The sequence below is a fragment of the Sitodiplosis mosellana genome, unplaced genomic scaffold, assembly GCF_009176505.1.
Source record: "Sitodiplosis mosellana isolate CC-2019 unplaced genomic scaffold, AAFC_SMos_1.0 Smas_scaffold_1, whole genome shotgun sequence".
In the NCBI taxonomy this organism is placed as follows: domain Eukaryota; kingdom Metazoa; phylum Arthropoda; class Insecta; order Diptera; family Cecidomyiidae; genus Sitodiplosis; species Sitodiplosis mosellana.
In genome coordinates, this window is record NW_022595244.1 from 13,543,360 (window position 1) to 13,614,807 (window position 71,448).

Below are 71,448 nucleotides of genomic sequence, written 5' to 3' on the forward strand. Positions count from 1 at the left end.
GAAATCGTGAAAATTATCAAAAAAGAATCAAACCGTAAAATTTGAACATAAAGTAAAGAATAAAAGTGTTCTGAAATAAATATTTCACGTTTTTTCCTTTTCATATTTGTTTTAAGAAGTAAATATATTCAAATCGCAAGTTTGCGCGGAATAATCGGAGATTTTCCCAATTTCCGGTTGTATTTCTTGTTTACAAACATCGTTAAATATAAGTGGCACTATAAAACAACGTAAAGAAAATCTCTGCATCGGTAGGGGGTCCAAAGACAAACATTGATGTTTTTCATTTCATCGGAAAACTTTGGTTGTGCTGTGCAAATGCAAAGCCACCCGACGATTCATGTTCACTAACATAGAATTTATTTCGGCTAGTATGACTAGTCACGTTCGTAGCAGCTTCGACAACTTTTCAATTGGACCAAAACCATCTAGCCACATTTCGTAATGTTACATAATCAGTCACGCAAATAACATTGAATCTGTGAAACAACAAGAGGAGAAAAAAGAGAAAGAAGCTGAAAATCCTCATAGGAAGACCGCACATTTAGCTAACAAGGAAAATTAATTTAATCAAATTTTTTTTCTCCATGTGTGTAAAGAGAGAGAGAGAGAGAGAGAGAGATAGTGAATCATTTGATTTCAGCAGGAGCAAAGAAAAATGTGCTAATGATGGAATGTTAGAGTGTGTGCACTGTGGAAACTCAGCTATTTAATTGCAGTCATCTCTGCTAACGCAGCGCCATACATCATTAACCAAAGGAATATCATTTTCATGCGATAGCGCCACGTCGCCTCTCACGGCGCTTTGATCATAGAAAATTCCCGTTGCCAAACAAATTGTGATCATTTGTGTAAATGTTTCACGGCAAGCGTATTAATTGAATAGCGACATTAATTAATTTCGTCGTTACGAATTACAGAATACAAGTAAAGTGAGCATTCACACCGTATTTAATTCTCCCCACGATGCACTGACGTTGTATAGTGCACTATGCGAACGAGAAGAAGACGAAAGTGTAAAAATTACATTTAAATGGTATCTCGCGATAGGAAGAGAATCGCAGTCGACTACGATTTTTCATTTCAACACACAAAATTCATTTTACAGTTTCCAATTTCACACTTCGCTTTATTTCGCCCCTCTCTCTCTCTCTCTCTCTGGTTCTGTTTTCTTGACAAAATAAAAGCACGATCCTTGACAACCTGGATTTTGCAATTCTCTTTTGTTTTCTTTCTGGATCGGTGCTATAAGTTCGTTTGCCGTTGCTATAGAATGGTAAAAAGAATTCGGAGCTAGTCTATGATATAGTGCGAGAATATAATGAACATTGCTCATCGACACCGCATAAAAAACGCGCGCCGCGTTCAATAGAGAGTCAAGTGAACGAAGATGGACGAGATATGGTGGCAAAGCTCGGTGGATTCATCGTTTATGCAGTGTATTGCAAAATCTTTCGAAAAGAAAACCGCACAATTCAATTTCAAATTCACTTGAAACAAAAGCAGAGCGCAGAGAAGAAAAAAAATTGTGTCGAGTTCAACATGAAACTTTTCGAATAAAAGAAACTATTCAAAGTTTGTTCGTGTTTTTTGTCTCTTTCTCTTGCTCTCGGCCACCCTCCCGATGCTATCTCTTTGATAAAATTGTGTATTCAGTTTTAAACAAAAACCAAGACATCGACTTATCTGTGTGAGTGTGTCAACCTGCTAAGAAGCCAACACTTTTTGGTTTGCATCGTTGTTCACCGTTGGATGACCGTGTGTTGTTGCATTTTTCGCTGATTAAAAGTTAAAACAACTTCGTCATGTCGTGAACTGGTTACGGGGAAAATGCATTTTTTTTCTATTGCTGCCACCAACTTGGCTAGGAGATAAGTGAGTTTTTTTTTCATGCACTTCATGCATTCAAAAATGCAGTTAAACAAAGTGTTACGATTGCTTCACAACTCGAGTCTATTTCTTGCATTTTCATTAACACTTTGACATCGACAAAAGTTAAATTATGGTTTCTGGTGAATGTAGAATGTTTCGTGTAATCGAGAAATTTTATTTTTGCAACGTGAATTCATACAAGTCAAGAGAATTCTGTTCACTCAGATGGAAAACACTTGAATCAAACCGTCGAATCAAATAAAGTATCAACTTTGTCAGGCGAAATAATGAGCAATCGGAAGAAATGTCAGTGCTTTCTTTCACGCTACGATGATAACTAAAAATGTACGCGCTGCTTTTCATCTCGTTCTAAGCTTGTTCAATATAATTTTATCATTCCTTAATGAGGTGCTTCATTCATGTCATTCGTCGAATTTCTCACTTTCTTCAGTACAGGAAGCGGGGCGGCCATGCTTTAACACCACTCCACGGATCATAGCAGTGAGTGGAATCAGGTGAACTGGAGTTGAGACTAAATTGCATTTTTCTCACACTTTACAAACATTTTATTGATGCGTTGAATTTTGCATAGTATTTTGTAGCAAAAATACAAGAAAAACCATATTCTAATAAATTTCCACCGTATACACAATTGTGCAGCGTGCGCACCGTGCGACGATTTTTTTCGTAAACAGATTCCTACAATGGAATTTAATATCTGTTGGCAACGGAAGAGAAATGTGTTACAATATTGTAAAATTTTCCGCGATATATTTCGTTGAGGAGGAAATTGCCATGTGAAAAGTAATTGCGTGTTTTGTGTTTCCGTTTTCTTCATCTGTCGTGTTTGGATTTCAGCTTCACGTTTTTTTTTATCACATATAACATGGCATTATATGGATGCGTGTGTATTCAAGTCGAATGAACTTAAAATGTAATTTATGTTTTTCTTTTTCAAAAATAGTTGATAAATAAAATCAGAATTGCTTGGCATGAACTGAATTCATGCTGAGACGGCTACGCTACATTCTAACGCTCGGATACAGCATTCACACCAAGATTTTGTGTGTGTGTGAGCTGTTTTGAAGCTAACACATCTATCTTGCAATCATATGAACTTCCAACGGTTTGACACACACACACACGCGTACACACACCGACAACTAATTCATAACACAAGCAATTGCGCTGTCATAGAGTAAATCGACACCTTAAGCATATGTCGAATCCGTTCCAGCCAAATAGCTCAAATTCTCTCGTCTGAAGCGTTTGTGTGTGAAAAATTCACCGAAAATCACCGGTGAGATGAAAAAACATGCTCGTCGTCTGTGCACTTATTAAATTGTTTGAAAATTCTTTCCATATAGTACGTTCATGGAGCGCTTCATTTCCCTTTGACAACATGTCGCACGACTAAACGTAATTCGTTGGCTGTGTGTGTGCGCGCAAAACCAGAGAGACATTTCCATCAGTAACAGACGGGAAAATTTCAACATAAATTACACACGTAAGAAAATGCAATATCAAATGAACAAGCACTAAGACGTAGTTATCGTGGAATTCACTTGACTCGAAATAAATTCCGAATTTGGTTTCATCGCTTTTCTGTATTGTCGATGTGCTGATGCGAGCACATGCAAAATGTATGACGGTAGAAAGAGTGAAATGTGAGTGAAAATGGTTTTATGCGGAAAAATATATGGAGGTGTGTGTGTGCGCGTTTGTTTGTATTCGGTATCAGCGTGTGTTTGAATCACGCGATGTGCACATATATATGTATCGAAACAAAGGTAAAATGTTGGTTCTTAGAGTCGATGAAAGGAAAGCAAATAGGTGAATTTGTGATTAGGTGAAACGAACGAAGACCGGAATTCATGACCATCAACACGACTGCACAGCATGTACATATTTTTTGTTTTGTTATTCGGTTGATGCGTGCGCGTGCAGACGCGATTCGAATGGGATGGGCATAAAAACAAAAGCCATCACCATCGAAATCAAATTGAACGAAACAAACCGAACAAAACAATAACAACAGTAACAAAAAAATAAATTACCAACAAACCATAAAACACATCGAAATTGCGAGCACAGTTTATTTGCTCCGTATGGAGCAATATTCATGCACCTGTACGATACGGTCTCTTCCTGTACCGAATGGAATTCACACAAACGAATGCTTCCGAATGGTTTCTGATGCATTCAAATATTAAAGAAGTGTCGCTGCGAACGAAAAAAAAACGAGAATCGAAATAGAGCCAGGAATGGTACGAAGCCGACGTGAAGTGCAAAACCGTTTTCGTGTGTATTTTTTATGTGTTTTTTTTCCTTCGCTTTCTTGTGATTTTTTTTTCACGGTTTCTGTTGGTTTTGGCTCATTTCCGCTTTTCGTCGAAACGGTTTCGGTGTATTTTGCCATTCACAAACGCACACGTTCGCTATACTCAATTTATACAGTTATTATATTTATGTTTATCGTTATTGCCAGTTAGTTGTTACTCCAGCCGCATATCGGCCAGACGAAACTTTTAAAACGGGAAAAAAATTACGTCGAAATTGTACGCTTCAATGCGGAATCAAGACGTATTCTAGAAGAAAACTTGGAGACGTGGGCTCGCGCACGCGAGCGTTTAAGAGAGAAAACTCGATTCGTGCGGGAATATTGATCAACAATAAACTTTTACTAGGAAATTACACACATTAATTCCGACTAATGGCACAAATTCGAAGTGTTGAATGCACACAGTACAACAAGACTGGCATTGAGCAATGAGAACCCTCGAAAAATGGTTTTTCATCATACATTGGATTAGCAGATTACGATTGGTGGCAGTAGATCCGTGACACGGAGCAATACATCCATCGAGTTCACTCTCCAAACTGGATTACATAGATATATACCGTGTGCGAATGAATGAACAGCGCGCACATGTTGTATTTCAACAATTTTCGGTAATTTTCAAATGCAATCGTAAATTAAATGTAATTACACTTTAAATATTTCTCGCCAAGCAATCAGTTAGTGCTACACGATGCTCTTCAGTTTTCAAGCACGACTCGCATCGACTTCGTTCACCGACCTCATCATGGAAGGAATACCATCGAGAAATGTGCTCCCGCGAAACTTTGCTTACGCTTGGAAAAACCAGAACGTGCATGCTGCTGTCGACGAGCCAATTTCATAATTTCATAATGAAAAAACCATTTAATATAGACATTAAAATTCGGCATTCTCACTTTTTCGGGACGAAAAAAAAGAAGCGCGCGCCTAATCAAATATCAAATTTCGAAGAATGTGAAAAGCAATTTGATGAAAGATTATTAAGAAAATATCGCGTCCAAAATTGCGTCATTGCCACTAATTATGATTTCTCCATGGGGTATCCGATTGAAACCGTCCCAAAAACCAAATCCAGCAGTACGATACGAGTCGATTTTATGCGCTGCGCTTAAGTAAATCAATGGCAAAAGCGGCAAGAAAACTGCACAAACTTTATTTACTAAGGTTAAGTAAAACAAGGGAAGAAAAGAAAAATAATAAAGTATTTTCCATCATAAAATGGAAATTAGTTAAATTAACGGTTCGCGGGTTTTTCGCAAAAAACTATGCACTACTGTTCAAGCACAACACGTATCAGATTTATAATTGTACCAACAAATTATGAAAATAATTTACAGCGCTCATTCAGTGCGTTGTGTGGTTTAGCGTTCTTACTTCATTAGTACTTTTTTCCACTGCATTTTCTTCACTGAGTGTACTAGGTTTTTGCACTTAGGTGTACTTTGATCAAAACCACGAAAAGAAAAAAAAAACTAAAAATACTTTGAAAATGGGGTTTGTGGTTTTCGTTTTTGCGGCAAAGCCCCGTTTCCTTTGTTCCATTTTTATTCGCATAGTTTCGTGTCGGAAGCGAATTTTTAGCATCCGTTTTTTTTCCTCCGTTCATTTATAAAATCTTTTCCATGTTCTTTTCCATCGGTTATTAAATCAGTGTTTTTATGAGATGGGTGTGTTTTTTTTGTTCCCTTCACTTTTTCCACGTTAAACTTTTGTTGAAATTAAAAGTTTTTTAATTGAAAATTGAAAGCTTTCATAAAAATTGATAGAAGTAAAATGATGGCTTCTTGATAAAAATAAGCCTTATGAATGCAAACAAGTTTACACTTAATAACGGATATTTGTAATGCTTCTTGAATTACTTTCATTAGTTTGGGTAAAAGTTTTGATGCCATTCAAAAAGTTTTGGACATTGATCGAGATGAGTGAAGGTGAAATTAGTTCAAACGCATCAATTAAACATGACGAATTGATTTTATCGTCATATTTTCATGGGTTAAATCGAATCAGTGGGCGGCGTTCAAATCAAAATTTACCGCCGACCATTCGTTGGCAACAACTTTGGTTGGCCGTGTGTGTGTGTCACGTAGCTCCAGATAATTTGGTAATGAACAAAAACTCATTTATTTTTAGCGTCAAACATTTCTATGAAAAACAAACCATTAATTCTGGCTGTCTGTATTCATAGAGGTTTCTAGACAAACTGTGCAAGATAACGTGAGTTAAGCGCAAATTTTGTGCAGATTGATTAATGCTGCATTGTCATTTTTGTTGATTTAGAGCGTGGCCAAGAGGAGTGAACAGGGGCGACTAAAAAAACCCAGAATGTTTTGAAAATGTTGCAAAACTTTTGTTTTGTTGATATGTTAACCAAAAGGAGCAGCAGCAGCAGCAGCAAGATAAAAACATCACGGATAATGGTAGTCGTTTCTTGTTGAAATACACCATTACATGCCAATGGTTAAAAGGTGAACACCAGGTGAGGTAAATTACGTTTCACAAAATTATGAACAAGGGGCAAAGACCGAGAGAAAGAAATCGCACTGGAGAGGAGAGAAAAAAAAGAAACGGCGAAGAGGAAACTCCATGGAAAAAACCTGATGTTACAAACAACAATACACACCGCATCACTTTGCCTTTGAATGAAATGAGGCGCGAACGCATTTCGAAGCATCCATGATTCAAACGAAATGAATTTGGAATGAGAATATAATGCGTTTAACAAACAGCGCGTACACAACGAAGATAATAACATCGAAAACTTACAACTCCGCAATATTTACCTTTCTCTCTCTCTCTCTCTCTCTCTCTCTCTCTCTCTCTCTCTCGCTGTGTTCCATTCCCTCTCCTCCCCGAACTTTCCTCGCAATGGCTGTTCATTTGGTCGCGCCTCGTCTCAAATTGACGTCGCATCACGTCGATGGAAAATATGAACAAAAGGATGAAAACAAGATACTGAAATGTTTGAGCATATCAAGCACTGGCTCGAACAAAAGCGTCAGAATTAAATAGCGTTTTTGAAACAATTTTTTTTTCAACGCATAAAAGATCCACTGTATATTAGAATATAAGGCTTTTACATGGAGTGCCGGGTTGCTGAACAATCCAAGACTAAAACACACACATAGAGGGAAAAAATCGCGATGTACGACAAGATAACGATGGCAAGCAGAGCGATATACTTTATCATTTTTCAATGTACAAGTTGCTCATTTGTTTTTTTCGCATTGTGTTCTGCGCTCCGATTGCCGCCCGACCCTTTTTGTGGTATTTTGCTTTTTGCACTCACTCCGTTATGAACTAAAACTCATGCTTTTTCTGCATATATTCTCTATTGACTTTGTTATTAGCTGTGTGCATCTATGGCCCTTTTTGCATGCGATACAAAGTATCGAGTGGAACAACGGGATAAAAGATGAATAGAGAGACAAAGCCGTGTTCTGTGCCGGATTTACAATTAATATTTCATGTATGAACAGGAGGCATAGGTGCGTTCATCATGTGTATAGCCGGAATGCACGGCTTTCAAAAGTCATTCACACTACGAGGCTAACCACGGCGGAGTCATTTGTCTTTTATGTTCCCGCTCTTTTCAATTGCGTCCTTCTGTGGAATAAACTTTTTATCCCAAGCGTTGTTTTTCACATTTTATGCCTCACTGTGATGAAACATGGTTCTGGCGTCCCTCCGATCCGATGGTATATGCGTGCTTGTGAGATTTTATGTGTGAGTGTCATGTGCAGCAATGCTGGTCGAGCAAAGCCGTTATTTTGAGTTTAAAGAACATTCTCACCACACCATCGACATTTCTATGGCAACTCATTAAAAACAAAATGAACAATTTGATAATAGAAGCGTAAAACGTAGACAGATAACGGTCTAACACTCATTCGAAACTATATGGAATGTGTTTTAGGCGGGATCAAGCGAATGGCAAATTGTGTAAAATTTAATTTCGTTTCAATGGCAAAAGTCAATTTTAGACATCCCATCACCGAGAAATGACTTCATTTAAATGGCTGACGAATTTGAACGGACCACTCGAATTTCACAGTGGGGCCATTGTCGTGCTTGACCTTTTACCAAAACCGTTCCACTGTCCGCTCAGACATGCACACACACGAACACCAAGTGACCGCACACCATCATAAATTCCAGTGCAAACGACATTTTGCCAAATGTATGCCGGTCGAAATGATCAAAATGAGCCGGAAAATGACACACATTCCCATATATGAGTCTCTCTGCCCGTGCGAAGCCTTTGAGATAGGTTACATACATTTTTTCCGAGTCAAAACTTTTAATACGCATTAACCGAAATACACTGGATCACATTTCCAACTGTAAAACCGAACAATGATAGCAGAAATGTAATAATGCAATCATATAATATTTGGATCCCTTTTCCACAGACAATTTGTAAAAGTGGCGCGTATGTGCGTGTGTGGTTGTATGTGTATGTGTGTGTGTGTGTGGGCGTTATCTCGATGGCAAAACATAAAATTTAAAATGTTATTGCTGAAAATGATCCAAATTCACTGGCATCCACATTCGAATATCAAGTGGATATGGCCTCACAATCCCGATATTGCGTACATAACAAACAAGCAATGTGCCAAACTCGATGCTCTGCCAATCGACGGTGTATACGTGCGACTCAATCGCATAGCCGTAAAATATTTTTCATATTTGTTTCCATGTTATTCGCTTCAAAATGGAATCTCATTCACTGGCACTTTTCACGCACCGTTGTGTGCGCCCATTTAGGTGTGATGCAAGCGTATTGTTCGAAACAGCTTATTCAAATACTTGACCACGTACAAATGAAGAAGAATTGTATGCAGATGTGAAAATCTATCAATGTCAGAGCACGTGACGTTGACGAAGTCAAACGATTTTCTCCCCCCCAACACACTCTACGTGCTCATTATATTTTAATCAATGAATGGCTTCGGCGAAAAACCTTTTTTTTTTTTTTTTATGGAAAACAAAACACAATCAAATCAGTTATACGGCGTGTGCAGGGACAAATTTGTATGTATGAGCGATTATGAGAGGCGCGTGTGTGTGTGTGCGTTTTTGTTGTTTTTGAAAGAAACCTATTCAGCATTTATTATTATCGCTTTGTTAATTTTTTAAAACAATGGAAGCGTCTCACTTCAGTGTAATATAATGATAGATATTACTTGACGAGGGATATGCGCAAAATTAATAAATTATCATTGTTGTGTTTCAATGAGGCGTGTCAGGATGCGATAGGGTTGTTGTTTTTTTCTTTCAATTCTCTATTTTCCAATTTGCAATTTGCTGTTGCCTTTGAAACTTTGTATGAACAAATGAATAAATGAATGCCCTCAATGCAAGGGAACCATGTAAAAAATCGTTATATTGAAGGCATTAGCACCAATTTCGTTTGATATATCAAACAAAGCCAACGGAACAAATTGCCAAATGGACTTGGAAATTGATTTTCAGATGTTCGAAAGCTGAATGGGCTTCTTCATGGAAAAGGTAATTCTAGTGATGATAGTAACATGTTATGTGGTTGGTTGGCCAGAAATTTATCTATGTGGATATCGGTTGTAAATTGATAAAATAAAAATGTTGGTAATTATTTAGTGCTTGAAATGGACGCGTTCATTAATCACTAGGCTGTGATTCGTTTGGTTTCTCTTGAGAAAAATCATTGGATTTTATTGGGTGGAAAGCAACACGACGGAAACAATAATTTATGCACAATATCGAACACAACCGAAAATGAAGATAAAGTAACAAATGGTTTTGTTGGCCGTCGCAATAAAAAAGAACTACAATAACAACAACGCAAACCAATGATGCACAAATAAAACGAAACGAGCAAGTGTGACAGATTGAAGTTTATCTCTAGCATGAAGTTGCTCTCGTTTATCAGCCATCGCATGAAAAAACATAAAAGAGACAACAACTGTTGAAATCGCCCATAAAATATCTGCCGAAATTGCGTGTATCATCATTATAAACGAATGAAAATAAAATGCCATCGTCGTCGATGCTGTTGCTGCTGCTGTTGCCGTCGCCGCTGTCGACAACGTCTATGTCGTGTCTTCCATCAGCAGACCGACCATTTCAACGAACGGAACAATGAGAATTATTATTATCGTATTTATTCCGTTATGTTTTCTTTCTCTTTGTTCGTCCATCCATTCGATGGAAATTGAATGACGGGATATATTTCAAAGCAAAGACGAACCACTGAATGTATATTTGGATATGAAAGCGAACAGAGATAGAGGCTCGTTTTTGGTAATAATGTGCGTTACCACTTACAATTACATTGATTTGTACTTGTAAGGCACATCAGGGGTGCAGCATTGAGCTATTCAATCGGCGAAGCAGTGTCCGATTTGGTTTGTGTACGTCCCGTTCCAACTGAGAACGGAGGAGAGTAGAAGGAATAAGGAACTGCCAAAATATAATATAATAACAACAACAATTAGGACGGGAATGGTAGCAGCGATGGCGACGTCAATGGAATTAAAGCAAAATAAGCGCATCGACCCCTTGTGCCGAAGTGTGTTCGACAAACTGTACTCTGTTTTACATACACTCTCGATACGCATTGAAAAATAAGGGTGCAATTTGGTATTCATGCAACTCACTCACACATACGCACGCACACATGAACGGATGACGGCGACAAGGCTCAGCTCAGCACCAGAACCACGCGATCGATTGACAAAGTATGTCGTGTGCTCGATATTTATCGGATAATACCCGACCATTTTCCCGTTTTTAATTTTAATGCAGTTTCTCTCGTCTCGCCTCTGCTTTTTTTTCTATTTTAACTGTCGTTTGTCTTTCTAACGCAGTTCGATGAGCATACTAAACGCGTCGCTCTCATTGTCGATCGTGTTTTGTGCGGCAATTTTCGAAAAAATGCATTAGCGTGAGCATAGTATCATTTGGTTTGAACCGCACACAAAACAGCAAACGGTGAAATTTATTTAGTTCAATGTTGTTCACCTCCGTCTGTTTTTCCAATTTCTCTTTTATTGCTCTTATTTTTTTCCATTTTCCTCATTTACGCCCCGCTCCAGCATTTGTCTGCGTGTTTTATTCAAATGGAACATACATTTTCCATATAATTCACAATTTACCACACGACCAAAAGCAAAGCGACTGGGCAAAAGACGAATTCATTTCAAATACACTACACACCGACGCGGCCTGACTAAATTGTAAGCGCACGTAAACACAACCGTGGCACAAAAAGTACACACGAGAGCTAGAAAGGTATATATATATATATCTAGAAAAGAGAAAGACATAAACCTGAATTACACATTTGTCTATGGTAAAAACATTGTCGATTCGTGCTGTTTGGCATTGGTGGAAAATGCGGAAAAAGGTACAGCGTGAAATATTCATAAAACTTTCATTGAAATTCGTACATTTTTCATTTGATATCCGTGGTTCGCGTGCATGTGTATGTGTGTGTGTGGAGCACAAAGTAAACTATGCAACAACCGCACAGCAACAACATCGACGAAACACATACACACCACACCACACCACACCACCGCCATCGAGACTGAGGCGATTGTTGAGATAGATAGAGAGGAATAGAGCGAGAAAAGACGGCTCATATTCCAGTAAATAACCTTTTAAGTAAAGAAATGAGCAAAACCATAATGTAAACAAACGAATATAAAACAAACTCGGAATGGATGGATACGACATATCGCATCGCTATTATTCGAATGGTGTTCGAAGCCAGAGAGAGTGGATAGTAGTATGTGCGTTTTGCGAAAATGCCTTTCCATGTTTTCTCGTGATCCCATGAGATGGGAACGCTGTAGTGCATGTTTTGCCGGCTACGAAACCAACATCGCTACACGGTTTCTATGGTGTATATTGTACAACACATGGATTGCATGTGATTTCTAATTTCTTATACGAATCGCTGCTCGGATGCACAAAGTCCCCTCACCACGGCGCGTACCAAAATGTTTTTGTTTTGTTTACACGAGCGCATATGGACGAGCGTCGCTTGCGTTATCCTCTAGTCGTTTCATTCATACATTCGGCTTTCGGTCGACTCACATTCACCCTTCGCATTTACACTTTCACAGTGAGCGCATCGCATGCGTTTCGCTTGCGGACAAAACGGATGGAAACGCAGCGCTAAAACCGTACACCAAATTCGATGAGGGTAGATTTTGAACCGTTGCCATCAACCCTCACAATCCAGTCTTGTTTCGTGCTTCATTCAGTGAGAGTCGCGATCTGCATTGGTTGGTGCGCGCGTGCCAAATACAACAATTCGAATTCGGCTCAGTGCATCGATCGTTTCGATTCGATTCGATTTGAAGTCAATGAAATCGAAAACAAGCAAAATTCCAATCGTTATTTTGTTAGCGTGCAAGTGAAATCAATTTGATGACTCATTCATTCCATTTTTAGTTGAAAGTTGTTTTTTTTTTCCACGAATTTTGAGCATGTAGTATTTGTGAGTTTATAACCGAATTATTTGATATTCATGGGATTTAGTGAGAAAAAAAAGGAGAAAAGGAATGAGACCGTAATTTGAAAGTGGAAAATAGTGGGCGGTTGATTTTGACTATTCAAACGAAAAAATGAGATTCCGACGAAATTGCAGAGATAGTAACATTGGGATGAGTGATTTCCAGCGAAACCAACAGTTATTCGCTGGGGCCGAGTTCAATCACCGCAAATGCACTTAGTGCACGAATTTGACGATACAAACATACGTCGAACCATACAGCCGGAAGAGTGCTATCAAACAGTGTATGTAAATTAAAGAATGGATTTTCATTGTCGAAGCGAGGGTGACGCTCACCGACTCTGCCTCTGCAAACATATATATGTTGATTATGCATTCAGTTTTGTGAAATTTTGCTCTTTAAAATGCGATTCAATGCGATTATGTTGAGCATTTGATTGCAATCGTATATTATTATTATTATTATCATCGTGCTCCTGCTACTATTGCTGCTGATGTTGCCGTTACTTTCATCGAAACGACGAAAGACAGTTATCATTTTCAATTGGATGAGATGCACTCGTTCGTGCTCATTTTCCATTTCCATTTTATAACAAACTCATAATCATAATTCACCGAATCAAAAGTTATCATTTAAGGCGTGCGCCCCGTCACCAACAATTCTGTGTTTATCGCATTTTAGATTGGTGTGTTTGAATTCAACGAAAATCAATAGTTCACATCGATTTACCATCAAATTCTCTAATTTATGACATTTTTCGGTGTGAGGAGAAAATCGAAGGTGCTTCATGCATGATAAGCATAGCGTTTGCCATTTCTTTGTGGAAATCAGCATCGAAAATAATTTCAATGGGAGTTCGTTCATTATTCTAGGATTATGCCTAACAAACGAATGCGATGCCAAGGTGAGTTAAGTCATGGAAAATTACCATCGCCGTTGCCGCCGCCAACGCCGTCGACGTCAAATTTCATCGTCGCTGCTTTTTCGACATTATGAATTTTCGATTGTTACTTTATTTCGTTTTACCTAATTTCATTGGATTTTATTAAAACTTTGTACAACAGCAACGAATGCTTAAAGGTGAAGAGTAACCAAATCGTGCGGTTTTTACATCGGGTTCTTTCTTTTGACGCACGAACTTTGGAAACTTTGAGAGTCTGTATAAATCAAGAGCACATTAAATTAAGGCTCCGCTCGAAATGCGGAGCAAATGAATGAAATCCGCACAAAGAAAAGTTGTTTGATATAACAAATTAACGAAAAGTTAATTAGCCAAATAATTAAAATTGAGTGAATTCGCTCATTGTCTGTGCTATTTTCGTTGGTTGTGCGGTCCAAAATGCAGACTTGGTTTTTCCACCTCATTTACTCACTTTATTTTTGTGATGTAAATCACAACTCTGACAATATGTGTTTGGCGGTAACTATATTTTGTATTTCGATTTTTTACGATATTCAAGCGTAATTCCCATTTTCACGCAATCAACTAAATCCATTTACCAACAAGTTTTTCCACATTCACAGCTATTTGTGTGACAATTTCCACCAACTATGTTTATCATTAAAGAAAAAATGACATGATTTTGTGTATTGCGATCGAAAGAGAAAAAAATGCACAAACTCGTCACATTGATGGTGTGAGATCCAATTAGCATATGCATATTTCCAGTTGAATGAAAACGCAATCAATTTCTCTCCGCTGTGAACTGTATTTGAACTGCGGTGTCGATGGGAAAAAAAAGTTGATTGAACGATGATTAAAAATGTTTCCACTTCTGATCAAAAGCCATTATTGCAACAATGAAACGGCGCATAATAAAAAGGCCGACTTCCAATCACATTTATTTTTTATTTTTTTTATACATTTTTCCATATTGTTATGCGACCAACAAGTAAGCCCGCAATTTATTTGTGTTTGCCTTTTCACGAAACAGAGAATGAAAAAAAATCGATAAAATCGATTTCCATTTGATAGCTTCGAATCCCCTCGATAAATACAGCGGTTATACCATCATCTTCTTAGCATTTTGAACGAAAAAGTCTTTTTGTCAAAGCGTTAAAATGATAGAGAAAACAAGGCTCGAGAAAGTGACAAAGTTTTCAAGGTTACATCAACTTGATGTCGCTATAATGGAGCGTCTACGGGGCCGTTCCCAAAAACTTGTTTTTTTCGTCCGCATTAACAGCATTTTAGTCACGATTTGGTCGAAAATATTTGACACAGCCGACAGCTAAATAACATAGCGATAAGTTAAAGTTAGGTAAGAAACCGTTTAGAATTCGGGCTAAATTACCATACGCGCGCGTGCGACACACACACACACACACACAAACAAACCTCACTCCAGAGATATGATTTCAATATATATAAACAAAATGAGACGAGAAAATTTGCGCACTCTATAAAATAAATTTAATGAATACGCAATGATGTTTTAATTGTATTCCTCCACTGCGGTGTGGTGGTATTCATTTGGATTGAACTTTTTTTTCTCTCTCTGGTTCTGTACGGTTGTGCTCGTTGCCATGTGCACACGCTTCGCGAAACTTAATGAAAATGGAATTTTTCAAGACCACCACCACCGCTACCGTCACCATCACATTGCGTTGCGTAAATTGTGCTTTGGTACATACTTTCACTGGTGATGGTGTGTGTGTGTGTGTGTTGACATGGTTATCCCAATTGCTTTACATAATGGAAATTTATTTATTTCGGTTTTTAGCAGACGCCAAAAACTTTTTGCTGCTTTGTTTTCTTCTTCGAAATGACACGAAACGGAATGTCTAAATTGTCTTTTTCCAAATGGATGTGTGTGTGTGTGTGTGGCTACATATTTATCACTGTATTTCGCATTTTAGGTTTCCCTCTCTGAAAAATAAAACAGAAAAATAAAGCCATTGTAAAGACATTGTTTACGGGCACAGCGACCTAGAAATGTTTACTTGCTTGTACAACAACACAATTTATTGCCACAAATTTCCAGAACACAAATTAATACTCGCTCATGTTCATTTCGGCAAATGGCCACGTTTATGTGACTGTTAATTTGACAAAGGATGTGATGTGCTCAAAGACACCGACGGATGGTTTCAGGCAATAAAGTACTGTACAAAATGCCAGCGGCAAGAGAATTTATATGAATCAAGTTAAATTTCACCATGGCAGAAAATCAAAAGATACATTCCATGAATTGGATTGAAATGCAACTCATTGTTATTATCATCTCAGTATCATCATGTGAGCTTTGTGTTTTGTGGAATGTCAAAGTGGAGGCTCCACTGCGGAGATAGTTGTGTGAAATATTATACTGCATTCTTTCGACTTCCACAAAAATATTCATGGCATCACACACACTATGTATCCAAATATGTAACAACAGTTTCAGATGAAAAAAATTCAATTATTTTGCATCCCAATTAAAAAAGCGTTTTTAAATGAAAAATGAAAAATAATTTTCATTTTGTAAATTTGAAACATTTCAATGGTTGCTTCATAGTTTCACAATTGCATTGTGTCTATTATTTTTGAAAAATTGTTTTCATTCTTTCTTCATATATTTTTTTTAATTAAAAAACATCAGCCAAGCGCAAATATCATCTACTCGTTCGACATTGATTAAAAGACGACACTGGCTGACACAAAAATTCAATGTTGCCTCATTTTTTTTCTGTTTCAATCAGCTGCACCTATTGAAGTGCTTCATTTCAACAATTGGCTGGTAGACAAGGCAACTGCGACACAGACAATGACCATTGGACACTATGTGCATGTACTTTTGAATATGGAATATAAACAAAAAAATAGAGAGACATATTGAATTGCATATCTTTGTAACGAGCAGCCTTTTTCGCATTTCCATTTTATTTCCTTTGTTTTCGGTTGTTGTTGCTGCATTTTTACAGCCAGTTCTAATCTTGCGCCATGGCATATTCTAGCGTAAAACGTATTAATTTACAATTTACACGCTCCCATGATTTTCCGTGTAAGACTAAATGCTGTGAATTGGGTTGGCAGCAAAAGGTGAGGCTAGCCTTTGGATGATGCGACAATTTCATTTATTCATTTGTCATCGTGCTCCACTCCAATTCATAAAGATATTCTATTCATTGGCAACATTTTCAACGTTTTGCCCAGCACTCAACAACAAAAGCATCCAAATGGTGTTGAATTGTTGCCATTGCATTGTTTAATATTATGCTCATACTTGGCATTTAACAAAGCACTTGATTCAGACTTGTGATTTGAACAATTCTGCAATCAGTCTCATTACGGAGCACAATTGATGAAGAACGACGTTAAATGCTGTCGTGTTAAAATTGGCTTGATTCTGTGCATAATGTGAAATTAAACTCAAGCGAACGGCAAGTTTGTTGAACTTCATCCGAAAAAAGCCGTTGGGCCGCGCCTGTAGCTGTTAAATAATGTGCATTTGATTGGTGGCAAAAGTTTTTCAAAGCTTTAAAAATGTTTATGATTTTCAAACAGACGAGGGAAATTTGTTCAGCTTGAGCGAAAGTGAACTAACATTCTCAGACGAGTTCAATCAAATTGCGAAAAAAAACGAAACTTCAATTTTATAATAGTACTCGAAACAGTTTTCGGGCGGATTGTCTATGTCGCGTCGGGATTCAATTACATTTGAATAAATATTCTGTTGCTAAATGGCTGCCAGAGAAAGCGAGAGACGATGGTTTTTCGTTGCAATAAATGTAAAAGTTTTGTGTCTGGATCCATCATGTCAATAAAAGTAACCAATAAATATGCCTTCGATGTGGCACCATGGATATTCGTTGTTTCGCCCCGTATTTCAACGCTATCCTCATTCCACCTAAATGGAATATAAATTTTCATTTATCGAAAATGAATCAATTGTACTGCTTGTCGCATACATACATACACGTTGTTCGGTCGTCATCCCTTTTGTAATGCTTCGCCACTGCGAGAAAAGAGGGTAAGATCTGCAACAATTTTTTATTACGCATCTTGTGTAAAGCGAAAAACATGAATTATGAATACAAATACATCGCTTTCAATAGATTTTGAAGGCAAATTGAATGGGAATTCAGACGCAACGAAAAGATCCCCCCCACAAATATATGTACGTACGTATAAAAATGGCAACACTTAATAGCCATTATTCTTCTTTTGCGAATTATTATTATGTCAGCTCTGGTGCGTATCCACGTATTTTTCGCACATCATGTTTATCGGTCGCATTTCATCGTATCAATTGAACAATTTTCTCTTGATTTGCAGTTCATTTAAATTGGGTCTAAACTGGGCTTCGTGTCTCGCCTCTTCTCATCCAAAGTAGACAAGTCGTATTGAAAGAAATCTTTTTTTAAAGCGAGGGGATGGTTAATGTCATCCGAGAATAGACTGCATGCAAATAAGACGCAGTGTCTTGTGTTCATTTGATTACATATCAACAGCACAAAGCGCCTTTCTCCGTATACAAATGGGGATTTCTTTTCAAAACCACTTTGCGAATGTGATGAATTCAACACAAAGAGCGACCTGCTTCTTCCAACAACAATGAAACTGTATTCCAATCCGATTCGGTCCGGTTCGGATGAAGGTTCGGCTGTAATATGATAATGCGACGATTTGTTTGCCGTGGGATAATCGGCGCCATTTCATTCGGAGCATTGTTATTTTTCACATCAACACCAAATTGCTTGTAATTTTTTTTAATTTATTGCCCAGAAGTAACTCAATTGGAAACCTTAATCATATCAAATACAAATTCAGACCACAAAAAAAAACAACACAAAACAATACGAAATCATTCGCAAACGACCATTCAGTGGCCCATTGTTTCAACAACTTGTTCTGAACATATTGGACCATAGAGTTGAATTACAACAAGAAATTTATTATTCTTTTTTCATTTTCCCTCGCTCTCTTTCCCCCACAAATTGCTTTTCTATTTGTTATACCTATATATTTCTGTTGTTGAAATCAAACATACGTTTTTGGATGGTTTAGCATCTCAAAATTTCGTATGCAGCGGATATATCCGAGCATATCGACGACGCAAGTCACTGTATAAGTGGCGTGTGTTGATGCGCACAGCTACATCGATTACACACAAATAGAGAGCGCAGAGTTTGTGTGTAGTCGATGTAGCTGTGCGCATCGACGCACGCCACTTATATATACTTGCATATCTATGGGTGAGATTGAGAGTAGTGTATGTTTCATTGACTTTGTTACGAAAGAGAAGAGTAAGTTTCTGTCGACTAACATTGCTGAAGTCAGTTATCTCTTATCTCTTATCAGTTCCGCGAAAAGCGCGAAAAATGATAAGAAAAAAAAGTTCTATATAAAATTTGCTTTTTTATGTGCGCGATTTGCGCGCAACTGATAAGAGATAAGAGATAACTGTCTTCAGCTTAGTTATAGAAGACCTCGAGTACTACAACTTTGCCGAAGACACCATGTTGTTATCTTTTATCAGTTGCGCGAAAACAATGAAGACCGTGGAGGCTAGACGGTACTACAACATACTCTACTTTAACGCCAACAGAATCATCAGAAAACATACTCGCCTTTTCAAAAATATAAATCGAAGAAAAAACATACTCCACTCTCAATCTCACCCATAGATATATAGCAGACTTGCTTCGTCGATATGCTCGGATATATCCGCTGCATACAAAATGTTGAGATGCTAAACCATCCTAAAATGTATGTTTGGTTGAAGTCCCCATTGGCCATAATTCGATAAAATACACTACTCTGACTCTTTCTCCGTCTCTCTTTCTTTCGCTCTTAAATCTCTGCTGAATAAATTTGCCCCTGGAGCAAATTCAAACCGAAAATGGAGTTCATAAAAATAATGAGCGAAACGGAACAAGAAGAGAGCAAAAAAACAATCGCTACTATCGCAGCATATGAAATAACCTGGTCACGATTATTGACGAAGCGTGCCACTTAATGTGGGCGCTAGCTTAGTTTCAACGACAATAAAACATAACAACTACAAATAGTTGTGGGCATTGTCGGCATGTAAGAAATTCGCTCTCCGATAAAATTTATCGAAATTCTCGGCAATGCTTCACTCGAATGGGCTCCTTTTGACCGTCATTGTGCAAATAAAACCTCACCATCGTTGAGCGCATCGATAGCCCACATCATTACACCTATACATATATCGATGAATAATGGCTTTCGAATCGAATACGGCAGCAGAGTGCCTCATTGGCCACCTAATACATCATTTTCTTATCTAACATTTCAACATTATTCACGTCCAACGAGTTGCTATGAAGAAAATCGGAAGAAAGTAATTTAAATGAGCTTATTTTGAGATAGACAAATCATTGAAGAAGAAGATGAAGAAGTGATGCGATGATATATTACCGAAATTGCTCTTTGCAAGGGAATATGCACGAGATGGGCAATACGCCATGCAATTATCTTAACCAATTTTATTTTTGTCGAATGGACAGTTTTGACGGCAAAAAAAACAAAACATTGCACTTTTCTTCTCTTCTTTTTTTCGATTCCATGTCGTTGAAATGGTACAAGATCTTCGTAAATTCAAAGTAAACATCACGAAAAAAGGGGACGCAAACAAACTTACTAACCCCAAACTATAGAGCACTTCGAATTGGTCAATATTTACAGATCAGATTTCGGAGATTTTCCCATTCCCATTTCGTTTGAGTAGCAAAAAAGACGATGAATTCCTTTATGTGCAATAAAAAAAAATTCTCAACGGGAAAAAATGGCAAGGCAATAATAAGGTTGTGCTCGAAATGGAATGAAAACTCTTGAACGAGAGGAAATAAAATATGCAGCCAATTACAAATAACGAAAAATAAACAGAAGAAAGACCGTTTGATAGATATGAAACTGACACAAATGCTCGTGTAAATTCTGAAAGAAAAAGTGTGAAAACTCGCTTTAGTAAATGGTTGGAAGGAAAAATTGGCCGCACCTTAAGTCCGGTTGTTATCCCAAAGGACACATTAGCAGCTACTCATTTTTATTTTGTTTCGCGTACAACAAATTATTTAAGCTTAAAGGGATTTCCTGTCATTCATTGTGGTGTTTTGTACACGATTTTTACTTGCAGATGAAAAGAGTTTGTAAGCAAAGTGGCTGAGAGAGCATTCATGGAATTTAAAAATATTTCCCCACGCACGATGCAGCATGAAACTACCGCATCGGCCGTAATCTATGGCACGGCGAGAATAATGAGTGTTATTCAAAGCTCAAAACAAGGTGAACATTTGAACGACACTGACGAATATAAATATGAGCGCAAAAAGGGAAAAAAGTGAAAAATTCGTGCGAAAAAGTGGTTAAAACCTTTCAAAGAGTGTGGGTGACAGTGAAACAAAGGCTTGAACTTGCAATTAGTACCGCCGGTTTGGCGGCAACAACAACAACAACAACGACTGAAGAAAAAACCGAAAAAAATAGAAAATCATTTGAGTGGAACGTTAACCTAATTGGTGCAATATTACTTTTAGCGCGTTAGCATAATGAAAGTCAAATCCGAGGGAGTGATTATGCAATGTCAATCGAATCGACCGTATTGTTTATGGCACATTTCCTACGTTCAACTGGCCATTTTCGTTTGCTCTCTACTCGTAAGCGTTGGTAAGTAGCTTTCTCCCCTTTGTATATTTTTATTTTCTGTTCAGCCATTTAGTTTGTACACGATTTTTTGCTTCATCACGCAATGCAAACTCGTTGACATTTTTTTTTCCACTTGGATGTATACCACGCATCGAACACGTGTGATTGAAATCAATACACAATAATTTCGGAGTAGAAATTCGAGAAGTGGAAGATATTGGGTTTTTATGCCGCAGCATTGATAACTTGTGAACGGAAGAGTAACTTTCCATGTGAAGCAGTGTGTTATTATCAGGAAGCCATTCGTTAAATTGTAAACACAAACTTTTATCTAAAGAGATGTCAACGTTGGTTGGTTGTTCGGCTGTTGATTTATAATTCAACACGTGAAATGCTGTCAACGAAGAGAGCGAGAGCGAGAGCGAATGTAAAATTATCTCTATAACCATTTTCGCTTGAATATACACATCAAGATAAGGCAAACTTGAAAGTCTTACACACGTATATTTGGTGTGTCGACCGTAAACGTTTCCCTAATATCATTCAACACTCAGCGAATGCCATTCGATTGGAGCCAAATTGCCGTCTCGATATTGTATTGGCAATAAGAAGAGAGCACTAAAGCGTTTCCAATAGTTTGATATCCAGATCAGAATAGCTTGCATTCAACGAGATTTACCACTCGAAAAAAAAGAGTATTATTTGTCCATGGAAAGTGCACTATACAACGATGTTGAAGCGATTCGTTGGTTGATAAAAGCCTGAACATAGTCAATTAAACGCAGTGTTCTTTCGAAAGCAAACATTTTCCGGCACATTGTGTTCCGATATGATTTATGGTCTTGCTATTGTTCGCTTTTGTAAGCCGAATCAATTTGGTTTCTTATCAATATTGATTTTGGATTCGTTTTTTTTCTTCTTGTTTTTCTAAAAAATCAATTCAGATTTGGCCCAGTCGTTGCGGCGCGGGAATCTCCTAATACCACAAACTTATTCGCCCGTAAACGGCGATTTAAATGTGCAACTTCAGTATTTTAGCCAAGAAAAGCAAAAAACCAAGCAGTTCAACAGTGACGAATCGGTGGCATTGAGTTCGGAAGAGGATGATTTTATGAAAACAACGTCCGCACCAACAGCAAAACAATCAAATGATGATGTTCGTTTGCAAGTGAGCCGCTACATTGGAACGAATCGGACAACAGTTGCAATACTCGATGTGTATCCCGATCCACGGTTAAACATCACACAAATTACAATTTCATGTTTGAATTTCCTATTCGGCGGCACATATGAGCTTGAAATTGTTGGCGGCAATGATGTTGACGAAGGTGCCAACACGTTGGATAATCGTGATGAACGACTGCGACAGCATTTAGATGTAAGATGGCCACAGCCAAAATTGAGCGTTACTCCCGAAACGATTGGAACATATCCGCAACAGCCAGTTGATGTAATACTGGAATTTCCGGGCGTCGAATGCATCGTGCCGCACACGCAACTCGACAGTGTGCCAGAATTTTGGCTCGAACTCTACTATTGCGGTCACGAGGTGTATTGTGACAGCGCCAATGTGAGTAGCTCGCAAACTCTGTATGCTGAACAAATTCGCGGTTACCCAAAAGCACGTCTGCTAAAATTGAGCTGCGAGCTATTTGGTTTAGCAGGACATTATGTTGTTAAATTACGACCGACCGGGCCAGAGGCAGCGAGTGTTTCAGCAACGGCTTATATCCAGGTAAATCAAATGCAATTTCACTATTTGTTTTCGAAATCCCATATGGATTGCATATGGCTTTTTTCCGTTTTCCAGTTTTTCGTGTGTGTGTGTGTGTTTTTTTTTGTTCCTGTTTTTCTCTTCCTCCTCTCTGCCTCTATCTCATTCAGTTCATAACCGAATGAATATCCGAAGCAATTTAAATGCAAAATCTGCGAAATGAAAACCACTGTTTTAATTTTGGCAGCATTTGGATTTGTTTGCACTGCATGTATTTCAATTCGTTTTTTTTTATCAATAATATGGCCTTTCACATTTCACCGGTTATTATTCAGGCGGATTGGAGCGAACAATTCGTATTCAATGTGCATGCACGCAGTATATCGCCGTGCGATCCGCACACCGGCATCGGTGTTCTGTTTGAATATCCAGCTTGCATTTTGGACCGAGCCGATCGAATTCGGTTATTTGGCAAATTACGTGCTGACGTTGCATCACTCGCCCCACCGACATCCCTGCACTATATCACCGAACAGGTAAGCCACCAGTGTCGTGCGTTTATTCAGACAAATGAATTTTGTTTTCAATTTGGTGTTTTTTTTTTCTCTTTCTCCTTTTCTCTCTCTCCATTGTCTCGCTTCTTATTCCAACTCGAATCCATTGTACAGCGAGTAGTTCGAGGTCAACATGCATTGCACTTTGACTGTGATTTTTTCTCGGAAAAATTCGTTGAATACTGTTTTGTATACGTGAGCCAAGCGATATCGGGAGCTGTGGCGGACGTTCGAATGGATTGTTTGCCAACGTTACCTGTTCGCGGTAAGTATATCTTGACATGAAATCACCCAATTGTTTTCGTTTGCAAATAATTACTCCGTGGAATTATCGGCGAATTCGATACCAAATTAAAACATTCACTCGGTAAAATGGAGAATATTTTATAATTATTTCCAAAAGAATTTCAACAAACAACGAGATATTACCGTTGAAATTATTCCAATTAATTCCGTACAAAAATATTCAAACACAATTTTTGCTGTTCACATTCAGTATGCAATATGTATGTTCACCGTGATGTTATGAAATGAAATATGGATGCGTTTCGTATGAGTTATTTATGCAATTAAATGATATCGTTACAAGTACACAAACATACGAATGTAATGGCATCGGTAACAAATCGCACATTTAAACAAACCTGTTTTCATGTAAATATTTGATAAATTCATTTTCAAATGCGTGCCACTTAAATGCACAAATTGATTTGGTTTGAGGCGGTGTCGGTGTAGTAGTAGTTTGAGTGTTGTGAAACGATACCAATTTGAATGAAAAATATGAATCCGATTTATGTGTTTTTTTTTTCTCCGTCGCGTAAAAACAGATTCGGAACGCGGAGGTTGGGGACCGTGGAGCGAATGGACACCATGTTCAACAACATGTGCTGTAGGCACACGAAATCGATACCGTGTTTGTGATTCGCCACCACCACGGTACGGTGCAATGTTTTGTGAGGTATGTAAATGAAATATCGAAATATGTTTTGCTCGAAAATGCAAAAACCATGCGAATGATCCATATGAGAATATTCAATGCATTTAATGAATAAAATGTGAAGAGCACCGCACATTTGATTGAAGCATGATGAGCGTGTTAAAAATTTTTTATAGGGTCCAGCGGTGGAAACTGAAGAATGCGGCGGTTCAATATCAGATAGTTGGGATTGCATTTATGGTGCTACGGGTAGTTTTTTGCCATCGGATTTTGCCGATAGGCCAGGAATTAAGGCCGATCTTGGATCCGACTGTCGTTGCGGATGCATCGTTCATTTGACTGTATCAAAACCGCGTCGAATTATCTCAGCATCAGCACAAAGTTGTCCTGGTCGTACATTTTGGTTGATCCAAGCCGAACCCGGCTACCGAATTCGATTCCGATTTGACTTCTTCCGACTCATATGCTCGGATCAATATGTTCGCGTTCGGGATGGTGACTCGTTGCTTAGTGAGTTAGTTGGTGAATTCGTCGGCGGCACTTCAAAAAATACCGAAGCAATTTTGTCAAGCAATTCTAAACTTTTATTAGAATTTTACTCCAATGAATTGTCGACAATTGGTGAATCGTGCAAAGGGGGCTTTTTAACACATGCCCAACAATTCCGTGAGTATCTATTGAGTGTGCTTAAATTTGTTGTGAACTGTGTGAATTTTGAACAGCGTTCTTTCTAATTGCTAAAAATTTGCTCGCCATACAGAGACATTACATTCGAACGTGACAGCGCCACGTACGAGCAAAGCCATTATGCCAAAAATTAACACACCGACCACGTCGCGAATTACAATGGTGCACATAATCGCGATCCTATTCAGCAGTCTTATAATTGTGGTGAGCGCACTGCTCGGTGCACAGTACATGTGTCGCTATCGTAAGTATGACTCGTATGATATTCGTAGCGGAATCACTCTGATACACGAATTCTTTCACAAACCTTACATTCAGGTAAATATCAATTAGCTGAAAGTGCGGGTGAGCCCGATTCGCCTGTGCACACGCCGCGTACATCAATGGGCTCAATAGCAGCAGGTCAATTGCCGTCGAGAGCCGTCTCTACTTCAACGCTACTATCGGAAGTTGTGTCACTTGTTAAAATACGACCACGAGGCCGATGGATGAAGCACTCACGGTTACGTGAAAGTGTCGATGGTGAGGCTCTCGAAGTCGCTCTACAGAATGGCAAAGCCCACAGGTAAGATAAAAGCGAGAGTGTCAAGTGCATCGCATTCAATCATCATTATTATTCTTCCTCCAGTTCTTTTGATATACATGATTTTTCCATGTGAGGTTTTGTTTGTTGGATCATGCAAAAAACAAAATTCAAACATCATTTCCATGGCTTGGCTGCATACAAAACATATTTACATTTTGCAGAGACACAATTTTACATTTTAATTCAACGTGTTTTTTTTTGCGACAGAAAAATTGGTTGTGCTTGCTGAAAATTGGGAAAGAGAAGAACATGAGAACAAAAAGATGTTAGATGAGAAAAAATTTATTCCGATAAAATGCATACCGTTGCTTTGCACGTGGAACTTTTTTCATGTGGATATTTTTGCCACACACAATTTTTTTGCTTCCTTCATTTCGTGGGTGTAAAAACCGCAAAAATGTCTGCTTTTTTAATTCTGTCCAGAACCTCCGTCGCACGCACCAGGAATTTGACTTTGTGCTTCTTTTCGTTTGCATTACATGCCAACTTTATGTTTCAAATAACGTAAAATTCTTCCGTGAATTTTTTGTAGACGAACAGCTCAAAGACACATTTTTATGGTTGTGTCACTTTTCTCTGTTTTTCTCTCTCTCTCTCTCTCTCTCTCTCTCTCTCTCTCTCTCTCTCTCTCTCTCTCTCTCTCTCTCTCTCTCTCTCTCTCTCTTCTTCTTCTTTACCCATAACGATAGGGTATTTATTCAGCAAACGAAGAAAAAAGCGTGCTTCACTTTGCGTACGAAAGCACTGAAATAATAAGAGCCATGGATGGAAAAAAACATTAAAATGAAAACGTAAGAGCAACTCCACGTAAAGAGAGAACACAGAGAAATGAAATGAAAAGAAGATAAGAGGGAAAAAATGAAAATGAAAATGAAAATGAACAACGTCGACATAACATGCTCACGCGAAATAACAATAAAATTTCAAGAATGGTAGAGAGAAGTGAAAAAAAGCGAACAGCAGAAAAGAAAAACTAATTAAATATGGTGTATTCGTTCATTTACAGTGACGATGCAGCCAGCTTGGAAAGTACGCATACTTTAACGAATGAAACGTTTAATGAGAACAACGATGCATGCGAAACGAGCGACGTGATAACAGCACCGAAACGAAAGAAAAACAATAAACAAGGCAGCCGAATGAATGGTGAATGCTCTAATGAGGCTCTATCGCAACAGTTATCGACGTCACCATCGACAAGCTACGGTTGCAGCAGCCCCAGCAGCATTGGTGACATGCATATCGATGGCAAGGAAGATGACGACGACGACGACGACGAAGACAACGACGACAACCATAAAAATACCGGAAAAATTTTGGCTCGTTATAAGCGACGCAATTCAAACAACATCAATTCAATTAGTTTACCGCGCACACCGCTCGACACACCAATGCCACGTCGAAGAGATGGTTTGTTAAAGAAACGCAACAGCAACAATAACCCCACCACCACCACCACCACCGTCACTGCTGCCACCGCCACCGCCACAAGGAGGTGCACCTTGGCAACCGATAAAGACAAGCAAAACGAACCGACCGATGCAAAAACTACCACTACCACTACCGACACTAATTGTAATGGCAATAATAAGGACAGTGGCAGCGATGATGTAGCAAGTGAAACGAAAAGTGTTAACGGTGGAATGAGCTCGACGAGGAAAAAGCAACGCAATCATTTGAATATGGTGGGTAGCAGTAGCAGCAATAAAGTTTTCAGCGAAGACAGTGAACGTGATTCGGACTCGCTGGCGTCCATAAATAAGCGCACAACTTCAGCTTCACGCAAAAGCGACATTATGCGAAGACTCAGTGTCAGTAATGCCACTTTACGAAATGTAAATATTTTTTTTTCTCTTCTCACTCTTTCTCCTCGCTCTTTTTCGTTCATCCGAATTTTTATGCAAATTTTTTTTCATTTGGATGTTTTTTTCTTTTTTGGAATTAAAGAGAAACTTAAATTTGTTTTTGTTAAACCATTGCAGGGTTGTTATTCGCCAGCATCAAGTGTAATTAGTGTGTCAACAAATCGCAGTGTGAATATTAAAGCGAGCAAAGAAAAGAAAAACCGTGAGAAACTGTTAGCTGGCCCGGGTTCGGAATTCTCATTGGCTCCCGAAGATATGGAAATGGATTATTACGATTACAACGTGATTAATGCTGGAGCAGCCCCAGGTAGTTACTGTTGATTACTCCTCTATTGGTTTCTTCAGCGTTATAAATTTATCATTCCAACTTTTTAGGCAGTTACTTGGGTATGGATCCGGCATATCTTGTATGGATACCGCCACTAGACGACGGCACAGCACATTCCGACGACGAAGATTCCAACAGTAACGAAAGTGATGTTATGCACAGCGAAGAAGAGCCACATTACGACGAAATTTCCCCCACGTATGAAAACACCGAGAATCGCAACTATGAACATGCACCTGAACTACCGCCAAAAAAGTCCATGTCGCCGGATTCAAATGATTACATTGAAGAAAGGAACAACGCTGATTTGAATAAAGTGTTGATAGCAAGTGCATTCAGTGGAGTTGAGGACGAAGTTGCGGCACCAAAAGGAATTCGCCGGAAAATGAGTGGAACATTGCTTGCACGAAAAGTTCCCATTGTTGTCGATTCCATTCCGATGACCGAATTTCGGTCGAAGAAATCAAATGACAGCCTACGAAATGGCGTTGAATCACCAGCTAAAGTTCATCGTTCATATCAAAATCAGGAGCAACGCTGCAGCTATGCCAGCGACGATAAAGATATTGGCACGGAGAAAGAGACAGCTGTTGTTAAATCGCCAAGCGACAAATTTCAAGACTATTACGAATTGGATGACATTCAATTTGCCGATGATGACTCGGAGGACGATGAATGCGACGCATTCACTCGCAACCAAAATGACTATACGACGACGACGATGACGACAGCGACGGCAGCGACAAAGATACGGCGCGAAGCCAAGAACAATCACACTCTTTTCGAAATGCATTAGGGAAATCTGTTAAACAATTTGAATATTTTGCACATTAAGCATGTGACGTTAGTTAAAATGGAAAATGGAAATGGAACGATATGTATGGAAGTGAGATGGGAAAAAATTGTAATTTAATTTATTATTGCATAAAATGTAAAATGTAGAGCTTTTCAAAATAACACATTATAGATGTACCTATGACGACAGCAACAACAAAAACCAAAATGAAACATCATGTATTTTCAATGTAAATAAATCCTTTCATTTAATGTGAAAAAAACGTGTATGTGTGCTCATTTTAATGCACTTTGTACACAGCTTCAATAAGATTATACAAGTGGAATCGCCTTTGCATTGGGAAATGGTGAGTCTTGCATTCAGGATAATCAAAATGGGTAATCCATAGGAAGTGACCGTTTCGATTTTATTTCATCCAAAACGCTACAGTAGTGTCGTTACTTATGTTGCATTGACAAAGTCATTTTAAAATGTCATTGCTGTATTGTACCCAGGCAACTCTCACTCTCTCTCAAAATATTACTTGTCACAACGTATGCACACAATACACACTGTTGACGTACTTGTGGAGGTAAAGACCATTCGAGATATTATTGTCACTCGTCAAAAGAACTTCCATTAACAGACAAATTTGGACTGCATTCCCACCACAATATGGCTTACGTATTCCGTTTTAGATCTGTGAACAGAACTCGGATTATGTGAAGCTAGAACAGTTGAAATCCTCTTTGCAATGGAAAATAACCAGCGTACAAAACTAGGCCACTGAATATATTATTCTTTGCATTTGAAATAGCATTTTTAAATTATTCTTTCGAATCGAATTAAAAATTTAAGCAATTATTCAATTACCATTGAAATTTAAAATATATTACATGAGCATCGAGCATCGAGCATTCTAATTCATAATGGAGATGTTGAATTGGCAAACTACGGTATGTTTATTGAGAAATGAACTGACAGCATGTCAGTACTTCAACTGCATTGCGGCAAAAAGTATTCAATGAATATTCGCTTGCTTTAAATAATTAATAACTGTAGACAAAAAAAGCAAGATTTCACAAATGTGATTTCGATTTTTATTTTCTTCAATAATTTAATTTAATTAAAATTTTTATTCGAAACTAAAACAAACATACAAACAAACAAACATTTAAATCAAGCGCAACAGTACGGTGCACGAATGCGTTTTCGATAGGGACACAAAATACCAGGGAGCGCACCAACTTCATGTTGGTTCACAGTACGCAGGCTATTGTAGTATGAATATCATTTAGTTGTCAAAACGAACCGCGTAAATTTCGTAATTTTTACCTGCTGTAGCTTTTGTGTCTATATAAAAAAAAGGGATCAAACTAGTTTTTATACTGTGCTCAAAGGTAGTGTCGTCTCACGTGTTGTCACCGTTTTTCGGTTCAATTAAATGAAAAAACCATGCCAGCCAAACGAAATAACTTGAGTGCAAGCGGAAATTCGCTGTTAAATTATTTCACTCGTAGTCCGACGACACCGAAATCAGACAGACCAGCAGCAAATCCAATGCCGAGTCCATTGACAGCAAAACCAAGCACACCAACATCATCAAAAACTGGCGCATCAGGTAAAGTACATTCCAATTGGCATTCAAAGTAGTGTGTTAAGCATGGATTTTTACACTATTTCATAATTTTGATAGCGCGCAAAGCAAAAGAGACTAAGAAGAGTCCAGCACCAAAGAAATTGAAAATCGAATCGGAAGATGATGACGATGATGAAGAGGAAGTCATCAAATCCAATGGAAAACGCAAAATCTCACGCATTATTGATTCGGACTCCGACTATGAATGCGACACAAACGATGAAAATGAGTCGGACAACAGTCAAATAATGGATGTCGATGACGTCAAACAACGCAGAAAGTCAGCTAACGGCAAACCGGCTGCAAAGAAAAAAATCAAATTGGATACGGACACCGCAAAAACATCTTTCATGGATAAACTAAAGGCAAACATTGGTGAATCGAGCGCATTGTCTGAAGTTAAGGAAAACAACAATACCGACATTGCTGATGTTCCGGTTGTTTGGCGGCATCAGAAACTCGATTTCTTGAAACCGGGCCAAATTCTTGATGCTACAAAAAAACGCCCAGATGACCCGAACTACGATCCAACAACTCTTTTTGTTCCGACGAGTTATTTGGACTCTCTCACTCCGGTGTGTATTTAATACATTTATTTGTTTGTTTTTTTTTTGTTTTTTTTGCAAAAGAAGATAAACTCAACAATCGAATTCATTTATAGGGTATGCGTCAGTGGTGGGTACTGAAATCTCAGCACTTTGATACGATACTATTCTTCAAAGTCGGTAAATTCTATGAGCTGTATCACATGGTAATGAGAAATCTTTCAATTTTTCCGCTATAAAAGACCAGATTATCTCATTTGTATGTTCTTTATTCCGAAAGGATGCTGAGGTCGGCGTACGTGAATTGGGTTTCACTTTCATGAAAGGTGAATATGCACATTCTGGCTTCCCGGAACAGGCGTTCAATCGCATGTCAACGAGTTTAGTGGAACGTGGCTACAAAGTCGCACGTATCGAACAAACCGAAACACCAGCCGGAATGGAAGAACGGACGAAGAAAATGAAAAAGGCAACTAAATTCGACAAAGTCGTAAGCCGTGAAGTTTGTCAAGTCATCAACAAGGGAACACAAGTGTTTGGTCAACAGATCGCAATTTCAAATGAATTCAAACCAAACTACATGTTGGCAATTGCGGAAAAGGTTTGCTTAAAAAATAACAACGATTCGTATTTTTTGGATATTTCTAAAACGATTTGTTTCCACTCCATTTACTAGGTTTCATCGAATGGTCGTCGTTTTGGTGTTGCTTTCATCGACACATCGATTGGTGAATTCAACATTGGAGAATTCGATGACGACAAACAATGCTCACGTTTGCTTACGTTGATTTCGCACAATCCGCCTGTTTTGGTGCTGAGCGAACGTGGCGCTGTTTCTATAGAATTGCAGCAAGTGTTCAAGGAAATGTTGTCCAATGCATTGCGTGAGGTTCTTTTGCCGGACTCTCAGTTTTGGAACGCCGAAAAAACGCTGAAGCAACTCTCCGACAAGTATTACGGCATCGGGCAGGGCAAAGAGTGGCCGGAAGTGATTCGCATAACACAAAACAGCGGCGATCATCTCGGCTTGACAGCAAATACCGACTATCGGCTTGCATTGAAGGCGCTCGGTGGCTGTTTATGGTATCTCACCAAGTGTGTCATCGATGAACAGATTATGGCGATGGCTCACTTCACGCTCTACACTCCGCCGGATGTGAAAATCGACGATTTGGATCAACTCGCAGCTGAGGTGGCGAAGAAAAATTTCAACAAACACATGGTGCTCGACTCAATCACATTGTCGAACTTGAAAATTGTCGGAGATGAACGATCACTTTTCAACACCTTGGATCAGTGCTGCACGAAATTTGGAAAACGATTGCTGCATTATTGGATCTGTTCGCCAAGCTGCGAACCAACGGTCATCGTTGAGCGTCAACAGGCCATCCAGGAATTGATGGACAAACGTGATCAATTGAGTGATGCTCGCTCAATTATGGGTGCGTTACCTGATTTAGAACGTCAACTGGCTCAAATCCATACGTTCGGTAATAAAAATCGCGCATTCAACCATCCAGACGGCCGAGCCGTGCTGTTTGAACAGAAAACATACAACAAGAAAAAGATTCAGGTAAACAATTTTAATGACGAATTTTTGACGTTCGCAAATCTGATCTGGTTTATTTTCTGTACAGGATTTGGTGTCAACAATCAATGGATTTGACGCTTTGGTCAAAATTCCAAAGATTTTCGCCGGTTTTACTTCGACACTTATCAAGCGATTGACACAATTTGCGCCAAACGGAGAATTCCCCGACTTCAAAGAAACAATCACATTCTTCAAGGTATGTCCGTTCTTAATGTCCTTTATGTTGAATTTGAGTAACAACTAAATTTTTCGAAATTTCAAATCCTTCTAGAATGGATTCGATTTCGATGAGGCGTTGAAAGAAGGTGTAATTGCCCCGGGCAAGGGTGTTGACAGCGAATATGATTCGATTCAAAAACGAATCGCTGAAATCAATGAAGAATTGGCTGAGTATTTGAAGAAGCAGGAGAAATTCTTCGGTTGTCGCTTGCAGTATGTCGGCAAGGATAGGAATCGATTTGAAATTGAGGTACCAGAAAAAGAGGTGAAGAAGGCAAACAACCGATACCACTTAGAAGGCCAACGAAAGGGAAAGAATGCTGCAAGTCGCTATACAACAGAAGAAACACGTCAACTTCGCAAAGAATTGATGCAGGTCGAAGACGAACGAAACGTTGTGCTGAAGGATTTGTTGCGGCGTATGTTCGAAAAATTCTCAACCGAATACGACGTTTGGAAGAAAGTGATCGATTGCGTTTCCATTCTGGACTGTTTGACCTCGTTCACGGTCTATGGTCAGAATCAAAGTCAAATCTGCTTCCCAAAAATTGTCGACAACAACAATGGACCGGTGATTGAAATCGACGAAGGAATTCACCCGTGTATGAAGTTCACCGACGACTTCATTCCGAACGGAATCAGTTTGGGTGGTGAAACCACAGCGCCATTGGCCATTCTTACCGGCCCCAATATGGTAAGTTTGATTAAATCCCTCACTTTTTGATTTCCGTTACAATTCCGTTACAATATTCCCAAATGTTTTTTTTTTCTAGGGTGGTAAAAGTACATTGATGCGACAAGTTGGTTTATTGGTGATTATGTCACAAATTGGCGCACCAATACCAGCGGTTTCGGCAAAAATTTCGCTAATCGATCGTATTTTCACGAGATTGGGAGCGCAAGACGATATTTTGGCTGGACATTCCACGTTTTTGGTGGAATTGAGTGAAACGTCGGCCATTTTAAAACATGCCACCGTAAACAGTTTGGTGTTGCTGGATGAACTTGGTCGCGGTACAGCCACGTATGATGGAACTGCGATTGCTGCGGCCGTTGTTGATTTCTTGGCCAACTTGAAATGCCGCACACTCTTCTCCACTCACTATCACAATCTGGTGGACAATTTCCACAACGATCAGCGTATCACATTGGGTCACATGGCGTGCATGGTTGAATCGGAAGGTGACGACGATCCAACCAAAGAAACGGTTACATTCCTGTACAAGTACACAGATGGTGCTTGCCCGAAATCGTACGGTTTCAATGCGGCAAAATTGGCTGGCATGCCGGCTAGCATCATCAAACGAGCTTATGAGGTATTTACCATACACGGAATAATCATATCGCCATCAAAAAGTTTGAATCTAAAGAGAATTTTTTTTTCTTTCATCATTTTCAGTATTCAAAGAAGGTGGAATTGATCGCTTTGAAACGCAAACTCTTCTCGAAAGTATTAACCAGCGGTGATTTACATGACATTAAAGAGCTGTTACTCAAAATCAAAAAATGTGCTATTTAAGTTTACGTTCATGTTTATTGTTCCAATTCTCATCTATGGATGAATCAGTGTTTTTCATGTCACATACATAGAATCTCGTTCAGTTAACAGTGACTTTAATTTTTTTATTATTAACATAAATACATTTCTTGAACATTCGAATCGTGATGGTTTTAGTTTCTCATTTTTCCATAACATAAATACTTTCATTTTTTTCTATGCGCATACAAATATCAGATAGTTTTTCTTTTTTCCAGTGCACGAGACAGTAACTATACAGTAAAACTTCTACTATGCTTATGATTAGATAGAAAGCTCATTTCAGCATGAACAAAAATATGAGCCGTTTGTTGCGGTATTTAAAATTCTTTGATTGTTATTTTTTGGAAAGTTTGTTGTTCAGAACGTAGTCGATCCGCAACCGGTCTCGGTGTCATTGAACACAGCCGTTCATCGCCTTGATGCTTCCATGCATCAGCCAATTTTTAAGAGGTCCCCAGTTCATCGGATCTCTGCTCCTCTTTTTCGAATATCAATTCGATTCTGAATTTGGGAGAAAACGATATTTTATCACGGATTTCAATTGTATATTTGATGACGATTCAAAAACAAATAAATATGTGAAAAAAATTGTGTCTGCATTCATACCTTGAGCAATGTTGCCATCCAGCTAAAACCATCTCTCTTGACAACCCGTGCGGATTCAGATCGTTCAAATACAAACCCATGCCATGCAATTCATCAAGATTATTTATACTGAAGGAAATAGATGAATCTCATCAGTGCCGGTATTCTAAGTCATTCCACCAAAATCGTTCGGAATTATTTTTTTCGTACGTAAGACCATATTGGAGTGAAAGAGAGAGATTCCACTATTTTTCAGCGTCCCACCGGAATTATTTCGATAACTCAAGGAAGAGTGGATTGTGTGAGAAATAATTCCGGTGGGACGCTGAAAAATAGTGAAATCTCTCTCTTTCACTCCAATATGGTCTTATGTACGAAAAAAATTATTTCGAACGATTTTTGCGGATTGTGTTCCAGAATGCCGGCACAGAATGAGCGATTCAAATACGACCAAATTTATTTATTCAACTCACAGTGGGCTGCATAGAAAAATAATCGAATCAATATCGGAGATGTATCGCATTTGTCCCTTCAACAGTATTCGAGTCCAACCTTGCGACCCACGTCGATTCATTGCTAAACAAAAGTAAAAAAAGCGAAAATGTTGAAATCACAAAATGAAATTTTTTTTTCGGTAACTGAATCTGTTTTTTCCATACACAAACACACTGTGCATGTGCATGTGAGTGTATTGAAGTCAATATAGGATATGCCAAATAGAGCGTAGCTGTTTGAGTGGCTTCGACAGCTTGACTCATACTACCACACGGTACATTGAGACCGTTTTCGTTCGCTGATTTTGCAATGTGTTGTTCAGTTTCATCTGAATCATGTTCGCCGCGTATTAATTCCAATTCGAAAATAACTAAATGCATTTGCATCACCGTACTTAAAAATATCCAACAGACGCGAGCCTCAAAATGATGTCGGTGGTTTGAGAGGATTTTGCAAAATCCATGTTTCTAGCATTTTCTCGCCCGTCCGTGAAATTCGCATATCGTGATCAAGGATTACCGCAAATGGAAACAGCTCGAGCAAAACGTTCCAATCGTGATGGATGCGCACGAACATTCACCCGTTTGGCCATTTAAAATAAAATACGCAGAATTGCAACAGACACTATTTTCGAAGCGACGGTAAAAGAGTATTGCTAAAATGAAATTTATTTTTTCATCGCATCGCATTGCCCACTGGAAAAGTCCTTCATTTGACTTGGCATTGACTTTAAACGTGTGCAATGCTGTGCACTTATTTAGATCTCTCTCGTTCGCTATAAACAGTATTTATTTCGAAAAATTAAAAAAAAAGATTCGTTTGCCGCTTCTGATTATTATAAACCGTCGTAGTGTTGTCAAAAACAATTTCAGAATGCAATGAATATCGTTTCACAGAGAATGAAAACCGCATCGCAACCATTCACAACCGTCCAACGTTTTTATTTGCCATGCAATTTTTCGAAATCAATTCCAGGCGTTCGATTGTTTGTTCTATTTTCTCCTTCTTCGGTGTGGCACTCTGCAGCCAATTTTTCGCAATAAAATGCAATACATTCAACGAATAAATGAATATAATACCCGATCCAAGATCTCTTTGTTCGTAGAAAAATACATGCGAATGATATGACGTAAGTCGCCAAAACACCCTCTACACGGTATAGCTTAAAGCTGTAGTGAACATTGTCGTTTATACACACAGTGTCGCACACATGCACAAGCATCAATAGGGCTAATGTCGTTTTGAACGCGAGCTTGCCCGATCAAATGTATAGTATAAATAGGGATTTTTCATTGGCAAACGTATCAGTTCAAAATGAAAATCCTCGCTATATTCGTCATTTTTTTCGTCTACCTAATGGTAAGTTAAGAAAAGTGAAACTTTGTTAAGTAAATTAGAGAGAGTGCAAAAGTAATAGAATGAGAAAAAATAGTTTTTTTTAAAAGTGAAATATGCACTTTCATTTAAAATGATGCATTTTGCATGTAGTCCTGGTGTTCTAATTTAGACAAGTTAATTGTTCCAATTCGTTTGTTTAACGTTATTTTATTCAACTTTTTTTTTTCTGTATGAAATGATAGGTTGCCGACATCGAGGCCCATAAAGACCATCATCATCAACGTCATCATCAACCTCATCGTCCACCCAAACACAGCCATTTTCATCCAAAATACGGATATCCATGTCAACCGCGTCCAGTAGATGTATGCAATTGCACATGTAAATGTCCCCCAAAACCTCATAAACACTGAACACAGGAAACAAGCGACAATTTTACTGGCTATTAACATGATTATCAAATGAATTTTTTGCGCTCTGGTGATAGCCAAAATGGCTCCTAGCCATTTCCAATCGAAATAATTTTTTTGAATAAAACCATCAATATTTGAAGTGCAAACAAACATTTCGTAATTTATTCTAAAACCCAAAATCCTAATTTAAGTACCAGTCCATACTGTAACTGTGATTTTTTTAGATCATTTAAGATAAAAAATCCAAATGGATTGATACAAAATCCCACTTATATTGAAAAAACCATAAAATGATAAAATGATATTCTTTGGGGAATCAAACGATCAAATTTAGTTTCTCCATTGTGAATGCTCGATCGGCAATTACACAATAATATACCAGTACACACGCGTACGCATTGTCATCAGCTCTGTGTACGATTCGCAATACAAACAAAGACTAACCATCTGTTTTTATAAAAAGCTGTCTGTTTTCTTCAATCGTCAACTGTTTTCCACTTTAATCTTAATCCATTTGATTTTTTCAATAAAAATTAATTTAAAAAAATCCCTGTGAGAAAGGGCAATATATTGAAACGTATAATAATTTGGTTTTTAATTACAAAATCTCTGTTGTCAAAATCAAGGCGATATTTTACAAACACCGTTTTTGCATCCGTTAGTGATAATGGGCCAGTTGTGCCCCCCGGATCGTCATTTTTACTCTCTAATTTGCGCACAGTCAAATCGTTTAGCTTGCAGAACACTTCGGCAATCTCACAAAGTTGTCCCATGAAGTACCTGAATAAAAACAGAATAGACGCACACAACTCTTATCTTTCCGCTTGACTAAACTACTGCAGCACAACAATACACTATCATGAAATTATACCAAGAGAGACAAGAAAAATCACCATCGCTGATTTTCATGAATAATAAAACAATGGTACATACCGTTTTGTTTTTGTTTCATTTTCCATTTACCTAGAAAATTCGGAACGACCGCTGCGATACACCATAGCTAACCTGTACAAGTACACAGATGGTGCTTGCCCCAAATCGCACGGCCAAATTGGCTGGAATGCTGGATAGGATAATCGAAAAAGCTAATGAGGTAAATGCACGCAATAATCATATCGCCATCGAATAATTCGAAAATAAAGTGAATTTTATTTCTTTCATCATTTTCAGTATTCAAAGAAGGTGGAATTGATCGCTTTGAAAAGACCACTCTTCTCGAATGTATTAACCAGCTGTGATTTACACGATCCGATAGTATGAGACTTTTTACGTCACAGAAATGTGTACGTGCTTTACATGTTTATTCATGTTTAAATGATTTAAACTTGAAATTTTGACTACTTTCAGGCGTTGTTGTTGTGTTCTTCAATGCAGTTAAGATAGAAACTTTGTGATTACATGTTAGTTCATGAATATGTTCACTAGTTTCGCTCTTGTCACATTCTGTACATTCAGTGTCCATATGAATCAATGTATTTTTGGTTTTTGCTGTCGGATCGTGGTGATTTACATGACATTAAGGAACTGCTGCTCAAAATCAAAGAATGTACTATTTAAGTTTTCGTTCACGTTCATATTTTTTTTTTCCAATTCTCATCTATGGATGAATCAGTGTTGTTCATGTCACACACATATAATCTCGTTCAGTTAACAGTGACTTTCATTTTTATTATAATAAAAATGATATTTACATGAATACAATTTTTGAACATTCCAATCGTGGTGGTTTTAGTTTCACATTTATCATTCATTAGTTAGTTGAAATAATTTATTTCCTGTTTATTTTCTTTGCACATATATAAGATAGTTTTTTATTCTTTTTTTTCCAGTTTATAAGACACGAGACAGTAATATACTATAAAATCTACTATGATCATGTTTAGTTAGAAAGTTCATTTCACCATGAACATGAATATGAGCTGTGTTGAGGTATTTTAAATTCTTTGGTTTCATTGAGCAGTGTGAATTTATTTGACAATATCAAAAAAATCTCCTGCAAATCCAATCTATCTGTTACAAGCTAGTGAAAGGCTTTTTTTTTATCTTCATCTTCATCATCGTCATCACCAAAAAATTGATCTTCCCCTTCGCCTCTTTCGTGTGGTCCCTTTTCGAGCCAATATGTTTGCATCTCACCTTTGCCCTATCCAAAGGAGAAATCGTTTAGCACAGCAACAAGAAATAAAATTGAAACTCAATTGATTTTTAATGCACTTACTTTGACCGTTACAAAGCCGCGAGGAACAATTTCGTATCCTTTTGACCTTAGTTTACTTGTCACTATATTTGTGATCTGAATTTTATTCGGCGATCCGCTGCTCTCCTGTGGAAAAAAATAGAAAAGTATTTTGGAAATTAAGAATTTAATCAAGAAGCAATCACGTGTCATTTCTTGAAAATAAATATAAATTCATAGCTCCTCACCATTCGGGAAGCCGTGTTGACTGTATCGCCGAATAAACAATATCTAGGCACTTTGAGCCCAACAACACCAGCGACCACAGACCCGGAATGGATGCCAATTTTTACCGTAACACCGGGCAAATTGAGCAAACGTATTCGACGAATCATATTCAAAGCTAAATCAGCGGCACATTCGGCATGCAACGGATTGATGTCAGGTGCTCCACTGACGGCCATGTACACAGAGCCAACGGTTTCAACTTTATAAACCATCGGTGAGTTAACTTCTTCGTCAAATGCAGAAAAGGCTGCATTTAAAATTGAAACACGACTCATGGCGTCTTGAACGGTAGTTCCTCCATCGAAACTGCTGTCCTAGAAATTTGAAGTGGAAGGTAGGCGATGTTACCACCAAATATGTTATTTGATTTAGAAAAAAAACTCACTTCAACTTCAGCAAACAACACCGACACCATTTCAAAGTTCTGACAAGTGGAAAGTGTATTCTGTCCAGAGCGTAAGCGCTCCGCAACCGGTTTCGGTATCATTGAATACAGCAGCTCATCGCCTTGACGCTTCCACGAATCAGCCAATTTTAAAGAGGTCTCCAGTTCATCGGATCTCTGCTCCTCTTTTTCGAACATCAATTCGATTCTGAATTTGGGAGAAAACGACATTTCATCACGGATTTCAATTGTATATTTGATGACGATTCAAAACCAAATAAATATGTGAAAAAAATTGTGTCTGCATTCATACCTTGAGCAATGTTGCCATCCAGCTAAAACCATCTCTCTTGACAACCCGTGCGGATTCAGATCGTTCAAATACAAACCCATGCCATGCAATTCATCAAGATTATTTATACTGAAGGAAATAGATGAATCTCATCAGAATGAGCCATTCAAATACGACCAAATTTATTTATCCAACTCACAGTGGGCTGCATAGAAAAATAATCGAATCAATATCGGAGATGTATCGCATTTGTCCCTTCAACAGTATTCGAGTCCAACCTTGCGACCCACGTCGATCCATTGCTAAACAAAAGTAACAAAAGCGAATATTTTTAAATCACAAAATGAAATTCTTTTTCGGTAACTGAATCTGTTTCTTCCATATACAAACACACTGTGCATGTCTAAGGGAGAGACACGAAACTTAAATGAGTAAAATTAGAACATTATTCAACGATAATAGGAAAAATAGAAGAAATTAGGGAATTTGGTTTGCCAATGTTAACGCTTATGGACATATTGTTTGCAAAATAGTCCCGTTAGGTCTTCAATAAGCGTTGTATTGGCAGTGTAATACGCTATGCAAGCGATTTTACTAGAAATAATAGCACAATATTAGCACTTTTGCACCAAAATTAGAAAAATTAGAGGACACTAGGGTGTTTTCGGCATCGTTCAATCGAAAAATGGTAAGTTTCATTCGATAGATTTCAGAATTCTGAGTCGATTGATAACATTTTTGTCGCGGATGGACTTGTGGACTTCCCGAAACTAAAAACAAAAACAGTTTTATTCTGAATTTCTATAGTAACGTGTGACAACTAGAATCAATTTTATGTTTTCTTTTCAAATTTTTGCTTTCAAATTTCAAATCAAATCTGGTTGTCACAGGTTACTATGGAAATTCAGAATAAAACTGTTTTTGTTTTCAGCTTCGGGAAGTGTCATCACAAGTCCATCCGCGACAAAAATATTATCAATTGACTCAGAATTCTGAGATCTATCGAATGAGGCATACCATTTTTTGATTAAACGATGCCGAAAACACCCTAGAGGACACAAAGCAAAAAATATATAAAATTGCGTGTAACTAGACTCTAATAGAATTCGTGTCTCGCCCCTAGGTGCATGTGCATGTGAGTGTATTGAAGTCAATATAGGATATGCCAAATATAGCGTACCTGTTTGAGCGGCTTCGACAGCTTGACTCATACTACCGCACGGTATATTGAGACCGTTTTCGGTCGCTGATTTTGCAATGTGGTGTTCAGTTTCATCTGAATCATGTTCGCCACGTATTAATTCCAATTCGAAAATAACCAAATGCATTTGCATCACCGTGCTCCAATCGACGTGCAATCCTTTCGGTCGGCGAAGTTTGAAAATATCTACCAGACGCGAGCCCCAAAATGATGTCGGTGGTTTGGAGGGATTTTGTAAAATCCATGTTTCTAGAATTTTCTCGCCCGCCCGTGAAATGCGCATATCATGATCAAGTATTACCGCAAATGGAAACAGCTCGAGCAAAATGTTACTGTCGACGTGCCCAAGTTCCAATTGTGAAGGATGCGCACGTACATTCACACGTTTGGAGATCTGAAATGAAATATACAAAATTGCAACAGATGCTATTTTTGAAGCGACTGCGAAGTGTATTGCAAAAACGAAATTTTTCATTGCATCGCGTTGCCTAGGGAAAAATGCCTTTATTTAACTTGGCATTGGCTTTAAGCGTGTGCAATGCTGTACACTTGTTTCGCTCTCTCTTTCCCTCAAACGGCTTTGATTTCAAAAAATTAAAACAAAAAGTCGTTCAACGCTTCTGATTATTATAAACCGTCATCGTGTTGTCAACGGCGATTTCAGAATGCAATGAATATCGTTTCACAGAGAATGAAAACCGCATCGCAACCATTCACAACCGTCCAACGTTTCTTATTGCCATTCAGTTTTTCGAAATCAATTCTAAGCGTTCGATTGTTTATTTTTTCTCCTTCTTTGTTGTGCCACTTTGGCAATCACTTTGCGCGCAGCCAACTTTTCGCAATGAAATGCAATACATTCAACGAATGAATGAATACGACACGCGATCAAATGGAGAGTATAAATAGGGTTTTTTCTCATTGGTAATCGTATCAGTTCAAAATGAAGATTATCGCTATATTCGTCATTTTGTGCGTCCTTTACATGGTGAGTTGAAAAAAGTGAATTTTTTTCAAGTGAATAAGTGATACAATCAAAAAATGTTTTTTTTTAATTTAAAATTGGTGCTTTCAGCAGAAATAATGCATTTTTATGTAGCAATGTTCTGTTTCAATTTAGAATTTTTTTTTGTCACCATTGCTCTCATTAATTCAATTAAAAATTGTGAAAAACTGACATATTGGGAACATTAAATGTAACATTTTCCTTTTCTTTTGTGAATGATATAGGTTGCCGATGTTGAGGCCCATAAAAAACCACACAAAAAGGCCCATCAGGTCAAAAAACCATGTACACCGCGTGATCCAGGGAAATGCAAATGCAAGTGCCGTTGTGTTACAACAAAGTCTCCACATCATATCAAACTGAAGACAGCCGATGTTGTTACCTCTACGGCTATTACCCATGTCAAAACTTTCTTCACACTGAAACCATAGGCTGCTTACATGGCTCATACAAACTAACGGAATGAAATGCTGAATCGATTATCTTATCTACACTGAACACGACACGGAATATGCGACACATTTACTAGCCATTAGTATGATTATGAAAAAAAAACTGCACTTTTGTGTCAGTCGTCTCCGAGGGCTCTCAGCCATTTCCAGTCGAAATACATTCGTTGAATAAAACTATCAATATTTGAAGTGCAAACATATCGTAATTTGTTTAAAATCCCCAAATCCCAATTTGAGGTTCCAGTCTCTTGAATTGAATCGTATAATAATTTAGTTTTTACTCACATAATCTCTGTTATCAAAATCAAGACGATATTTTACGAACACCGTTTTTGCATCCGTTAGTGATAATGGGCCAGTTGTGCTCCCCGGATCGTCATTTTTACTCTCCAATATGCGCACAGTCAAATCGTTTAGCTTGTAGAACACTTCGGCAATCTCACAAAGTTGTCCCATGAAGTACCTGAATAAAAACAGAATAGACGCACACAACTTTTATCTTTTCGCTTGATTAAACTACTGCAGCACAATACACTATCATGAAATTATACCAAGATAGACAAGAAAAATCACCCTCGCCGATTTCCATGAATAACAAAACAATGCTACATACCGTTTTGTTTTGTTTCTATTTCATTTTCCATTTACCTGGAGAATCCAGAACGCCCGCTGCGATACACCAGAACCGCACCTTGTTCATCGGTTTCCGTCAACTGCATGGAAGGACTCTTCATTTTCGGATAGGTGAATCGCATTTGCAAATGAATGTTGTCAACCGATTGCAAAAAGTCACAAAAATACCGTCCAGTCGCCTTAAGCATTTTGTCATAGCCGAAATTTGTGAAGAATCGCACGAAACACTTCCCGAAGAAATTCATGAAATAATCAAACGATTCGCCTCTGTATTTAGGAAAAGAAGATATAAGCACAGTGTGGTTTCTAGTAGTGATAAGTTGGAAAGATTCGTTTGATATTCTGTGCGAGTTTTGTCGCCTTTTTTCTTCCTCCATTGTCATCGAAAAGTTTGATGAATACATACGTAATGGCTGACAGAGCTTCAGCTAAATCCGGCATCAATGTATCTGGATAAATTTGATGTGTATTGAAGACGGTGTGCTTACAGCCCGTTGCTCTTAGCGCCTGTTTCCATACGAGGTCACCGAATTGTTCCTGTGTGTAAGTTTGTGCGCGCGTGGAAATAAAATTCAGCAAAACAATCAGCAAATGAAAACATCGTCGAAATGGAAAAAGTTCGTTTATGACAAGCGCTATTTTCACTTTTACTATGGGCTAAATTATAGCATTCAATGCTATCATTTCCAATGTTGAACAGTGAACAGTCGACGTTCATCGCATCTCATAAATAATTCCTTGACTAATTGAATCCCTCGGTTAATGTAATGCTTTATTAATGCGTACGGGAATGGTTTCAGATAGAGAGCTTGCGAGCTGAGGCAACATAGCCAATTTTAAGTAATTTTATATCCAACACGTTGGAGTAGAGGATGCGAACACGTGACGCAATTTGAAAATCAAGGTCAAATTCAACGTTAAACCATCGAACAGATGCTATAACACTACCAATTGTTTATTGTGATCTTTCAATGGCTTAAAAACCTCAACAGTTGCCCTTTGAATATACTGTTTATTTCATTAAACTTTGACTGGAATGTGAATAGGTCACACGAAGTTTCGATGAACTTGTCGACGAATGGTGTTTTCATACACACTATTCTTCATCCTGTACATACGTTTAGTACATACATCGTGTGGTTGTTTTTGTTGTTGTGTTGCGCAGGAAATCGTTACAAAAATTCAAATAGCTGCCGGGTAAGATACAAGTCGTGCATTGAGTTTAATTAAATTCATGTGGATAGAAGGCAAACGATTTGGATTTCGTTCAAGATTGATACAGGTGAATGTAATATTCAGTTGTGTGGGTGGACGCGTCGAAGGACCAACATCATCCATCCGAATTTGCTTACACAAAGGGCAGAATGAGTCAAAAGAGCTATTTATTTAGTTTGATTAGGTATTATTCTTTAATCCAGCACGTACACCAAAGATAGACTGCGTCTAGTGCAAATGACTTATTTGAATCTAGCTGTACAGCATGCTGAGGTCGAAACGTTTGTACATGTTGCCATTAACATGTGGAATTCCTCAAAAATTCCCCAGCATCGTGGCCATTAGATTTGTGTGTGTGTGTGTGAGAGAGAGAGAGAGAGAAAGCTTCCGAACATTCCGAAAATTCCCAAACGCTCAATTCGATTGCGCTCGTAATGCGAGAAAGTCAGTCAATCCGTATTGAATGTATTGAAATGCCAATCTGATCAGCTGTATATCTTTTATTAGACCATTGTTTGCCGTTGTGTAATTCAAGATTTATTTGATTTTGAGCGAATTCTGAACGATACGTTTAACGGTTCGTCCTATTGGCAAAACGATTCAGAAACGACCATATAACAAAAGAAAAAGAAATTCAAATGCAAACAAATTATTTTCAGCTGGAATTTTGTCAATTTACAATTTTCAATGTGATTCGGTGTGTATATACAATCGATACATTTGAAATGTTTGGCTTTGTTTCATTGCGCGCATTTTTGCTATCGTTTCGCTTTTTTCTCTCGCAAAATTGGTTTGAATAACGACATACAATGTTGTATTGCAGTGAAGGGGGATTATCGACTTTCCGAATGAAAAGCTTCAAGTTTAATTTCCAGCAAAGTATTTAGAATTGAATGAAAAAAACAGTTTTTCCAACCAGAATTGGCTGCTATTTTTTTTCCAGTGTACTACGTGCCATTTTTGCTTTGCGTGCAAATTCGTTACTGGACGATTTCGCTTTGATGAAATGACAGTGGCTTGTTTACACAAGTGTTAAATTCCACAGATAATAAAAACGATATGGTGCAAGCGCGCGATTCGCTTTCGCTAGAAACAACAACAATATATTATTTCGTTGATAAAAATATACACAACGTGATGTATCTGGCATGGTTTTTTTTCTGTTCTCTTCATTAAACCGTCTTTTTGTGTTGCTAACCATTTCAAAGTTTGCATTGGACACGGTCAGGTTTCGCAGGGCGAGCTGTTGCATAAATGGATTCACCACTAAATCCATTCACGTTTTAGTTATATGCTTGTGTCCTTGAACGTCACCGAACATGTTGCGAGATTTTTAAAAATAAACAGCGAAAATAACCCGAAAATGATATTTTAAACCCTCATTCTCATTTTGAAGCGGATGGTTTGAGTTTTGAAGCAAGAGAAGCTTAGAAGGTTTTCTTTTGCATTGCCCATTCACCCTTCAATTTTATTACACTGAGCGCACAACATCATTTATCATTTGCTACATTTACAATAAGATTCAAATACGCTTATTTTTTTTCCCGTTATTATGTGTATGTGTGAGGGAGAAATGAAACCAGTTTTGACTTTATCTAAAACTTACCTGCACAAAGTGCTGAACACTCTCCAACAGCATACCATACATGATGAACTGTGTAATGTGCTTATCTGAAAATATACAAAGTAAAACATTTTCGACTCTCGTAAAACTGTGTTTGCGACTTTTCAAATGCCTTTTACGATGCTCATCGAAAAACCAATCACAATGGAAATGGAAGCGAAAAGAAACGAACGAAAGCAAACAAAATAAAAAGAAAAAAAGAAGAGGAAAAAAATATACACAGCAGCAGCAGTAGCAGCAGAAATGAAGTGACGGATCGCATACGCGTGAAATACTTCAAAAAAAAAATAATGTGTAAATTGCAAGGAAAAAAATGTTCACAAATAGCGATAAAGATCTATCGGAAAGTCAACAAACCATAAAATGGAAAATAAATTGCTGATGCTTTAGGAGCATATGCACCAACAAAAAATATCCACACGCGTTCAAAAGATCAAATGCGGGTCTTGAACAAATGCGGATATATGGTGAATGAAGAAAAAAGACAATAACGCAATCGTTTGGTATTAAAATTAGAAATTCACTGAAGCGAACGCCGAATATATTTGACGCACAAAGCAAAAATCACATTCTTCGCAATGCCAACGCGTCATTCTTGGCATTTTATTTCGGCAATAAAATGCGATACAAACATGCAAATTAGAACTGATTGAAAAGTAAATTGGATTACACACTTTTCAGTGAGCGTTGAAAATGTTGTCTTTTAAATGAGAAGCAAACAAAGAACGGAGAGAACTTTTTCTCTCGTGTAACAAATGCGGTGTAAGTTGAGAAGGGAAGAAATGTATGCGGTTTAACATTAGGAGAAAATGCTTTCGCAAGTCCATTCGATTTGAAATCACACACGAAACCCTACCCTGGCAATCCAAGAACCTATCTATGTGGCCAATTTTTTTTTCGCCAGTAGCAAGACTTTATTTCATCATGTTTCTGCTCTTATTATAATAGCACCCGAAATTCTCAACGCTTTATTTTCGCTTCTATTTCGGCTTTTATATTGCGCTCCATTCTTTTCGCAAGTATAACGGCACAACGTCATCATATTACCAAACATCATCACAAAACCAACACAAAAACGTGTGCCCGCTCGGAATATCGCACATTTATGTATTTATTAATGATATCGCACAAACGTTAATTTATAAACACATAAAAACAAACGTCGGCAAAACTGTCAAGCCAAACGATATGTGAGTTTAGCGCAGCGTTTGCGTTGCGACAGACAGAAGCATACTGCGGTAGTCACATAATTTGGGCGAGAGTCGGAAAAAAACTGTGCAAACAAAATCATTTGTTGCGGACACAAGGAAGCAAATGTATGTGTGTTATTTGCTGTGTATTTCATTGTAAATAATGAACCTATTGCTGTGATCGAAATAAGCACATGCTGGCTGAAGCAAAACTGAAGGAATACTTATGTTTTGATGTGTCAAACGGTGTAAGATCATGAACGCTGGCTCTTATGCGAGATTCGAAGCATTCAAGAATACATACAAATGCTTCGGTTCGCAATTGGACCTAAGGAATATAAGCATACAGTACATTTTGCAGTCTCATCAATGGAAATATGATGACAATATATTGAGATGAGCAAAAGAAAGAAGAAAATCTCTTGAAAAACGAGTATTTGAAGTGGTTGCACAGCATGTAATTGCATGGGTGAGCTGAAAATGGTATTTTGTTGCCAATAGATGAAATAGAATTTCCAAAGGCTTAATTGGCTTCACCCCAATGTCAAGCAGCACCATAGTAAATAGGATGCGAATGAGAATTAATTATACGCTTGTTGAAGTCAATGGATGTAAAATGAAATACGGAAACTTATGACTTTGGGCACAACTGAACATATAATACACAGATATTGTGATAATATGTGTCACGATTTATTTAAGAACCGCCGTAAATTGAGGAATTTATTACCGAATTTACGATGCCTTCAGGGGATCATGAGCGGCTGACATATATAATACATTTTGAACTGTTTGCGGAGACTTGCGTTTCGGAAAAAAGAAAACGAAACAATGATATTGTGAGCTTAGCAACAGGACTGTCTGTCTTCTTATATCTTCCATCACCCATTGATGCGAATATCTGGTAGCCGTAATCACATCGAATTTAGATGAGCTTAGGATGGGCATAAATTTATAAGAGATCATTCCATATATCCGAATTTTTTTTTATATCAAGTATTAAAACGCTTCTGTCATTTAAAACACAGCGGGTGGATTGGGTTTTAAGTTTATATTGTTGTCATGCAATCAGCTTGATGTAGAAGGAAACCAGCAAGAGAAAAAAGCACAATATTTGTTAAGCCACTTCTCATATAAGCAGGCTTGTCACAACAGACGCATGTGATTACATTATTTATTTTTTGTTTTGGCCCGCAGATGAACTCATAGCTATGTACATGAGCATGCGAGAAGATTGTCAACAAATGACAGGGAATGGGGAAATTTTTTTTTCGCTCGTTTCGAAGATCTTCGAAGCACCATGTTTACTATTCAACAATGACAACCGAACAATGGGGACGAAGCAAAATATAAAAAATACCATTAACATGCGTCCGATGTAAGAGATGACATGGAATACCAGCAATGGTGTCTAAACATTCACAACACATGACGCTGATATCAATCAGATTCTGATGGCACATTTAAAGTGCTTCGTCAATATATAAAATGGGAAAAACACTCTTGCTCGGAAATTATCCTGTTCCACATGGAATGACTGCGTGCATGTGTCATATCCAACAAATTTGTTACCCAAACAAATGCTTGTTAGTCAAAATTTAAACGCATCAATACTTCAAAAAGTAACTGAGAATGACAAATTGAACAGGAAAGATGCATAGATGCATCATTTTTCAAATTGTCATCGATTTTTGGGCGGCGATGCAAGTCATGGCATACCCAATACCAGAGATGTTTGAAGCACACCAAATCACCGAGCAACGACCGCACCGCAACTAAAGTTGCCTGTGTCGAACATGCTTAGTGCTTGTAAAATGACCGAAAACGGTTAGTTTTTTGCATTTTCCCTCCTTTTTTTAAGGTTATATATTGGGTGTATGCATTAGTTTTAAAGAATTTCCACTACAGATGGCGTAACTTGTACTATAACGCATCGGGCCATACTGTAACTATATTCACGTGAAAGCCACATCATTTGACATTAGTTTTCAGTAGGTGTTATTTTACCAAAGCGTAAACAACATAATTTTTTTCACTTACAATCATGCCGAAAAAACAGCATTTGCGGGAAGTTTTACTTTTCTTCTATAGTTCGAAGAAAACTGCTGCTGAAAGTCATCGTTTGCTTTTGGAAACTTATGGTAGCTCTAATGCTCCATCGTCTAGTACATGTGAGTACTGGTTTCGACGCTTCCGATTTGGAGACTTTGACGTGGAAGACAAAGAACGGTCAGGTCAGCCAAAAAAGTTGAAGAAGACGAATTGCAAGCATTATTGGATGAAGATCCATGTCAAACGCAAAAAGAACTTGCATTGGAGTTGAACGTAGACCAAGCAACCATTTCCAGACGTTTGCATTCAATGGGAAAGATTCGCAAGCTGGAAAAGTGGGTTCTACATCAACTGTCTGAAGAGCAGCGCAAAGCACGGATCGTCACATGCAAAAAACATATTGCAGAGCACAGAAAACACAGTTTTTTATATCGAATAGTTACCGGCGATGAAAAGTGGGTTTATTACGAAAACCCCAAGCGTAAAGCAGCGTATGTTGATCCCGGCCAACCGGCGCCATCCCAGCCGAAACGAAATATTCATTGCGATAAGGTTATGCTGTGCATCTGGTGGGATATGAAAGGAGTCGTGTATTATGAGCTGCTAAAATCAGATCAAACGATTAATAAGGAACGCTATCGACGCCAATTGAATGATTTGGCTCATGCATTGGATGAAAAACGGCCATTAATCGAAAACACCACAATGTTTTGTTCCACGATGACAACGCTAAGCCACATCGTGCAACAATCGGTAAAAATAAGGTAGAGCAGCTCGGTTGGGATCGGCTTGATCAGCCCGCGTACTCTCCAGACCTTGCTCCTTGCGGCTACTATCTATTTCGATCGATGCAGATTGCCCTGTCTGAAGTACGCTTTGAGGAAGAAGTGCGAAAATGGGTTGATGACTACATAACCTCAAAAGACGAGGACTTCTTCAAGCGAGGAATCAACAAGCTGCCTGAAAGATGGCTAGAAGTCATAGCTAACGATGGCGAATACATTGGTTAATGTACTCATTTATTTTATTATTTTAATAAATGTATCTATGAACTCAAAAATTCTTTAAAATTAATACATACACCCAATACAATTTTTTTTATAAATATATTTAATATTTATTTTGCCTCTCTTGACGAAGATCCACAAAAGTGATGATTTCAAAATAAGCCAGTGTGTGCATTGACGTTTCTGTTGTGTTACATCAAAGTTTATTGTACGTTGAACCTTGTGTGTTTCACATCAAAGGATTTTACAAGAAGAAGAATCGCCAAATGTCGATCATCGCCGTCAAAGGAAAATAATGAAATTACGGAAGCTACTTTGGCCAATAAGGAAATTGATCCATTCGTATCGTCACAGCCATCAACATGTCGTTGTCACACCGTCAAAATGGTACGTTCAACACTCGAACTATACATCGAAGTAACGGCCAAATTCGATTCTCTTTACTACGACTAATCCGGAAAAATTTCTTCTACGATGGAAATACTCGCATTTCGATTCAACATCAAAATGGAACATTTCACTCTTTTTCCCCCAACTCGGATTACTCATTGTCAATGCATCAAGCAACACGTGTGTGTGCCTTGAAATTATTTGTGATTTTGATGTTAAAAGAAAGTGTCTAACACATTGCAAAAATAAAGACAATTCAATTATACATTTTGCTTTAGAATAAAAAAAAAGTGTGTTACATTCATTGAATGACAAAATAAAAGCGATTATAGATGTTTAACATCCGCTTCAAGCACACACAACCGGTAAATTGGCAATCAATTCTGTTTAGATGTAAAATACTTGACAGAACAATTTTCGCGTGATGTGAAGTCGATTTATGTGGCAAATAGTAATTCATGCAACAAACCATACTAAAGAATGATTTTTCACATTCTCTCACGCCCATAAAAAATACAGGTGTATACAGTATGAAGATTGGTTGCGAATGTGTAAATCGTAAATCTTAAAGCGTACCACGAGTCGAAAACACACGTGGATAGCTTGAAACAATGCCAAAAATAGCAGCTTGGCAACAGAAACCGAGTAGCGGACGTGCATTCTGCTTCGTTGGTGTGTTTTCATAAAATCATGTGCTAATATTATTCGTACAGAAGAAACACCTTTTTATCTTCGTTGCTTGTACCAATTTCGGCAACAATTTCATGAAGTCTTGATTGATATTACTTTTCACCTTGGTAAATGGCATTCTCGTCGCAGTTACACATACACCGAGACGAGCTATATTTATGAGTTCATTTTTGGTGAACGTGAACGTGAACCGAATTGGACGAACGATGAAGAAAATTGGAATCAAATTCTTCATTCAGCATGAAAATTCGTGAATCTCCAATGTAGATACGATAGGAGTCTAGCGAAATTCGAACATAAAATAAATCGCACACATTCATTCCGGTATAACATTCCAATTTGTTTCTTTTTACGTCTTTTAATTTACATAACATGGGTTAATGATATGCTCAATCAAAAGAGCAATTCAACTTAATGAACGCTCGACGGGCGTCGCTCGTCAATATTCACAGCTCATTCAAACACAGACACATTTACTGTTCATAGTATGAACTTCATATCATCGAAATGTTGATGATATCATAATTAATTTCCAGTTCAATCCTTTAGTACTCAATAATTTAGTGAAAAAAAGTATTTTAATGGTTTCTAAGAAGAAAACAATTCCATTCTCCGAACGGAAGAAGACAGAATTTATTATGATTTCCATCGAAGAAACGGAGTTCGATGTACAAGCGACGAAGAGACAAATGTATGCACATATTTATTGTGCGACAAAAAAAACGCCCACAGCAAAATTCTCTGCACAACAAAATGAAGAGGAAAACGAAAATGGAAAACCTATTTTCCAAGTATTCTATTGATATCAAAGTGATTGGATGAAAAATCTGTTGCAGCATTTGTTGTGTGTAGAAAAAATGTGTTGATGCCATTCACCAGATGAAAATTTCTAAATATCGATTTGAAACATTTGTTTCAAACTTTTGTCATTTCACAAACTTTTTTTTCTCGACAGGAACAAAATTTCCACGAGTGTATTTTGTGAAGATTTAAAATATTTCTGATCTTTGTGAACCATTACACCAATTCCCCGAAGTTGCGGTCTAGTGTTTGGGTTTAATTTGCTTATTTTTAAAATATCGCATCGTATTTTCCATCAAAACTCCTTATTGCTTGTGGCATCGTTGTAAACAAAATCCATCTCATACAAACACGTATTTCGAACAGCGAAAGCTTTTCCTTGTTCCCTCAAAAATAGCAATACTCGTGTTTAACAAGATAAAATGGATGAACAAAAGTATAAAAAAGTGAATCGGAAAATGTGCTTTGGGTGAGATAACAATACGTAAAAGGAGAAAAAAATCACTATATTCATGACACCAAATGGTTGATTGTAACAAATTCTAGTGTAGAAACAATATACACATACTGTTGTCACTGAAATATCTCAAAATTAATAAAGTGGTTTATATTTTTGTCACGCTTCACAATTTCTCGGTTCACAATTCCACTTAGACACCGAAAATTTTAACGAAACAAAACTAACTAACTAGCGAGATAAAGGCGATATGCTGCATGCCGCCAATGAAGACACATGAAGACTGAATGTAAAATTGAAACAAGAAGTATCTCTATTCTCGCGAAACGACAGTAAAATTTCCCTTTTCTCCTTCATCATTCACCGCCCCTTCTGTGGTGATTCGCTGGAAAAAAGAGAGTATCGAAGCAAGCACATGGTGCTGAAACTAAAAGCGTACTTTGGATGGAAAGAGAGAGAGAGAGAGAGAGAGTGGTTTAAGCGAGCGCTTTGGAAAGGCATGCAACAAATGGAAAAATCCCATTTTCGGTCTTACACACACACACACAGCGAACGTTTCGTGCGTATATTCGAATACTTGATACTTTATAGACGAATAATTTATGAATTACCGATAACGATAAGACCTTTTGCACGTTATTTCGTCGATACGCGAACTGATAATTTGTGGAAATTACTATAAACGGTGCTTCTGATGCATACACAAAACGCGTTGAGTACATCATTTTTCAAAAGAATGAAACAACCCTCTTAATCAAGTCCTTTCGCTCACTTCATTTACAAATGTTTTGCAGTTCCGCTTGAGAAGGGGTCAATATTTTCCGTCATTATTACCATCGCATCTATCATCATTACGGTCAATTCTTTGGGCAGTGAATGAACTCGTCGCGTTTTCATTGAATTTCTTGTATCAATGGATGCGACTTGTATCAATGGATATCAATTAAATTTCAATTATCTTCGTTCGATCTTAAGCACGAAACACAGCACGAACCAATTTATGGCCATATTTCGGCCATTTGTATGTTTCTTTTCCGTTCCAAGTTAATCTGTTGGATAATGGCATACAAATTATTGCATGGTGACGCACTTTTAGATCGTCGGCACGTTCATAAAACAAACTTCGATGGTAACTTTTGACTAATTAAATCGTCAACATGAACAAACGCTGCTGAATGACAGGCAACATATTGGATGATGAACGAGGGAGCGTCGGTTTTCCGTTTTTTTTTAATTGACTGAATTCTGTTTGAATTCGTGTTATCATACCGCTTAGAGTAATGAATGTAGTAATTAAACCCTCTGGTCAACACGAACCGACTTCTTATGTGAAAAAGATGGAAATGAAACAAGTACTTAGTTTGGTCATTTATTTTCGGCTTCATTCAACGCCTACAGACAATATGCTTGACGTGCAAAACAAAACAATGATGTAAATGTGTCGTCCACAATAATTTCAATCAAATATTATTACCAAATTTGTGTCAAAATCAATATCCATCCTGAAGACACGTGTAAAAAGTGCAAAAAGCATTTTTTCAGAACAACTTTCCTATAGAACATTGGGTATTACTAATAATTTGTGCCATTGAGCATATTCTGCAGTTCCTCGTGGATCTGTTCAAATTGAATCAAGATAATAAAATAGACTACAGACGCAGCTATCCACTGAAAAGACAAATACATCCATAATTAAGCAATTTGTATTCAAATTACACTTTTTCCCAGAAACTCATAGCGTCTCCCAAATGTAATTACGACCAATAATAACACTATTACATACTGAAGTGATTAGGTTGAGGTTGATGTTGAAAAACCCTCTTGCCGATATGAAAAACCGTTGGTGATGCACTTGCAGGGCAAATTCACGAATCAAATCGATGTGAGCTTGGCTCTTTCTGACACATGGAATCCGATGGAGATTTACTTCAACAAGACGACTCTAGTATGAAAAGTCATCAACTTTAGAATAAAGCTTAATGTTGTTATTAAATGAATTTATTACGTATTGAAAACATGAAGAACAATAGAATGCTAGTGTGCCGAGTAGTAGAATGTCTGGTACCAATAAGTTGATGGAGCGACCTTTGAAGTATTCCAAACGTAAATATCCCCAATAACAATTGGCTATAGTGTCAACAAAGGATTGCGTAGTGATTATCAATAGAGACCATCCGAATGCTTTGTTGATTAATTGACACGATTCGTTTAAGCATCCATAGATTTGTTTCAAATCCTTGAGTCGTCTTACCGATGTGTCATTTGAAACAGATTCATTTTTTTGCTTGCAACCGCTCGACTCTATCTGATTCATGTTGACATTAGATTGAGCATTGAGGACGTTTTGAATATCTTTCAACTCTTCAATAATTAAAATCAATCGATTTCGTAATAAATAAACGAAAAATGTCACTTGAACTGGTCGTGCGCGCAGTATAAAAATTGAATACATGGCAGGATACATGAAAGTAAAGATAAGATTTTGATATTGCGCATAAATTGCAATGGAAAATTTTGCGAGAAGTACAGTTAAAACTAGAATGTAGCCTCGCGTTAATATTTCACATTTTTCCTCATGATATGGAATCTTGACTCTCAATTTTGTATTAAATAATTGATCGCAGAGTGACAAACTTTGTATGAGCTTCGTTTGAGCCTCTTTTTGTAAAATCGACTCGAAAACAATCACCAAATGCGTTAATACGACCAAAATATACATGAAATTACCAACGGTATTTGAAAGCGAATTGAAAGCATAGAAATTGTTTAATAAGTATGCAAAACAAATAAACACCAAAGCTATTGATGAACACGAACACACTCTGATTTGGTGCTTGAATTTTGAATTTTCCCATGTCGACCAAAGGCCAAAAAATATAAAAAACATGATATAGTTTCGTATTTGCTTGAAAAAATCCATTTTCTCTCAACAACTTTTCAACTCTAAACAAATGAAGCGATACTGAGTGCATTTTGAATTACGGAGACTTTTTAATGTTACCACTTGTCCTATTTTCTAAATGAGTATTTCTTCAAAATATTATAGATAAATCGTTCGATTAGAAAGACGTTTATCAGATCTTTTAGTTAATTTTTTATTTTCTACCAATTGCATTGTGTCACAAGGTTTGTGAAACGTCCATACCAAACATAAAATTTTCCAATTCAACAACTCGATAATTCAATCGTACTATTGCCGAGCATATTTTGTACATCCGGAAAACTCTCTTCGAACTGAATTTAAATAATTAAATAAGTGGAAATGCTGGTAACAATCTAGAACGAAATTAATGTAGATGCGTTTCAGAATAGCTTCAATGTCAGAACTTTGTCCTTATTTCATTGGATAATAAAATTACCAACTGAAGTCATCAAATTTAGGTTAACATTGAAGAAACCCTTTGCAGAAACATGGAATTGTTCATGATGTACTTGTAGGGAGAAGCAAAAGAATTCTTCAGGAGATTTTTCAATTTTCGAAATTAATTCAAACCCATTTGGATCTTCAAATATGATCTTATGTGTTGAAAACAAGACGAACAATAGAAAGCAAGTGTGTAGTGTTGTAACAGTTGGGATAAATGAACTTAAAGAAAATATGATCCGTTTAAAATTGTGTCGACACATATATCCCCAATAAGCATTAAAAGTAAAAGCAATTAACGTTTCCGTTGTTACCAGTATAGACCATCCGAATGCATTATTGATTTGCTCATATGCTTCATACAATTCACAGTAGATTAGTTTCAAGTTCGCAAGACGATCATTTATTGACATTTCTGGAGATGGGCTGGTGGAAAACAACAAACCTCTTGCGTTGTTATATATTAATTTCATTTGATTTATGTCATCGAATTGGATGCCGAGTTCATTTAGAATTTCTTTCAATTCGTCAATGATTAACAACAATCGATTTCGTATTGAATGAACTAAAAATATGGTTTGAATTGGTCTCAAATGCATTATTGAACATGAATACAATGTCACAAAGAAATGTTCGAAATAAATATTAAGATAGTCCATGTACAACGCATAGAAAACACTCATGAAAATGACGATTGACACAAGAATAAAACACCGTATAAATATTTTACAGATTTACAGGCAATAACATATTATTAACTATACTTAATAACATAATAATAACGGCCGATATATTGGTCCAACATAACATAATAATAATGTTATTAAGATTCAGCATAATAATAACATAATATGTTATGCGTTATATCGGGTGTTATCTTAATAAATCCTAAGATTCGGCGGTAATAACATTTTATTTACTATAATAATAACATATTATTAAGATGGATTTATTAAATCAATTAATAACATATTATTAAGATACAATCTTAATAACGCTTTTTTCGCGCATTTTTTTCACCGGAGCACTGACAATTTGTTTTTTCACTGCAGAGTACACACATGAATTTTTGCACTGTTGCAATGAAATTAAAATGACTCTTTGAAACGTAATTATCATGTATTGAACTTAACCATTAAGTTTAGGAAATCGCCAGTCTCGACCTTGAAAGGATCAATTTACCATATTTTGTCTGCATTGTTATAGGTGCGTACACCATACACTGTACACCCGTAGTGAAAAAAAAATCCAGTGCTTTTTTTCTCTCCAGCTAGGGAAAAGAATGCGCGAAAAAGCGTTATTAAGATTGCATCTTAATAATATGTTATTAATTGAGTTAATAAATCCATCTTAATAATATGTTATTATTATAGTTAATAAAATGTTATTACCGCCGAATCTTAGGATTTATTAAGATAACACCCGATATAACGCATAACATATTATGTTATTATTATGCTAAATTTTAATAACGTTATTAAGATAAAAAAAATCCCAACATAACATAATAATAAATATGTCGGGCAATAACATATTAATAACATATCGAAAATGTAAATCTGTAAAATATTTCACATTTTTCTTTATGATACGGAACCATTACCCTCAACTTCGTGTTGAATATAAGATCAACGAGTGATAAATTTTGAATGAGTCTTACTTGGGCAGCTTTTTAATAGATTAAATCAAACTCCATTATCAAATTGGTTATTACAATGAAGATAAACAACAGATTAGCCATATAGTATTCGAAAGTGAATTGAAGACATAAAATATATCAAAATAGTATGTGTATGCAAATTCCCAAAAGATTATCGTTATTAAAACAAATGAGCAAACATTGATTTGTGTATTCGCATTTCATTCAACCGCTTTCAACAGATTTGAAGCTACTTATTTACTGAGCGTTTCTTTCAACGCTAGAACTCATTTTAATATCACTTTTCGTAATTTTCTAACTGATTCAACGCAATTGAGATTCAATCAACTTTTTCAATTTAATTATGCGATGGTAATTCAATTAATTCATGCAACTCGATGTTTGTTTTCAAATCAATTACGATGAAGAGAGTGACGTCTTTCATTGGAATTTTCCACTCGATTAATGTGATTAAAATTGCTAATTTATCATTTCAGTTGTTCGATTGCTCAGTATGCTTTGTATGTTTTGGTAACTCTCTTCGAACTGAATCAAAATAATTAAAAATGTTGAAGAGCTGGCTAAAAGCTTGGATGAAATACGAAAGATATTGTTTTAATTCAATTAATTCAACATTTAATTTCCATTGAAAATTGAATTTTCCTTACCGAACCCATGAGCCGAAGATTGATATTGAAATAACCTTTTGCAGATATCAAGAATTCTTCATGGTGTACTTGTAAGGCAAACTCACGAATCATGTCGTTTTGACCTTGATTTTCCTTATCAATTGGGATTCTATGAAGAATCGCCTCAACAAGACGACTCTGAAATAAGCGAATCAATCCGTATTGAAAATAATTCTGATCATGTTACAAGTTACATCATCAAATGAATTGCCTACATATTGATAACATGACGAACAGTAGAAAGCCAATGTGCCCAACAGTAACATATTCGGTACCATTAAATTTACCCAAAGGCAATCGTCTTCATATAGACAAACGTATCCCCAATAACAATTACACGTGAATTCGACAAACGTTTGCATCGTAAATGCCACCATTGACCATCCAACTGCCTCATTGATTAATTCAAATGATTCATTCAGTGCGCTATAGATATGCTTCAAGGTGATAAGTCGACAATTTATCGAAAGCTCTTCCGAAGGACGATTTCTGTGGCGACGTTTAGATTGTGTTTGACTGATACCGTTTGACTTCCGAATAGCTGCTGCATGAATTGTCTTCAGTTCTTCATTGATCAAAATTAAACGAGTTCGCAGCAAATAAACAAAAAGTAGTACTTGAATCGGCCTCAAACGCATCAAAGTATTTGAATACATGGCCGCATACACTAAGTTGAAATATCGATCTTGATAATAGGTGTAAATTATAATCACCAAATCAACAGAAATCACGATTAATACAAGGATGAAGCATCGTGTAAATATTTCATATTTTTCTTTACGGTACGGTATCATCACTTTCGTTTTGGTATTGAATAAATGATCAACAAGTGCAATATTTCGTAAGAGATTCGCTTGGGCCTCTTTCTTTCGAATTGATTCAACGACAATGATAAAATGCGTTATAACAATAGCAGTGTACCATAAATTAGCAACAATATGTGACAGTGAGTTGCTGTCATAGAACCAATCAAAAATGAATGCAGACAAAAAATCAAAAAATACCAAAAAGATCGAAAAAAGAGAACACAGTTTGATTTGAAATTTATATTTAAAATTTTGCCACGTCGACCACAAGCCAAAAATAATGAAAAACACGATGTAAACTCGCATTTGTTTGCAAACCACCATTTCTTATATATTTTACAACGTTAGCGATATACAACTTTTTGATGACTGTTTCAGTTTTGAAGTGATGAATCATTTAATCATTATGTCTCTTCCCTGGTGTTTTTATGGGTATTCTTTCAATTCAATTGAAGTGCGGCAATCATTCGATTTTAGATTAAATTCTAATATTCAACATGTCTTTCAAATTAGATTAGAATTGCCGAAGAATAAAAAGCGAAAATACACAGAGAAACGACACATTTATTTAATAAAATTTTGATGTTTATCTTACTCGCTAACTAATCACATTTGACCTTTTTGTTCTAGAATTTTTCGATTAATGGAACCGCTCATTTGAATTTATTTACGCGGTCCATTGTATCCTATACTCCATGGAAATCGGTTGTCAAAAATATCATTCAAACTGCAGGTAAAACTCACGTAAAATTCAATCAACGATTCCGTTTAACACGCTCAATGACAAGTTACCGATTCAATTGTACCATTGTTTAGCATACTTTGCACGCTTTTGCGACTCTGCTCGAATTGAATCAAAATTATGAGGAACGTTGTCGAAGCCGCAAACATTGAATCCATCAGATCGAAGTTAATATCAAAATATCCTTTTGCAATGAGAATTCATGAATTAAATCATTTTGGTGTTGACTCTTTCAAAATGCCAAGCTCTTTCCAAGTTTATGCATAGTGTCGAACTTTTGTTCAAGCTCTACTATCTAAATGTACAGTAAAATAATTTACGGGCACGACGTAAGATGGCGTTTTTTCTATTAAAAAAAGTTGCAATATCCCTTTGGAAACAGCTGGTATCCATAAATATATAATCAAGTATTATATGTTATACAAGCAGAAATATGCCCAGTATATGTTCGTAAACTCAATAAAGGCTTGCAATGTAAATGCCAACAATGACCATCCGAATGCTTTACTTATTAGCTCTCACGATTGATGCAATTCTCTATAGGATTGTTTTAAGCTCATAATTCGATCATTTATTGAGCGTTTTGTCGAGTGATTGTTTAAAATTAACTCATCGCTTGTGTTAGAAGTGTTAGATTTGCTTTTACTTAAGTAGTTCAGAATATCTTTTAACTGTTCGTTAATTAAATTCAAACGGTTTCGCAGCAAACAAACGAAAAATATTATTTGAATTGGTCTCAAACATATCACGAAATATGAGTGCATGGTCACATAGAAGAAATTGTAGTAACGATGGAAATAATAATTATAGAACACATAGAATAGGTCTACAAAAATCAGAAAGGATATGAGAACGAAAAACCGTGCAAACATTTCACACCTTTCTTCCTTATATGGAATCAGCACATGCAACTTGGTACTGAATAGTTGGTCAGCAAGCGACAGACTCTGGATGAGCTTTGATTGCGCCTCTTTTTGTAAAATCGATTCAATGATAATGGTCAAATGTGTTGATATAATTAGCATGAACAGCAAATTACCGATAATATTTGAAAGTGAATTGAATGCATAAAATTCATTGAAATAGTATGCAGACCACAAACCACCAAACACTAGTGCTACCGGTAAATATGAATGAATCCCGATTGAAAATTTATATTTAGAATTTGGCCATGTTGATGATAAAACACATGATATAGTTTCGAATTTGTTTAAAAAATACCATTCTTCTGTCGATACTTTCAGAACTCTAGACAAATGGCCATCCGAAGTTACCCTTTCACTGAATCTAGTTTGAAGTTAAAACTCATTTAAATACTACGGTTGGTCATTTTCTAATTTAGTGTTGTTCCACTGTTTTATTGATGAAATATTCGATTTGAAAGGTGTTTATCAGATCTTTTAGGTAATTTAGATAGATATGTATTGCAATTTGTTTTAAGTAAGGAGAAAAAGTAATCATAGAAAATTTGGAATTAAAAATGGCTTGTGGAACATTTTTGTTCAAAAAGACAGAATGAAGCATGAAGTGGCGCTAACAAATTTTCCATCCAGTTGTGCCATTGTTTAGCACAATGGCTTGTATTTCGCGGTAACTGTCTTCGAATTGAATTAAAATAATATAGTCGTAGCTGAAAAAACGGCTGAAATCGACCGGTTGAATAAATTTGCTCGTTCTTAAAATTCGACTTCATTTTAATGTTGTATTTTCGAATTGAAAAATCATTTCGAAGAGAAATGTGGTTATTTCAAAAATGAGCTGGGTTAGCAAAAAAATAGATTACATTGTACGTGGATTCAAAATGGGAGTCACATTAGTGATATTATGCTACGTTTGTTTTATATAACTCTTAAGCTCTTATTACGATGATACTCATGTGTTTTTCTAAATGTCGTTTTTTTAAATCCGTATTTTGATATTGAAATAAAACACACAAAAATTCTTTGACAACAATTGCTGTTGGTTTGTTTTTGTAGCGTATGGTATGCCATTTAATGTCCGACATGCAGTTCAGGGATATGACCACCACCCCTCCTTTTTTACCACCTTTCTTGACAGACCATTTTTGAGCTATTTTTGGGGATTTTGAGGTCACACTCCCATAATTTTATGAATTTTGTTGAACTTTAAAGCGTGAATCGTTTCATTTTCATCTGAGTAAACAAAAGAATTCATGTATCCCCACGGGGGAGTAGCCCATAGCCGTAAAATAGGGTCATTTTGTTGGATGATGTACAGATTGCATATTCGAAATTTTGGGAAAAAAACTTACACGAGACAGTTTCTCCAGTAAATTGATTTTTTTGCTCAAAATATGCTAAGATATGGACATTTTATTGAATTCGGTGATCATCCAGACCAATTTTGTCAAAAACAGTGGAAAATTTATTTTTGGGTATTGCTCAAATGGCTGAGAATAGAGGCTGCTCGATGAAACCAGATTACTGCCCAAAAACAGATTTTGTCACTCTGTACTAAGGAGTTTTGGGCCAATTCGTATTTATTTTGTTATTTCATGGAAGTTTTGACCAAAACCCATCCATATTTTGAGCAAAAATTAACTTTTCTGGTCAATTATAAGCAGAAAAGAGAAAAAAAAATAAGGTCAAAAATTTTGTGTCGGGAAGACCCCACAAAAAGGAGGTCATATCCTTGAACTGCATGTCGAACATTAAATGGCATACCATACGTTACAAAAACAAACCAACAGCAATTTTTGTCAAAGAATTTTTGTGTATTTTATTTCAATATCAAAAAAACGGATTTAAAAAAAACACCCTTTGAAGTATGCTCATTACATTAGTCTCCAATGTAAATCAACAACTCTCCAATCCAGATGTACCATTACTCAACATAATGTGTTTTTCACGATTGCTCTCCTCGAATTGAATCAGAATAATCAGAAACGATGTGGATGCTACAAAATACTAAGCAAATAAACCGAATTTATTGAATTAATGTATCAATCAACCGATGTTATTTCAATTGAATTTAATTAAATAAAATACATACCGAGCTCACTAGGTGGAGGTTTATGTTAAAATAACCTTTTGCTGAAACGATGAATGGTTCATGGTGCACATGCAGAGCGAATTCACGAATCAAATCGTTTTGAGCTTGGTTTTCCTTATCAATTGGGATTCTATGAAGATTCGCCTCAACAAGACGACTCTAACAATGAGAAAAGTCATCGATTCCAGAATCAGTATATTAATTATGTCATTGAATGAGTTGCTTACGTATTGAAAACACGAAGAACAATAGAAAGTTAATACACCGAGTAATAAAACTTCTGGAATCGATAAGTAGATTATGAGGTCCGTGATGTTATGCATACACATGTATCCCCAATAACAATTCGAAGTGAAGTCGATGAAAGCTTCCAAAGCAGATGCAAACATTGACCATCCAAATGCTTTGTTGATCAGCTCACAAGCTTCGTGCAATGCTCGATATGTTTGTTTTAAATTTAAAAGTCGATCGTTTATCGGATGTCTTATTACCGGATCATTTGAAATTAATTCAACTCGTACGCTACGACGATTCAATTGTCTCTGTATATCTTTCAGTTCTTCGTTGATTAAAACCAAATGACTTCGCAACAAACAAACGAGAAAAATAATTTGAATAAATCTTAGACTCATCATAAAATATGAGTAAAACGATACATAGATAGAGTTGTAGTAAAGATTGTTTTTATAAGTGTAACATAAAAAGATTATATTTAGAAAAGTTACTATTGATACAAGGATGAAACACCGTTTGAATATTTCCGATTTTTCTTTATAATATGATATCATCACATTCGATTTGCTATTGAATAATTGATCAGCGAGTGACAAACGGTCGATAAGATTAGATTGGGCCTTCTTTTGGCAAATCGATTCAACGACAATGATCAAATGGGTTGTTGCAATAGAAACGTATAACAAATTCGAAACATTGTTCGAAATCGAATGGTTGGCATAAAATATATTGAAGAAATATGCGGAAGAAAAGCAACAAAATATTGGTGCAATTGATAAAAATGAGCACAATTTGATACGGCGTTTGAATTGTGCATTTTCCCATGCCGACCACAAACCGAAAACTATGAAAAATACGAAATAGTTTTTTATCTGCTTGAAAAACATATTTCTTCTTTGTCAATGTTCACAATGTGACACAATCGCACCTACTTACACACTGTGTGCATTTTTAAGCTTGATGCAATTTAAATTCTACTTTTCAAATAAACTATGGTTTAAATCGGTTGATCTAGATTCAGATCAACCGTAAAATTACATAAATTATTAGATCAACGAAGTACTTCATATAATGGTGTCTTTTATCATAAACTAAAATCGCATTAGTTAGTGATTCTTGATAGTATATTTTCAATGCTTCAAAATACAATTTAATAATGTGTACACTGTACAAGCCACAATTGAGGACATGAGTCATTACGAAGGAATTTCTTTCGAAATCCATAAATTTGTGTAAAAGCAATTAGTATATCAAAACATTGACTCGACACACATTTCGGTCGAATCGTTTACATTAAACGAAAATAACGTAACAGTCATGGAACATATGTTTTCAAGTACAAAGATTTTAAAATGCAATAAGTCGTGCTGTTCGAAAACAAATTTGAATTGTAACAGAGGACCAAAAATAAACCGTAATCAAATTGTCTTTATGTCATTACAATGTATTTCTTTGTAAGTCCAGGTTTACAGCTACGGCAACATTGAAATTTTCGAATGTGTGAATCATATGCAAAAGGGGAATCATTTCCATGGGTTTTGTCAGTTAATTTTGTTACCAACAAGTATCCAATCCAGATTTATCGTTATGTAACATTATGTATATATCGCGATAGCTCTCCTCAAATTGAATTAGAATCACTAAAAAGCTTGCAGCTGCAGCTAACATCTAGGACCCAAATTTATTCAATCAATGAATTATTTAGTTTGTCTTAATGTCGATACCTACCGAACCAACAAGATTGATATCTATGTTGAAATATCCTTTTGCTGAAACAAATAATCGTTCATGATGAACTTGCAACGAAAATTCACGAACCAAATCGTTTTGTGGCTGATTGGCCTTATAAATTGGAATTTGATGCAGATTCAACTCGACCAGTCGACTCTGAAATGAAAAGTAATCCATTCCATGACACTAGTTCTAATTTCTGTACCGAACAAACAGCTTACGCATTGAACGAATGAGGAACAATAAAACGCTAACACACCAACTAATAAATTTTCTGGTACCAATATGAAAGCTAAAAGATCTTCAAAGTCGTTCAAACACATAAATCCCCAATAGAAATCTAATGTGAATTCAAAAAAAGTTTGCGTGGCCATTGCCAACATTGACCATCCAAACGCTTCACTTATTAGTTCACATGATTCGTACAATTCGCTATAGATTCGTTTAATGTTTGAAAGGCGATCATTTATTGAATGTTTCATGGTGGATAGACTATTTACATCATTTTCAGTGTTTTGAACATTTGATATTATTATGATGTTAGATTTCACACTTTTAAGTGCATTCTGAATGTCATTCAATTCTTGAATCATTTAAATCAAACGACTTCGCAACAAACAAACCAAAAATATTATTTGTAATAATCTTAAACACATCATTAAATATGAATAAAGAGACACGTACATGAAGCTATAATCATTCTCCATATAGTGCGTGTAGAATACAAAGAGTATATTTGTGAAAATTACAAATAACAAAAGAACAAAGAACCGTTTGAATATTTCCGATTTTTCTTTTTGATATAAAATCATTACATTCGATTGCGTATTAAATAATTGATCAGCGAACGACAAGCTTTCGATGAGTTTCGCTTGAGCCTCTTTATGAAAAATCGATTCTACGACTATGATGATCACAAGCCAAAAATGGCAAAAAACAATATGTAGTTTCTCATTTGTTTGAAGAACAACATTTTTATTTGGTTACGTTCACTGCAAGAATCTACTTATACACTGCGTGTAATCTAGAGTTAATATCGATTTAAATGTTGCTTGTAAATAGTAATTTTTTAGATCAATAAAATTATATGAAATAAAAGGTATCCTTCATCTTAGTTATTATGAAATTATTTTAAAAGCAGAGATAACGTCAGTGGCTTCGAATAGTTTGTCCAATCGTTGTGATGAAATGAGCCGAGGCACACATATTTAGTTATTACTAATTTAGAACATAAATACTCGCTTCTTTATAAAAAAAAACACATTATGATTGAAATACAGTTTTAATAAAAATGATTCACAATCTAAAACCTTCTACAAAAAAGAAGAACAAATGCTATTCTACGAATTGATGCTAAAGCCAAGTCTTCAAATTCAATAATGATGATTCCATTCCTGCGAATCAGATCGCTTCATTTCAATTAGTTGCAAATTTGTATCGCCATTACTGAGCGTCCATTTCGATGTCAAAAAGACATTGTCTGGAACGTAAATGATGACTTTTCGTGCTTTTTCCAGCTTCACTCGTTCTTCATTCAACTGCACAATGTTGAGAAAATCTCCGTTGAAGCTCGATTTATCTTTCGGAAACAATTTGACACATTTCAACTTCGTTGATCGACGAATGAAAGGTAAAAGTGCATCGTATGTTACATTTCTCATGTAAAGATATTGAAGATTAACATAGTTATTTGCCAGAATTTCCATGTCATTTGGATTGGCACCATCCAAAATGGCCAATTCTTTCAAACCTATCAAATGGGCCAAGCTATAGCTCTCACTGAACTGTTGTATACACAATTTCTCGAGTCCCTGCAATTTTATCACATAGTCACTGTTTTTCTGAGTAACCTTTGGCATATAAAAATGCAATCTTTTAAAAAATCGTCCATGTAGTTGGTTTAACAGTGTGCATAACGACTGTATTGTCAATGTATCTTGGTCTGATTCATCCTCACTGTCGGGGATCTCATTATCTTCGTCATCGTTGTAGTCGTCGTCGTCATCATCATTATTACCACCATTAGCTTCGTTTTTATTACCGCCAACATTGGTGACAACCGTGTAATATCCATAAATTTTTACTTCCAGAACGTCTAGCTTTATTTTGGATTCTAAAATTGTATGTCGATTTAGCCACAGTGAATATGCACTAGTCGAACAGATCTTTACCGTTGGATTTTGATCAAAAAAGTGATCAAGTTCATTTGGAGTCGCTAGAGCTGGAATTGGATTCAATTCCAAGTACTCGAGCATTGGGTAGCTCTGTTGTAGCCATTTATTTCCGAGATGCGAGTCTTGCAGATAAAGACGCTTCATTTTTGGACAAAAATTCAGAAGAATATCGTGGAAATCACCATCAATGGTACAATTTCTGATTTGTATGGTTTCAATGTTGGGCAGAAGGTGTTTGAAATGCTTTAATTCTGTGTTCTGCAACATAAGGGACTCGAGGTAAATGTAATTCACCGATTTGAATTCCTCGCAATGCGATTCGATGTAAAAAAGTGGTTCTTTTAATACGCCACTGTACGAGATATTGGTGATAAATGCATTGAATACTGTGGTGAGCATCCGATCATTTATAGCACCTTCGTTATCAGCATAAAAAACCGAAATGCCGTCATTTTCAATGAACGTTTCAGCTGCCCAATGACTTTGTCGAAAATATCCACCGACAATTTGTTGTATTGTCTTGCATGTTTGGCCGAAGCTGTGCAAATCTTTCATAGATAAATACTCGAAAATTTCCTCGAAACAATCGATGGTCAGCTTGAAAATTTGTGATCGTGATTGTTGATTCAATGGTTTTCTCAAAACAGCAGTTACAGATGAATTTTTCTCATTTTTCGGCGAATCTAGTGTATCATTCGATGAATTCAATGGGTCAACTTTTTCCTGCATTTGCTGTTCTTCTGCACTTAACTTTTGCTCCGCGCATTCCGATCGGTTTTTTGGGTCACTCATTTTACAAGGCCACTACACGGATATTCAAATAAGACTTTTTTTTTTCAAAAATTAGGCAAATAAATGTTTGATAGTTAAATTGAACGAATGAAAAAAATGCAACAATTTAATATTTTGGATGACATTTAATAAAACTCACATTGAATCAGCTTCAGAATAAAGCTAAAAATAAACTAACATCTGTCACATCTGAGCAGCACACATCGGCTCATTGAAACAAACGCAACAAATAAAAATAGCTTAAGCGTTCAGCACATCTGTTTGTAAGAGATTGGAGTTTTCATTTCGTTGACATAGCACACGTTATTCCCCCATTTGAACCATAATCCGTAGAAAATCCGTTAATAAAAATCGAACGAAAAGGTCCATTAAAATCAATACTTGTGCCGAAAACAAACACAAAACTAGTAAAGGTGCTCAATGGATTGATAGTTGATTTATGTTTTCAACTAATTCTATGGAGCTCATTTTGGTAATTTTCTATAGAATATTACAAAATTCTCATCAACAACTCGACAGTTGAGTCGTATTATTGCCCAGCATAAATTGAATTTCTCGATAACTCTCTTCAAACTGGATCAAGATGATGAGAAAAGACGTTGAGCCGAAAACATCTGAGGAATGAAATATTTGATGAAGATTGTAAATATGCTGAACAATCTAAGAATAACATGAATGTATGTGACCACATCTAGATAAAACTACTTACTGAGCCAATTAGCTGAAGGTTAACATCAAAATACCCATTTGCAGATAAAACGAAGTGTTCGTGGTGGACTTGCAGTGCAAATTCTCGAATTAAATCGTTTTGAACTGGGTTTCCACTTTCAATTGTAATGCGATGAAGATTTACCTCAATTAGCCGACCCTAAAATAACCAAATTTATCCATTGGTGTCAATTTTAAAGGTATTATTGCTTACGTAATGAAAACACGAAGTACAATAAAACGATAATATGCACAGGAACAAAACAGTTGGCATCAAAGAATAGATGAAAAAATCATTGAAATCATGCACACAGAAATAGCCCCAATAGAAGTTTCCAGTAAATTTGAAGAATGATTGCGTTATAATCATCAATAGAGACCATCTAAAGATGTTATTAATAAATCTGCACGATTCATGTAGTTCGAAAAAAATTTGTTTTAATTTTATAATTCGATGAATTGTCGATAGATTGTTGGAAGTCAAATCGATTCCTGTGTTGTGACTGTAAGATTTTCTCTGATTAAAGTTATTACTTTGCACACGACCATATTCATTTTGAATATTCTTTAATTCTTCATTAATTAAAATCAAACGATTTCGTAACAGACACACGAAAAATATCGCTTGAATTATTCTCAAACATATTACATAATATGACACCATTGCCGCATACATGAAATTAAAAACGTACCTTCGGCGGTAGTTGCATAAGAGTATATTTACAAACACTACGATTGATACAAGACCAGAGCATCGTATAAATATTTCACATTTTTCTTTACGATATGGAATCTTTACTTTTAAACCGGTGGTGAATAAATGATCAGCATGTGACAAGCTTTGAATGAGCTTTGCTTGAACCTCTTTCTGACTATGTGACTCTGCCACAATGGTCAAATGGGTGATCATAAGGAAAATGTACAATAAATTCGAAATGGTGTTCGTTAGTGAAACGAAAGGATACATTTTATCGAAATAATATGCGAGTGATAAGAAAATAAACACGATTGATATTGATAAATATGAACACACGTTGATCCATAATTTATATTTGAAATTTGGCCATGTTGACCAGAGTCCAAACAGAATAAAAACCACGATATAATGCTTTATTTGTTTGAAAATCATGTCTTCCATTGATAGTGCTCACAACTTGAAACATGAAAATCTACTAACATATTGTGTGCATTCTGAAATTAAAAGAAATTGAAATATCATAAATCGTAATTACTGAATTGGATGAAAATTCATTTCGTAATTAGAAAAGCACTCGTAAGCAGTTATTATAAGATGATCACAAAAACGAAATTACAACTCAATTAAAATGTTCATTAAATGTTTCACTCAATAATATATTCCTTCTTTTAAGGTGTACTCTGACTTGCTACAAATTTAAAATTATTTTCAGACGATTTGTGTACGTCTCTGCCGGACGTTTCGAATTGGATTAAAATCACCAGAAATGTTACGGATGCCATAAATGCCTTGAATGATCGTAAAATTGGATAAAGTCAATAAATTATCTCATCAGGTTCAATTCAAAGTTCTATTGAATCTACCGAGCCTAGCAGATCCATTCCAAAGTGAACAAATCCATTTGCAGATATGAAAAATGGCGAATGATGCACTTGCAATGCAAATTCACGAACAAGATCATTTTGAGGCGCATTTTGTTCATCAAAGTTGATACGATATAAGTTTGCTTCAATGCGTCTTGCCTACAAAATGCAATGTTATTAGTCTTTCTTCAAGATAACATTGCGAAAATATTACAAAGCATTAATGTTACCTCTTTGAAACATGAAGTGCAGCAAAATGATAGAATACCCACTGTAATTATGTTCGGTACCAATAGACTGATACATACCATTGGAACATCGAATGTAGAAAATTCGCCCTCGTAATATATGAACAACCAGTAACAATTAATAGTAAAATCAATAAAGCTCTGCGTTATGGCCGCTAATAGAGAGCATCCAAAAATGGCATTAATAAGTTTGCAGATTTCATACATTTCTCCATAGATTTTCTTTAAATTTAACAGTCGATCATACGCCGGTGATACCTCAAAAGCAGTATCCCTTACAGAATCCTCACTTTGGCTTATATTTCGAATATCCATCAATTCTTTGTTAATCAAAATCAAGCGATTTCGCATTAAATACACAAAAAACAACACTTGAATGGGTCTCAAGCGCACTATCCAACTCGAATACAGAGCCGAATACAGAAAATGCAATGATCGACTGTAGAAATACGATACAATGACAACTTTAAAGATCAATATCATTGAAATGAGCACGAAATTCTGAATAAACATTTCTCGTTTTCCTTTTCGATATGGCAAGCATATCAAGTTCAATTTTGTACTGAATATTTGATCGAGGATCGTAAATTTTTGAATGAGCTGTACTTGTGCCTTGCTTTTTAGAACAGACTCGACGGCAATCACTGAATGTGCCATCAAAATGGTGAAAAATGACGAGATTGCAACCGATGTTGTCAACGAAATGCCATGAAAAAATTGTTCTGGAAGAAATGCAGACCAAAACGAGCAAAGTACAGTTGATATTAGGAAC

At 36.7% G+C, this 71,448-nt stretch overlaps 6 protein-coding genes, 1 long non-coding RNA gene and 1 pseudogene across 17 annotated transcripts; 3 read left to right on the top strand and 5 right to left on the bottom strand.

The window, feature by feature from the left end:
* The first annotated feature begins 12,438 nt into the window (after positions 1-12,438).
* Positions 12,439-29,036, top strand: LOC129566712 (uncharacterized). Of its 5 annotated transcripts, XM_055442899.1 has the most exons (13): positions 12,458-12,997; positions 20,320-20,722; positions 20,799-21,328; positions 22,252-23,042; positions 23,357-23,557; positions 23,690-23,840; positions 24,403-24,533; positions 24,689-25,178; positions 25,273-25,443; positions 25,518-25,764; positions 26,792-27,620; positions 27,768-27,957; positions 28,026-29,036. In XM_055442899.1, exons 3-13 carry the CDS (start codon positions 21,211-21,213, stop codon positions 28,772-28,774), a joined length of 4,068 nt encoding a protein of 1,355 aa, XP_055298874.1. In that variant the 5' UTR covers positions 12,458-12,997; positions 20,320-20,722; positions 20,799-21,210; the 3' UTR covers positions 28,775-29,036. The 5 variants fall into 5 exon arrangements, with proteins under 5 accessions (XP_055298863.1, XP_055298894.1, XP_055298874.1 ...); XM_055442888.1 differs by lacking the exon at positions 20,320-20,722 and having other exon boundaries at positions 12,439-13,618; XM_055442919.1 differs by lacking the exon at positions 20,320-20,722 and having other exon boundaries at positions 12,439-12,997.
* Positions 29,037-30,004: 968 nt separating this feature from the next.
* LOC129578635 (probable DNA mismatch repair protein Msh6) lies at positions 30,005-34,407 on the top strand. Its single transcript, XM_055467496.1, has 9 exons — positions 30,005-30,374; positions 30,450-30,967; positions 31,054-31,143; positions 31,218-31,538; positions 31,614-32,510; positions 32,575-32,724; positions 32,800-33,441; positions 33,521-34,063; positions 34,147-34,407. The coding sequence occupies exons 1-9, from the start codon at positions 30,209-30,211 to the stop codon at positions 34,264-34,266; spliced, it is 3,447 nt and encodes a 1,148-aa protein (XP_055323471.1). The 5' UTR covers positions 30,005-30,208; the 3' UTR covers positions 34,267-34,407.
* A 40-nt stretch (positions 34,408-34,447) lies between these two features.
* LOC129579975 (soluble guanylate cyclase 89Db-like) lies at positions 34,448-38,173 on the bottom strand (annotated as a pseudogene).
* Positions 38,174-38,896: 723 nt separating this feature from the next.
* Positions 38,897-53,238, bottom strand: LOC129578643 (soluble guanylate cyclase 89Db-like). Of its 6 annotated transcripts, none has more exons than XM_055467508.1 (13): positions 47,438-47,608; positions 46,612-46,664; positions 46,373-46,437; positions 43,958-44,088; positions 43,567-43,818; positions 43,204-43,381; positions 41,440-41,854; positions 40,459-40,561; positions 40,281-40,388; positions 39,968-40,175; positions 39,543-39,896; positions 39,337-39,441; positions 38,897-39,261 (listed from the first exon to the last, which is right to left on the bottom strand). In XM_055467508.1, the coding sequence occupies exons 1-13, from the start codon at positions 47,491-47,493 to the stop codon at positions 39,139-39,141; spliced, it is 2,151 nt and encodes a 716-aa protein (XP_055323483.1). In that variant the 5' UTR covers positions 47,494-47,608; the 3' UTR covers positions 38,897-39,138. The 6 variants fall into 6 exon arrangements, with proteins under 6 accessions (XP_055323483.1, XP_055323502.1, XP_055323526.1 ...); XM_055467527.1 differs by having other exon boundaries at positions 46,748-47,608; XM_055467551.1 differs by lacking the exons at positions 46,612-46,664; positions 47,438-47,608 and adding an exon at positions 53,089-53,238.
* LOC129578669 (uncharacterized) lies at positions 42,183-43,118 on the top strand. Its single transcript, XR_008689125.1, has 2 exons — positions 42,183-42,448; positions 42,691-43,118. It is a non-coding gene; the product is annotated as an uncharacterized LOC129578669 (long non-coding RNA).
* A 5,222-nt stretch (positions 53,239-58,460) lies between the features above and the next one.
* On the bottom strand, positions 58,461-59,325 carry LOC129580310 (gustatory receptor 23a-like). The gene is made up of 3 exons (XM_055470621.1): positions 58,957-59,325; positions 58,649-58,807; positions 58,461-58,568 (listed from the first exon to the last, which is right to left on the bottom strand). Exons 1-3 carry the CDS (start codon positions 59,323-59,325, stop codon positions 58,461-58,463), a joined length of 636 nt encoding a protein of 211 aa, XP_055326596.1.
* Positions 59,326-59,811: 486 nt separating this feature from the next.
* Positions 59,812-63,864, bottom strand: LOC129580311 (putative gustatory receptor 2a). Its single transcript, XM_055470622.1, has 4 exons — positions 63,721-63,864; positions 63,265-63,388; positions 60,268-60,401; positions 59,812-59,844 (listed from the first exon to the last, which is right to left on the bottom strand). Exons 1-4 carry the CDS (start codon positions 63,862-63,864, stop codon positions 59,812-59,814), a joined length of 435 nt encoding a protein of 144 aa, XP_055326597.1.
* Positions 63,865-66,460: 2,596 nt separating this feature from the next.
* LOC129568996 (uncharacterized) lies at positions 66,461-68,353 on the bottom strand. Of its 2 annotated transcripts, none has more exons than XM_055447367.1 (2): positions 68,300-68,353; positions 66,461-68,172 (listed from the first exon to the last, which is right to left on the bottom strand). In XM_055447367.1, the coding sequence occupies exon 2, from the start codon at positions 68,158-68,160 to the stop codon at positions 66,568-66,570; it is 1,593 nt and encodes a 530-aa protein (XP_055303342.1). In that variant the 5' UTR covers positions 68,161-68,172; positions 68,300-68,353; the 3' UTR covers positions 66,461-66,567. The 2 variants fall into 2 exon arrangements, with proteins under 2 accessions (XP_055303342.1, XP_055303332.1); XM_055447357.1 differs by having other exon boundaries at positions 66,461-68,194; positions 68,300-68,348.
* Positions 68,354-71,448: the final 3,095 nt, after the last annotated feature.

Coding starts and splice junctions, on each gene's coding strand:
- LOC129566712 (XM_055442888.1), top strand. CDS start 21,211: ATGAAAGTCAAATCCGAGGGAGTGATTATGCAATGTCAATCGAATCGA. Junction 21,329..22,251: donor CTCTCTACTCGTAAGCGTTG/GTAAGTAGCTTT, acceptor AAATCAATTCAG/ATTTGGCCCAGTCGTTGCGG. Junction 27,621..27,767: donor GTAATGCCACTTTACGAAAT/GTAAATATTTTT, acceptor AAACCATTGCAG/GGTTGTTATTCGCCAGCATC.
- LOC129578635 (XM_055467496.1), top strand. CDS start 30,209: ATGCCAGCCAAACGAAATAACTTGAGTGCAAGCGGAAATTCGCTGTTA. Junction 30,375..30,449: donor ATCAAAAACTGGCGCATCAG/GTAAAGTACATT, acceptor TAATTTTGATAG/CGCGCAAAGCAAAAGAGACT. Junction 31,539..31,613: donor TGTTGGCAATTGCGGAAAAG/GTTTGCTTAAAA, acceptor TCCATTTACTAG/GTTTCATCGAATGGTCGTCG.
- LOC129578643 (XM_055467508.1), bottom strand. CDS start 47,493: ATGTGCGATATTCCGAGCGGGCACACGTTTTTGTGTTGGTTTTGTGAT. Junction 39,442..39,542: donor TCAACACGGCTTCCCGAATG/GTGAGGAGCTAT, acceptor TTTTTTCCACAG/GAGAGCAGCGGATCGCCGAA. Junction 39,262..39,336: donor GCGGCTTTGTAACGGTCAAA/GTAAGTGCATTA, acceptor TCCTTTGGATAG/GGCAAAGGTGAGATGCAAAC.
- LOC129580310 (XM_055470621.1), bottom strand. CDS start 59,325: ATGTATTCAAATACTTTGATGCGTTTGAGGCCGATTCAAGTACTACTT. Junction 58,808..58,956: donor ATGAAGACGATTGCCTTTGG/GTAAATTTAATG, acceptor CGCTTATTTCAG/AGTCGTCTTGTTGAGGCGAT. Junction 58,569..58,648: donor ATCTTCGGCTCATGGGTTCG/GTAAGGAAAATT, acceptor ATTTCATCCAAG/CTTTTAGCCAGCTCTTCAAC.
- LOC129580311 (XM_055470622.1), bottom strand. CDS start 63,864: ATGATGAGTCTAAGATTTATTCAAATTATTTTTCTCGTTTGTTTGTTG. Junction 60,402..63,264: donor ATTCATCGTTTCAGCAAAAG/GTTATTTTAACA, acceptor TCATTGCAAAAG/GATATTTTGATATTAACTTC. Junction 59,845..60,267: donor ACAATGGTACAATTGAATCG/GTAACTTGTCAT, acceptor AAACTGAAACAG/TCATCAAAAAGTTGTATATC.
- LOC129568996 (XM_055447367.1), bottom strand. CDS start 68,160: ATGAGTGACCCAAAAAACCGATCGGAATGCGCGGAGCAAAAGTTAAGT.